This window comes from Microcebus murinus, chromosome 25 (genome assembly GCF_040939455.1).
Source record: "Microcebus murinus isolate Inina chromosome 25, M.murinus_Inina_mat1.0, whole genome shotgun sequence".
Lineage (NCBI taxonomy): Eukaryota > Metazoa > Chordata > Mammalia > Primates > Cheirogaleidae > Microcebus > Microcebus murinus.
Window position 1 is genome coordinate 2,925,575 of NC_134128.1, and position 71,694 is coordinate 2,997,268.

The following is a 71,694-nucleotide window of genomic DNA, read 5'->3' on the forward strand; positions in this document are numbered from 1 at the left end:
GAGGACACAGAACCAGCCCCTGTTCCTAATGAGCTTGCAGTCTGACTGGGGCCACCAGAACTACACCTATTTTGAAAAAAGTTAGCACTGCAATGCAGTGCAGTAGACCTTTACCTAAAAACGTCAGCAGATTCTCTCATTCAAGAATAAAACCTTAGCATGTACTCTCTGCCACGAACTTCCTGTTTCCAGGTACCGTTTCTTAGCTTGTCTCAGTTCTGGGTCAGTGCCACAGTAGCAGCAGGAGCTGGCTTTCTCCTGGGCATCCTATTTTTTCTGCTATACTTTATTGGTACACCAGTAGTGCAAACCGTATGCTATTCTCCCACGTGTGCACACACACACACAGACCCTCCAGAGCTGCTATGTGGTATATATTTCTTTGATTCTTACATTATCTTACAAAATATATTAATGACAGACTTAAAGTGCACTTTATGTCTGTAACTGGGTGTCAGGACTCTGCAGAGCTGAGATATGTGCTTTTACCGGTGGAAGGTGTTACCAGAACAGAAGCAACGGCGGCACTTTTTTTTTTTTTTTTTTGAGACAGAGTCTCACTCTGCTGCCTGAGCTAGAGTGCCGTGGTGCCAGCCTAGCTCACAGCAACCTCAACTCCTGGGCTCAAGCAATCCTGCTGCCTCAGCCTCCCAAGTAGCTGGGACTACAGGCATGCGCCACCATACCCGGCTAATTTTTTCTATATATACTTTTAGTTGGCCAATTAATTTCTTTCTATTTACAGTAGAGACAGGGTCTCGCTCTTGCTCAGGCTGGTTTTGAACTTCTGACCTTGAGCTATCCATCCACCTGGCCTCCCAGAGTGTTAGGATTACAGGCGTGAGCCACCACGCCTGGCCAACAGTGGCTTTTAATTGAAGTACTTTTAACTGAAGTACAGTATTGTATACTACATTTTTATTGAAGTACTTTTTATACACACAAAAGAGTGCATGCATCATAAGCTCAATGAATTTTCACAAATTGAACACACCTATTAAACCAGAACCTAGAGCAAGAAATACAATGGACCTGTGGGTTTTCTCCCAGGCTCTACTCCCAGATGGGTAACCCTTATCCTGCCTGTTTGTATACTATATGTAAACGAAGTCATATGGTGTATACATACTCTTTTATGCCTGGATTCTTTTGCTCCTTAGTATGGCTGTGAGATGCATCCATGTCGTGTGAGCACACTGTTCTTTTCACTGTTGTATAGTACAAATTGAACATTCCAAATCTGAAAATCTGAAATTCCTAATGCTGTAAAATCCCAAATTTCTTGAGTGCCGACATGATGCTGAAAGAAAATCCTCATTGGAACATTTTGGATTTTGGGATTTGGGATGCTCTACCAGTAAGTATCATGTAAATATTCCAAAATCAGAAAAAAATTGAAATCTGAAACACTTTAGGCAGGTCGCAAGCGTTTTGCATAACGGATAGTCAATCTGTACTCCATTGTGCGAATATAACCTAATCTATTCATCCGTTCTACCACTGTTAAGCACTTGGGTAGTTCAGCTTTTAGCTCTAATCAGTAGTGCTTTTATGAAAATTGGGGTAAATATCCTTTGGTAAACACATTTCTATTGGGCATAAATCTGGAGTGGAATTGGTGGGTCAAAGGGTGTGCACATGGCAGCTTCAGCAGATAATGCCAAGCAGTTTTCTAAGTGGTTTTTACCAGTTAATACTCTGATAAGTAGTGTAGGAGTGTTCAAGTTGTTCCACATTTTTGCCAATATTTGGCATTTTAAAATTAAATTTTAGCCATTTTGATGGTGTGTAATGCATCTCATTGTGGTCTCAATTTGTATTTCGTTGATGACTAATAAAGTTGAGCATTTTAAGTATTTACTAGTCATTTGAATACTATTCTCACTTATGAAGTGGCTTGTCAAGTATTTGTCCATTTTCTACTAGGCTGACTTTTAAAAACTTGATTTATAGGAGTCCTTCCTGTATAGATACAAGTCCTCTATCAGATGATGCTTCATTAATACCTTCTCTCGCATGTGAGTGTGCTTTTAGTTTTCTTAATGGTGCCTTTTTTTTTTTTAAGTCAGAATGTTGCCCACGCTAGAGTGCCGTGGCGTCAGCCTAGCTCACAGCAACCTCAAACTCCTGGGCTCAAGCAATCCTCCTGCCTCAGCCTCCCGAGTAGCTGGGACTACAGGCATGTGCCACCATGCTTGGCTAATTTTTTCCTATATATTTTTAGTTAGCCAAAATAATTTATTTCTATTTTTAGTAGAGACGGAGTCTCACTCTTGCTCAGGCTGGTTTCGAACTCCTGACCTTGAGTGATTCACTCGCCTCGGCCTCCCAGAGTGCTAAGAATATAGGTTTGAACCACCTTGCCCAGCCAATAGTGCCTTTTGATGAACAGAATTGTTTAGTTTTAGTATATACTCTGGTTTATCATGTTTTTCTTTATGGGTGGTGTTTTCATGTCTTCCTCAATGCGGAGGTCATGAAGATATGTTCTTATGTTGTTCTCTAAAAGTTTTATTATTTGACCTTTCACCGTCAAATCTCTAATCCATCTGGAATTCATTTTTCAAGTACGGTGTAAAGTCAAGATACATCATTTTCCCACAAGGATATCCAATGATCAACATCATTTACTTACAAGATGATTCTCTAAATGATTACATTGCGGTGTCATCTTTGTCACCAACCACGCAATCGTGTGATGGCCGGCGTGTCTCTAAGCTGCCCAGCTGCCGTCGCTCGGCCTGTCTACTCTCCAGCAACACCACGCTTTCATAATTACTCGGACCTTGAAAACAGTGCTTGCTGTCTGGTAGGGCAAGTGCTCCAGCTTCTTCTTCCTTCAAGATGTGGGATTTTGTAAAACAAAGAAACAACGTTTGCAGGCCATGAAGCCTACCAAATGTACGCTGTCGCATTGCCACGGCGTGACCATCACAGCGAAGCCGTCGTGCTGCCCTTGCTGTAGCACTGGCTGCCAGCGCTCTGCCGTGCGCAGGGCACAGGGCACCCGGACGTACACGGCGCCCAAAGCACCCCGCACTGCGCCCTGGGGACCTCCTGTGAGCGGTGGTCGTGAACACTGAACCTGTGCATGCTGGGATCTGTCTCTTGAGGGTCTGAACGTGTAGACAACCAGGGCTGGTGGTCTCGCTGCGGCTGGCGCCACTGCGGTGCGGGCCGTATGGCAAAGCAGTGGTTCCACACCCACGCTGCCTTCTTCCCATTGGCTGCTGGTGGAACCTGCCAACGCCCCGGCACAGGCACAAAAGGCAAGCCAGCTTCTGCCCGAGGCCCCGAGACATCGGCCGGGTCGGGAGAGGGAAGAGAAGGCCGCCGGCAACGAGGTCTTGGTGCAGACAGACGGGGCTTCGCCCCTTCCATCCTGAAACTTCCTGTGCTGAGCTTCTCTGCCTTTATTTCAAGTAAGGAGATTCCTCAGACACAAATGATTCTTGGCTGGGAAGAGGTCACTTCGAGGGCCTGCGATCGGGGCACAGGAAGACAGCCGAGCCTTCTCTACAGACCAGGAGCGGCCTGCAACCTGGGAGGCGCCACTCTCCCTGCTCGGGGGGGGTCGCACTCCCCACTCGACGCCGGAGCCGGCACAGGCCCTGCTCTTTCTCCTGCACCTCCTGCCATTTGCTCGCAAGGGGATGTGTTTTATTCTGGGGTCAATTAAATTACTTTCTCTTCTTCTTGTGGTGAACCCCAAGAGTGTCCAGATGATTAATGTCTGCTTTATTGCGCAGCTGTCCCTCATCGGCCACAGCCACTCGATGGCCACCATGGGAGGGACCAGTGAGTGAAGGAATGAGTGGCCATGCACGAGGGTGATGAGCAGATAGGAAGGAAGCTTTGTTATGAGGAAGGACTGCGGGACAACGAAAGACTTGATGGGGGACATTCGGGCCCTTGTGGAGTATTGTCTGCAACTAGAGAACCCAAGGGAACCAGTCTCAGCTGAGAAGACACTAGGATGAGATGATAAACACAGACATGTCAGCAAAGGCTTATCCGCATGGGACCCGGTGACTCCCTGTCGGAACTATTGCAGTGACCTCGTGTTTTAGGGGGATTGGCAGGACAGCAGCGCGGGAAGGGCGATCAGGAGAAGTTAGATAGGGTATATTTTTAATTTGTTTTAACCTATCTATCATGCTTTCCTTGACAATCGCCTCAGAAACCTCCCAGAGCTCTCCCACGTCAGAGCTTCAAGCTCATTTGGTCTCTAAGAATCACAGCGCTAAATTAGGAACCCAAACTGATAGCAGTGAGATTCCGGAATTCAGGAAAGCTCTTATTTGAGCTGTTCTGTCAAAAATAAAAACAAAATATTCCCCTAAGCATTTTAGCCACTAGAACAAAAGCCAGCTATTAAAAAGAATATCTTCTGAAATAAGGTCCAGCTTTCCATTTAGAAACAAAACATCTATGAAATTAAATTTCCTTTTGAAAACTCTCTCTTTAAAATTTTATTTTTATTTTGTTTATTTAGCTTTTTGAGAAAGGGTCTCTTACTATATCAGCCAGGCTGGTCTTGAACTCCTGGCCTCTAGCAATCCTCAGTCTCTTGCGTAGCTGGGATTACAAGAGCGAGCCGCCACACCTGGCCGTGGACAACTTTTTTAAACAAAAAGGAAAGCAAAATGGCTTTTCACAGGGCAAATCTTGAAGTTAAATATATATGTATTAAAATATATATTATATGTAATATATAAATGATATAAACAATGAATGTATTTGTAATAAATTAATACATTTATAGACAGATTTATATATAGAGAAAAGAACTTTTATCTGAACAGTGTGAGTCCTTTTAAATTATCCAGCCCAGAGAGATATTAAAATGAGTTAGCAATTACATCCTACACACCTTTAAGCTACATACTTAACTCTTGAAACTGCTTGGTATTGCCACAAATAGCTACAAATTAACCTAATAATGCCCACTGGACACCATAACCCACACCCTATGGCTTTACAGTGTATTGCCAATCACTAATCCATGTTATTTCTGTAAACCAATGAGAATTCCAAAGAAACACCCTTGATCAGCCCACTCACCGTGTCCCTGTTTTGCCTTTAAAAACCTGCTTATAACAAAGGCCAAGTGGAGCTCAAACCCAAGGTTACTTGGGTCTGAGTCTCCAGGGTGGCTGTCCTCACTCACTCAGTGAGGACACTCACTAAGTGTCCTCAGCCACTTACTGAGTTAGTCTCCAGTAAACTTTTAAAAGTATATTTTGTGCCTCCGCCTCTTCTGTTCAGGGTGACGACGTGTTGGGGAGCTTCCCCTGGCCCAGGGTAGCAAGTCCCGGCAGGGTGCTTGCTTGCTGCCCCGGCTGTGCTGTGAGTTTCTTTTCAACCGGCTGAGGGGGCTGCCAGCACGCCCAGCCCCAAGCTCTCACCTCTAAGAGAGGGGATCTTTGCCCTTATAAGCTAAGGTGGTAGTTTACCTTTGAAAAGATTGCTGAAGAAACTGCTGGAACAACCTCGCTTCCTACCTCCTTTGTCTGCGAGGCCCTTCCCCAGAAATTCCGCCTTCGCATTTGTCCTGACTTGAGTCGTGCTCTGTGGACATACAGGTGAGCAACACTTTTCTTGTAACATCTATGTTCAATCTATTCCTGCCCATCCGGGAGCACTTACCCTGCTCTGAGCGCGTCCCAGGCATGACTAATCGCTGGGACAAGGATGTGGGCGGCAAGGCCCCTGCCCTCTGGGAGCCTTGTCCTGTGGGGGTACTCGCATAAACACACATGTCAGTGCGGTCAGTGCTGGGATAGAGGCAGGTAGGTCTCGCCTTTGCCTTCGTCACACTTTGCAAACAAAGTCGATTTCCCTTCGCATCACTCCCAGTCTCCCTGCATCCTTCAGTTTCATTTTCTCCGGTATTATTCCCGCTGTTAGTGACGGGAGTGGTGCAGTTTACTAATGGACTACAAGGATGCGATCATTTCCTTCTGAAATGCAGAAGGCAGGTTTTAGAGCCCCCCACCTCGAGGGCTACCTGGGGAGCAGGTGCTCGTGGAAGCACAGGCAGGGCCATTATGTTCAAAGTCAGCCCACATTCCCACCGTGAGGAACCATCGAGGCAGGGTCACTCCTCCTGGCAGGGGCTTTGGGAGACCCCATCCAGGGGTGGGCATTCGCCGTCTGGGGTGGGCGTGCTGTCAGGGTGGGGGCATAGGCCTCGGCGAATGTCCTCCAAGATGCGTTTCCTTACAAGTCCTATTATTATTATTTTCTGGAAGCAAGTTCTTCTTAGGTTTGAGACTCTCCACAGTGGCCCAGGACACATGCGTGGCTCCTTTGTGCACGGCTGTGTTCTGTAGTGTCCTGAACGGCCACCAGGGGTGCCTCCTCCCAGCCGGCTTGCCGCTCTTCCACCGCACCCCAGCTGGCCGCGCCGGCCCTCGCCCCACGCAGCGAGGCCTCTGGGACCAGCGCTGGCGCTGCGTGGCGGCGGGAGTGACAAGCGCTTCACGGTCGGCCGCCCAGGCCATGCAGGTCCTGAGGGGTGACCTGGTGGCTGAGTCTGTGGTTAAAATGTGCACCCCAGTTGGACTCTGCCCGAATGTGACCCTAAAGTATGATGGCTGCTGAGCCACCTGCCTGCGGCCAGAGCTGATCCCGGGGAGTCTGATTTGATCAGACGCTAAGCACTTTACGTGTTCCCATAGTTTTTACGTGAACTGGTCTCAGGGTTGTTTAAGTTTTGGGGCACTTCATTTTGTCCAAAGTAGGATGTGGCCTAGTGGGACTGGTCGCTATGCAACGGGGACAATAGGATTCCTCACACAGTGGTGGTTAGGGTTTAGCATTTATTTTCCTCAGGAGGAGATCAAACCCTGACTCTTGCATCCTGGGCTGTTCTGAAAATTGAAGTTAATCCACAGCTTGACACAATAGGGGGGTAATTAAATTCTTTTATAGCCACATCCAGAAAGCCTGTGCTATTTGCATTATTAATTCAGAACGTTTTTTTCCACCTGCCAGATTAAAGTTTATTTCCCACTATTGAAAGCAAATCTCTTTCCGAAACTATGCTTGGTGTGCATATAAGTCTCCTTCTAATCAAATTAAGCTTATCTTAACATTCTTTAGGTGGGAAAGGAATATGGAATAAACCAGTTGCGCCCATAGCTGGAGGGCTGTGTTTCTGGAATTTGGGGGTATTTTCCTGCCTGATTACTTTTTATAAAAACAAATTATGTAATATATTTCTGCTTTGGCACAGGATTTGGGGACAGGGTTTGGTGGGTGGCTGACACCCCAGTACTTCTGAGCCATTCAAGTTGCTTAGGGAGGAATGGACTTCTTCCTGTTTCTCTTGATGACTTTCGAACAGAGGTTCCCACTTTCCTCAGCACATGAAACCCCTTTTAAAAGCAAACACACACATTTGCACACATTCCATATCATGAAGCTGTGCCCTTCATATAGCCTCTGATGGGACAATCGTGTGTAAGCGTGGATTCTAGGACGCTTTGTAATGGTTCTGCTGCTCTCGGGGTCTGGGTTTTGGCGGGAATCTGGGGTGGGGTGAGGAAACCAAGCGCCCGAGGGTCAGCCCCATGTTGGCTACCAGGAGGGAGTCCGAGAGCGGAGAGCATGGCCGCAGTGGGGCTCCTGTCCACGGCAGAAGTTATTCTTCCCTCTGCGCCCCGGGAGCCGCCGCAGCCGTGGGTGGCACCGCCGGTGGGATGCGCAGGACGCGCTGCCGGTGACTCATGTCCGGCGTGGGTGGCCCCTGGCGGCCTTTCGAGAAGACGCAATTGTTTTAAGGCTTCACAGATGAGCCAGCACGGGGCCGGGGCGTCAGCAGTTCAGGCTTGCAGACCTGCGAGCCACGTCCTCATTGCCTAGCGTGGGGCGGAGGTTCGTCCCTGGCGCGCTTCTCAGCAGTGGGGGAAATGATCGGTCTTTCACAGGCAGACCTCCCTGTGGCCTTCTGGAAGGCTCTTCGCAGTTATCAGAGCCAAAGCTGCAAAGGGAGTGGCAGCCGCGTCCAGCAGGGGAGCATCGCGGAGGGCGGGGAGTGGCCAGCGCCATCCTGACTCCTCTCGTCATCTGATTGCTCACATCTGGGCCCTGGGGACACGCTCGTGTCTTCCTTTCGGGCTATTCAGAAGAGGACACTAAGCTTTCCCTCTGCGGTCAGGCCCACCTACGTGGGCCCGGAGGCACACCTGCTCTGGAGGCCCACGGGGCAGAGGGCAGCAGGGAGTGTGCTGGAATTTTCTCCCGGGTCATGTCAGGTCTCGGGCGCAGGAAGGAGGGAGAAGCTCTGCCGCTAGCAGGACCCGAGCCAGGTGTGGGGGCTGGGCCCTGCTCCCAGGACAGGGCTGTGGCTGTCCCGGCCAGACAGAGCTTCCAGGGTTGGGAGGAGCAGATGCCCGCCGGCCTGCTTTCCAAGGCGTAGCCCCTAACCCTCGGGATGGTGTTCGCAGCCCGAGCCTCCCTCAGTAGGAAAAATCAGCCACTCCCACCCCGACCCCAGCTTCCCGTTTTAAAGAGGCAACATAGTAACCCTCTGTAGTCAGTTTGTTTAACTAAGAAACATGATTCTGCTATGTGGCTCTCAGAGTAGAAAGATAAAATTCAAATGATCAGAAACTGGCAGATTTTTCAGGCCACAGGAAGTGAGATTGAAACACACACACACACACACCCCTCATTTAAGCTGGGCTTACACATACTTCTAAGTAAATGATCAGAAAGATTTTATGTGCCAGTGTGGGCCCAGGAGGTAGGAGCCTCCCCGTCCAGTCAGGTGAGAAAGGGATCTCCCAGGACGTGTGCTTGGCTGACTTTGCGCTTCAGAACAAGTGTCTCCGAGGCATTGGCTTCTGGGAGTCAGCTAGGAGCCAGTATTGATTGCTAAGTGAGTATTTGGGAAGAAGAAAAAATTAGCCTTGGCACCATACCTTGACTTTTTATACAGCCTGTGTAGAAAAAGTCTCTGTGAATGGGCCAAAGATGACAAAGTGGAATGGAACTGGGGAAAATAAAAGCTTTGGAAATGCAAAGATGGTCGTGTGGCCTGAGACAAGGAGTGCCGTCCTGCCTGGACCTTGGTACCTGCGAGCAGCGGCACAAACCCAGGGCCACCTAGACACCTGTGCGTAGATGACACTGTTGAGTATGTGTGGCTTTTTTTGTTTGTTTGTTTTAGAAACAGGGCCCTGCTTTGTCACCCAGGCTGGAGTGCAATGGTGTGATCATGGCTCATTTCAACCTTGAATTTCTGGGCTCAAGCAATCCTCCTACCTCAGCCTCCTGAGTAGTAGCTGGGACTACATGAGCCCGCCACCACACCAGGCTACTGTTTTGTTTTGTTTTGTTGTTTTTGGTAGAGACAGTCTTGCTATGTTGCCCAGGCTGGTCTGAAACTCCTGGCCTCAAGCAATCCTCCCGTCGTGACCTCCTGAAATGCTAGGATTATAGGCTTGAGCCACTGCACCCAGTACACCAGTTTTGAATGAAACGTCTCCGTTCTTCTTTTTCCTGCTCTTGAACATAACCCTATGCTCACAGACCATGCCTTTCATTGAAAGCTGTGCAGATGATGGTTTTCTAGGGCGAGGCAGAGTTTAGATTCTGCCTTTAAATAATTCCCTTTTCTTTTTTTTCCTCCTGGGTACTCACCAAATACAAAGACTAACTTTAAATCCAGAAATTGTTCATTTTCATCACTTGGGTGATATTCAGGTTATTACTTCTTACAGACTTGCTTGGAGGTGAAAATGATGTGGCTAGTCTTAAAGCTTAATTAGCACCAAACTTGACTAAAAAATAAATTATGGGTTATCAAACAAAAACATTATATTATGGCTTGAACAATTATGATAAACATAAAACTACCATACTAGTGCTATATTTATTCCACTTATATTTATTTTGTTTCTATTATTATTATATTTATTCTTAATGTGGTAGGAATGGGTAAAATATTGACCCAATGTTGGTAGACATGAATTTTTATCTTTTTCTAAATGTTAAGATATTGCACTATTAAATGAATTTAACTTGTTTTAAAATGTTTTTCTGGTACGGTATTCCTCTAAACCTATTTTATTATTACTTTTTTAACTTTCAGGCAGTTGTTTCTCTTTGATATACAAAGTAGGGATTTGGTATCCTAATTGGGAATATGAAAAGTTGCTGAGAAAAATCTCAGAGAAAAAAGGAAAAGAAAAAAATATACTTATTTTTGCTGAGTGGAGAGCTTCGCTTTTTGGTATTCTTACAAGGACCCGAGGGTCATATTAATTGAGAGGATGTGGTACAAAGGAAGTGCTATTACAAAAGCATAAAATTATAAAACCATTGCGATGATTTAGTCAAATTCCTGAACGTTATAGAAATTTGGCCCCTTAGAGGTTGTACATTTTCAGAGTCATGTGACTAGTTAGTGGAAAACCCAAGATTAGACTTCCCAATTGGTCTAAACCCAAGATTAGTTTTCTCAATTGGTCCAGGACGTGTGCGGCTTCTTGGATGACACGATCGCACAACAACTTTAACCTGTAATATAAATAAGAAATATTCTGATAACATTAATACTTTAATTTAAATTTGGTGAGCTTTTATATTATTGTGCTTGTGGTCTCCATACTGTGTCACTGTAACTTCTCTTTTCATTTCTGCTTTGTCTTAGTGGGGTGTGTATGTGTCTGTCACTTCTTTAGAAAGCGCTGCAGGAAGGCAACTACATTGAATGTTCTTCTTCGTCACCCCTAACCTTCGACTATTAGTACATGTCCGTCACTAGCAAGTGAGTTAAACGCCCGCTCTGTGCGGGGCCCTGTGCTGCACGTGGCAGGGTCACACCACACGGCATGACGCTGCGTTCGAGGAGTTTAGAACCTGGCTGACAATTTGACTCTTTTGAACATAACTTCTCCCATCCAAGCACCACCCAGGCCCAACACTGCGCAGCTTCCGGGATCAGACGAGGCGGCGAGCTCAGGCTGGCGTGGCCGTGGACTGGACGCAACTCGTGAACGCAGCTTGTGATCGTGTCGCCGTAGAGGCGGAAACTGAATGCTCGAGGTTCAAATAAGGGAGAATCCCGCGTGTGACGCTGGGCTGTGATGAAATCAAAAGCAGCTTCACAAAGGAGACGCCTTTCCGTGACCTTGAAGGACCGGCCGCATGTCAGCGTTGGAGATAAAGGGAGGGCTGTGGACTTGGGTGGGGCACAGCCCGGCGACGCTGCCTGCGGTTACAGACTCCAGAGCTTAGGTCTGTCCCAAACTCCGCGCTGTGGGCAGTCAATGCACATGTGCTCGTTGCTCAGTGCCCTGCGCCAGGGCCGCGGCGGGTCGCTTCCGCCTTTGGCGGGCGGTGCCCGCGGTGCTCTAGAGCCCCATGGACCAGGCACGAGGCACGAACGCCACATTCACGAAGCCTTCGCTGCCACGTCTGCCTCTGCGACGCACTTAAACGTCTGACCCGGAGGTATTTGTCTTTTTCCCCTTTCGGGACACCGCTGACTTCTGGCGCAGGTCGGCTGCAGTGCAGAACGGTGGCGGCGTCCCATCTGCGCAGACGCTAACCCGAGCTCTGAAGCGCGAACCGCCCGCTCCACCTGAGCTTCCCGATCTCCCGGCTCCTGCGGTGCGGCAGAGCATTGGGCTTAGTTATGCAATTTTGTGGCAAACAAATTCTATTTATTTATTTACATGAAATACTCATTTATCTTATTTTATTTTATTTTTAAATTTCAAAATATTAAGGGGTTGCAAGTGTTTCTGTCACACGGATAAAGCGTACGGTGCCAAGGGCAGGGCCTTCAGTGCACCTGTCACAGAGCAGTGCACCTCGCCCGAAAGGTGCGTGTCTCCCTCTCCCCTCCCTCCCACCGCCCCTCTGAGTTTCCAGCGTCCTTTGCGCCACTATAGGGCGGCAGCTGCCCACCGTGGCGCTCCCACTTATTAGTGAGAACTTGTGGTGTTTGTTTTTCCATTCCTGAGATGCTTCACTTAGGATAATGGTCTCCAGTTCCATCCAGGTTGCTGCAAAGAGCATCATTCCATTTCTTTTCCTGGCTGAGTAGTACACCACGGCGCCGTATGCCGCGCTTGCACTCGGTTGAACGAGCGTCTCATTGGAGTATGCTGAGTTTCTGCCTGGCTCCTCTGCAGCGTGACAGCCTGGGTGGGTTTCCCAACCTGGATGGGCTGTGCGTGCTGTGGGGGTCTCCACTGGCCTTTCCCCAGGGGCCTGTCCCAGGAAACCATTAGGCTAGTTTCCTTGGCGCGAGTGCCTGAGCCTTCACAGAGCAGTTGGGCAGCGGATGTTCTTTCCTTGAAATGGGTGGGCACCCTGACCTCAGAGGTGAAGGGTGCAGCCGTCGTCCGGGGCAGAGGTTTACAAGAATGTTATACGCTGCTGGTGCTACTGCAAATTAGTACAACCGCTATGGAAAGCGGTACAGAGATTCCTCCAAGAACTACCATATGATCCAGCAATCCCACTACTGGGTGGAAATTCTACCCAAAGGAAAGGAAGCCCTTTTACCAAAAAGACACCTGCATTCAAATGTTTATTGCAGCACAATTCGCAAATGCAAAGATGTGGAATTAACCCAAGTGCTCATCAATTCATGAGTGGATTAACAGAATGTGGTACATGTATACCATGGAGTGCTGCTCTGCCATAACAAAAAATGGATTAATACCTTTTGCAATTATCTGGATGGAACTGGAGACTATTCTTTGAAGTGAAGTATGGCAAGAATGGAAAAACAAACACCACATGTGCCCACTATGAAAATGGAACTCACCAATGAGCCTGCAAGTGCACAAAGGGAAGCAAAACCCAGTGGAAATCAACCAGGGGGAGGGGAAGGGGAGAAACAACCCTAATGGGTACAATGAACGTTATTTGGGTGATGGGCACACCTATAGCCAGGACACAAACATTACAACAGCGATTCATGTAACCTAAAACTGTAGTCCCCACCCCCGGGCTGAGGACTGGCACAGGGCTGCACAGCAGGAGGTGAGTAGCAGGTGAGCAGACGAAGCTTCACCTGCATTCACAGCCGCTCCCCATCGCTCAGGTCATTGCATAAGCTCCGCCTCCTGTCAGATCAGCGGTGGAATTAGATTCTCACTGGAGCGAGAACCCTACTGTAAACTGCACATGCATGGGAACTAGGTTGCGGCTCCTTATGAGAATCGAACGCCTGATGATCTGGGTGGAGCTGAGGCAGTGCTGCCAGCGCTGGGGAGCGGCTGCAAATACAGATTATCATGAGCAGAGAGATCTGACTGCACAATGAATGTAATGTGTTTGAATAGTCCCGAAACCATCCCTTCCCACCCCCAAGTCCATGGAAAAATTGTCTTCCATGAAACTGGTCTCTGGTGCCAAAAAGTTTGGGGACCACTGACATAAAACATTTGTACCTCGTTAATATTTTGGAAAAAAAAAGCTTCGTTGGTGAGTCCTGTCAGTCATAAGTTTTGCTACAAGAAAAGACTTGTAAGCAAAAGAGCACTTAAGCTTAAAAATCACTCAGCTAGGCCAGGTGCAGTGGCTCACGCCTGTAATCCTAGCACTCTGGGAGGCTGAGGCGGGAGGATTGCTCAAAGTCAGGAGTTCGAGAACAGCCTGAGCAAGAGCGAGACCCCGTCTCTACTAAAAATAGAAAAAATTAGCCGGTCAACTAAAAATGAAACAAAACATTAGCCAGGCATGGTGGCTCGTGCCTGTTGTCCCAGCTATGCAGGAGGCTGAGGCAGGATTGCTTGAGCCCAGGAGTTTGAGGTTGCTGTGAGCTAGGCTGATGCCACGGCCCTCTAGCCCAGGCAACAAAGCAAGACTCTGTCTCAAAAAAAAAGAAAATTGCTCAGTTACAAAAGTCAAAACAGATTCAATGTTTTCCTCAAATAATGTCACGCTCATTCCAAGCTGCAGCATGATTTCTGGCCTGGAGTAGAAGACCGTGGATTTATAGGTTGGCAGGCCGGGATTCCCACGCCACCTCCACGCTGGCATGAGTGGGTCCTCTGCAGTGAGGACCAGTTCATCCGGCAGGCGTTTCCCCGTGTGCAAAGGCCGAGTGACGCTGCTTGGCAGGCACCGTGGAGGAGGCAGGTCCTGGTGGATCGGGCTCAGGTAGGAGGGCCATCTGGGCGGGCTGTCAACTGCCTGCTGCTGACCTCCACGGGAGACCTCCAGACCCGCCAAGCGAGGCCCACACAGGATGGCCTTGCACAGGCACATAATGAGCCTGTAAGCCCTGTGCTGGTGCCAGGGAGAAAGACCCAGTTCCCACCTTCTAGAGCCTCCAGTCTGATAGCTCCACGCGCTCTAATCGGCGGCCAAAACTCTGGATGATGTGGAATGCAGGGCGTGGGAGACAGCATTTCCCTTACAGATGACTTAATCAGAACCGTTTGGAGACGGTATGAGTAGATCCTTAAAGCCTTTGTTTACCGGAACTTTCCTAGGTGGTTCTCTCCTTACCAGAGTGACTATTAGCATATGGCCTTAAGTGTTTTCAGATGATGCTCCCTCCGCATGGGACGCGGTCCTGTCTGCTATGAAGAACCTCAGGCCGGGTCACAGGAGATCTGGCCCGGTCAGCATACGATCTCTGTGAAGGCGAGCGCATTAGCTGCTGTACCAAATGACACAAACTCGGTGGCTTGAAACAACAGGAATTTATTGTTCAGGGTTCTGGAGGGCTAATGTCTGAGATCAAGGCGTTGGCAGGTTTGAGTCCCTTTGGAGCCTCCCATTGATAGGGGTAATTCACTCCTTGACTTTCTCCGGCTTCTGGTGGCTGCGGGCAGCCCTTGGTGTTCCTTGGCGTGTGTGACTCTGGTCCCTGCCTCTGTCTCATGCGGCCTTCATCTCTCAGTCTCTCTGTTTTCTCCTTCTTTGTCTCCGATAAAACCAGTCATCTTTAGATTTAGGGTCCATCATAATCTAGGATGGCCTCATCTTGAGATCCTCACGTTAGTTACATTTGCAAAGATCTTTATTCTAAATAAGATCCCACTCTGAGGTTCTGGGTGGACACATCTATTTGGGACCACAATTCACCTCACTGTAATATTGTAAGTTATAGTTCCTGGGTGAACTTCATGGAGTTCATTGCGGTAGTCCCATGAAGATCTCTAATGGTATTTTAGAAAATGCACAAGCAGATGCAACAATCTGAGATTGGATCTTAGGTGTAAAGGAGTCAGGGCCCCTCCAGCTGCCCCTTATTTCCTGGGCACCTCGAGGAGTTGGCCAAAGGAAGTGCTCTTTCTCCCTCCCCCTCCAGTCTCTTGCCCACTGACCTAGAGGGGAGCAAGTGTGGTTCGGATCCACCTCGGCTCTGGGCTTTCTCTCCCTTCGGCGGTGACTGACTGGCTGTCCCTAGCCAGCAGCTGGGATTCCCTTTTGCGAGACTCGACACAGTCTTAAGTAAACTGTACTCGCTTCTTTCCAACCGGAGAGGCTATAGGTTAAAAAAGAGGTTTATGGATTGGAAAGAGCAAAACAGCAAACGTAAGACCATTATGATTCCATTAACATCGCCGGCATGTGCAGTATCCTGTCTGGGATGTTGACTGTCACGAGGGAGACTGCAGTTCAGAACCCGTGATGTGTGTTAACCCTTCCCTGGCGTTCGTAGATAGTGACAATATTTTAGGACACACGGGGACACAGGGAGGAGGTCGCTCAAAGCGAGAGCCGCCAGGGCAAGGCGCAGCATCTGGGAACGCGTGGGGTTTACCCGTGGGGTTTACACGTGGGGTTTACGCGTGGCCCGGTCGGCGCTCTGCTGTCAGGTGCCGCGCAGGAGGTCTGTGTGACTGCGGACCTGCCCTGAGCACACGCCACCACGCTTGTGGCGTGTCACCCAGCAGTGTGGCCGCCAGAAACAGAAATTGCCTTAGCGTTTACTTTTTTACTGTATTGCCTTACTATTTACTAATGAACCTGCATCCCCAATCTGCAGGTCCTTTATAGATTTTTGTAGTTCTTAACCTTATGAAACAGGTCAGAGGTCAGTCGAGCATTCTGGGCTGGTCCAGGCGACCACGAATGCAGGTTCCGCCGGTCGGGGGAGCGGGCGGGCGGGACTCTGCGGGCGGGCAGGAGAGGGAGCACTTTCAGTTCTGCTGTGAACGTGGCGCACGTAACTTCTACTTGCTGAGACTCGGCTTCTCTGTTTATCACATGGAAACTTTAACATCTGCCCTGACTGCCCAACACAGTTGTTTTCCTTGAGACAAAAAAAAAAAAAAAAAAAAAGGAAGAAGAAGCAGAAAGAAAAGTGAAAGGACGCAGGTGAAAGACGCAGGCATTCAAGCTGTCTGCGACTCAGTTCCTGGCTCTGCGCCTGGCAAACGCGACACTCGTCCAGGGTGGCTGTGCGGCGCGGTCTCTGCTCTGTCCTCGGCATCCCTGTCGCCTCCCACCCGTCCGCGGGATGGCCTGTTTCCCCCACGGGATAAGGCCAGCCTTTTTGTTCTCTCCGTTGGGCTGTGCCGTGGGCCCTGCCCCTCTTTCTCTAGAATGTTCCAGCTGGCCCCACCTCACAGGGACCAGAGGGACGATGCTCCCAGAACGCCAAACGCAAAGCTCAGCCACGCTCAGCGTGAGAGCAGGCGCTTCCTTCTCGCTGCCTCCGCGCCGGGCAGTGGCGCGGCCGGCTCCCCGCGGCTCTGCAGCGCGGCCGCTCGTGCTTCCAGAGGAACAGCCACCAAACAGCACAGTGACGTCGGCAGAGGGGATGTGGCCGCCATTCGTTGAGAGATCAGCTTTGAGTGTCCTGGGAATGTCCTCTTCTCTCACAAAAATCTTACTTTTCCTGAAATTCACATCGCCCATTAGAACAGAGCTAGGAAATGCGATGACTGGAAGAAAAGTTGTCACATTACAAGTCTTCCTGCGTTTCTTTCTCCGTTGTCTGATGCCAGGCTCTGCTGACGGGCGGCTGAGGTTTTGCTGTGCTATCTTCTACATACGTTGGGCGTTCATTGAGTACCAGGTGCTGTGCCAGACTCTACGCGCATTGTTCCTTCCGTCCCAGGAAGGACCCCGCGGGGGGGGACGTGCCGGACCCTCGGGGAGGCAGCACAGAGACCGGCGGTCCCGCCACACCACGCGCCAGGGAAGGGATCCAGAACTCGAACCCGGCTCTGACTCTGAAGGCCAGCATCCGTTCCGCTCACCGTGGCGCTAACAAGGAGGGAGAAGCTGGACTTTCTCGTTTCATTGGATTATTTTATGTGAAGTCGCACTGTGCCGTATCTGACCGGTTGCTAATTGGCCGCGTTGCTTCTGCCTCAGCCAGCGGTGGGGGAGTGAACCAGCGGGTCTTTCAAAGCGAAAGGTCGTCAACAAAGTCGCCCAACAGCTGTGTGTGGCGCGTTACTTCTAGGGGGACTTGTGAGTGTGAGTTGTGTCTGAGAGTTTTGTTGAAAACAGTGACTGGAATGTGCAGTGTTGCTCTTTGTGATCATGCAGGGCTTTCCCTGCACGCGCCGCCCTTTCTCCCGGGCGACGCCACCCACGACGCGTTTCCGATTCCTGGTGCTCCACTAGCTGCCGTCTGCCACCGCTGCCGCCCCGTGCGCATGAGTGCCAGCGCACACACACTCTCACACAACACACACGCACGCACACCCTCACACTCACACACCTGCACACACTCTCATACTCACGCACACATGCACACAACACACACTCACACATGCACACACTCATATACACACACATGCACACACATGTGTGTGTGCGCTCACACATGCACACACACATGCGCGCACACACTCACACATGCACACACTCATACACACACGCACACACGTGTGCGTGCACACACACACTCACACATGCACACACGCACACACATGCGCACACACACTCACACATGCACACACACACATGCGCACACACACTCACACATGCACACACACAGATCAACCCACACATCACCAGCCTTGTGGCCTACTTGCTCAATGCCATGTGCTGTGAGAAACACCAGCGACACGATTCATATAACTAAGGCACAAATATGTGTCTATCAGCTCTTGACCCCAGTAAGAGAAGACACGGTGCCTGTTGGGGCAGGAACTGTGGGAATGCTGTTCTCAGGGGCCTCATGAAGAGCCCTGTCCGACTCGGGGAGAATGTATACAGCGGCGTGCCGCAACGTCTATTTCAAATCAATGTGAACGCTCAAAGTGTGAACCTGACTCTCTCACGCGATGGGCACACAGCTGGGCAAGACTGGCTCCGTCCTGAGAGCCAAGGGCTTCGCAAACCTGGAGGCGGCGGCGGGGGAGACGCAAGTGTGGGTACACCCGGGCAGCAGGCGGAAGGCGTGGTGAGGAGTGGACGGCACATCATCCACACGGCAGGCAGCCGGGAACTCGGGAGGCCGTTCCCAGGCATTTCCTCTGTTCTCGGCCTCGCTCCTCGTATTTGGACAGCATACCGGTGGGACGGTGGCTGCCAGGGTTCCAGGTCCTGACTGCTTCCCCGAGAAACGTTACGATCATAGGTGTGGAAATCATCCTCCCATGCCGATGCTGGCAGTTAGACGGACCAGCTCGTCTCAGGGTGAGTCACCAGGCTCCGCATCTGCTAAGCAGCTGATTTTCAGGGACGTCCCCTCTTGACATCGCATCTGATCTCCCAGAGGAGGAGTAAGAAGAGGAAGAGTGTGGAAGGGCCCAGGAGAAGGGTGGAAGACGGGCTTCCTGCCGCAGTCCCGGGCCGGGTGCAGCAGAGCGCCCAAGGGCGAGGCCTCCATGGCGAATGGGCGCGGTACAAGTTCCACTTCTGTCCCCGACTGTCTGCGAGACCTTCCCAGGTCCCCTAATACCTGCGATCTTAGCTTCCTCAGACGTAGGTCGAGTTGTCTGAGAATTAGAAATAACGTATGAAAAATGCCTGCTATAGCAAGTTCTTAATAACAGCTCCTCAGTATTCTAGAAATTTTCCAAACAGTGATTTGGTGGCCACTGCAGCGATATCGCACTGCCTTGGGACTCTCGGAAATTCATGCAGCTCAGCTGTTCCAAGCCCCCGTTGGCAGAGATGCTGGCCTGGAACCCCGCGGTGGGTAAATGCCTCCATTTCCCCAGTTGCCTTTCCGTAAGGAGAGGCCCGAGTCTGTTCATGGCCAATAAACTGCACCATCTGTTACTAACCCAAAGAAGGAAACTATCTGCACAACGCTATCGGGAGGAGTTCCAGAACTGAAGTCTGAGCAGGCGCAGGGAAACGTCCCGTCGCGCCGCAGAGCCGGAGCGTGGCGTCCCAGCTCGCGCCACCGTTTCCTGCGGACGCCGGCCGGGGTGACGGGCTGCGGCAACAGGCAGAGGAGTACGGAGTGCGAATCAGAGAGAGCATTTAACGGCGAGGCTGGTGCTCGGTTTCGGGTGCTTTTGACTTAGAAAGCGAGAGCTGACGCTGCGTGGCTGCGCCCGCAAGCGTGGGAAACCGCAAGCCGGGGAAGGCCCGGGACCCGCAAGTATCTGGGTTTGTTATTTTACACACTGGTGCGTTCTAGCTCTAATGCCTCCACATACTTGCTCCACTGCAGCTGTATTGCTGCCGTCGCTCTGGGTGCCCGTCAAGCGCCACGCGCACGCACCAGCACCAGCCAGCGCCGCCGTGCCGCTAATGGAGACCAAATGTCCCAGTAGCTGGCGGCTCCTCACATCACACGTTTTTTCTTTTTCCCACTGATTTAAGAATCTCTCTCCCCGAGCTAATTTTCTTCCCTGTTCGCTCTGCCCCAGGCCGCAGTGTCTGCAGTCTGAGGTCCTTTGTCAGCCGCGTGCAGACTGCCACCTCCTTGAGGGTGAACTTGTCTGCTGTTTCATTACTCTACGGCATTCTTCACAGACGGGGACTCTGACCCCTGGGATTCCTGTTGGAGATTAAATACCGAACCCAGCAGTCCACAGGGGAGCTGACAGACAGTTTCAGTGCACACAGCAAGACCTCCAGAGGGGTCAAATTATGAGCCGCGGGAAAACGTGGATTGGACGGTCACGTGCAGGATGCAGCTCACACTCCAATCAGCTCAGCCCCGCGGCCACCGCGGCCTAGGGACGGGGCAGCTCTGCTCCCGGCTGGCAGGAGACCCTGAGTTTGGGCAAAGTACACAAATGCAATCGAGTCCCTCTTCATGGAACTTTTAGGAGCTTCGATGCCACATTAGACGGCTTCTCCTGGCCTCATATAGAATCTCTCTTTTTGGTGTCCTTGCGTGATAGCTGAGTCCGAACTGCTATCTGTCTTCTCCTGCTGTTTTGCCTTTTCACATTGCAGTTTTAGGCTTTTGCAGCAGTTTAAAATATGCGCTGGCTGATCGGCAAGACAGAGCTAGAAGCCTCCTCGGCACACAAAGCTTACACCCCACGGCGGCACCAGAGTTTTGCAGTGGCAATGTCAGCAGATGGGGGAGTGAGGGACACGGCTGAGAAGTTTATGTCTCTCCTTTGGTGTGAAAATTTGCTAAAAAAATAAGTACTGTCTTGTCATTGAAGGAGACTTTAAGTATCTAAACTTTCTGAAAAATCTGTGAATTTGGTTGAAAATGTCTTGTACAATTGTCTCTTGATGAATTCGAATTATTTCATTAGTCCTTTCTTTCTGTTCCTTCTCTTTGGTTATTTTTGTTACTTGTTCTCTGATACAAGGAGGAAAGAATCCCAGAGAGGAGAGAGAAAAAGACGACTCCATATTCTTCATACCTTGGAATCTATTACCATTTTCTCAGGAATGGAAGGCTAAAATTCTGGGTGCGTTGTGTTTGGGGCTATGTATTCAGGTAGGGTAATACAATGGCTCAGAGTAGGGGCTTTGCATCAGAAAGACCCAGACTAGAATTGCTTGAACAAGTTAACTAACCTTGTATGACCTTGGGCAAATTCATTAAACTCAGCTTTAATTTTCTCATTTGCAGAACAGGAATACGATCCGTTTTCTTAGGATTATTAAGAATATTCAGTCCGTCAATGAGTGAAAAGCCCTTAGCTATGTTTTCAACGTAGGAACACTTGCTGAGCGTTAGCCATTGTGCTCTGCCACGCCCGTGAATCTGCTGCGTGGAACGTTTCGATTGTTCAGCGGACAGACCGTTGTGCCACGGCTCCACAGTCTTTGTGTTTCACGTGGCAGGCTATTTTTTGAGAATTTAGTTGATATTTTTCTCCCTTCTCTACTTTCCTCTGTTCAAACGGGCAGCAGGCTTACGCCTCGGAGCCTGCGTGTGGGAGAGCCACCGTCCGCTGTGCCGCTGAAGGGAGCACAGGGCACCGAGCAGATAAAAGCAGTTTCTGATCAGAGGCCAGATTCTTTTGCGCTGACTGGGGGAGTTACATTCTCACAAGCTCCCTATTCACTGAAAGGCCAGAAGTTTTGGAGGCTCAGTAATCTTTTCAGGGCACTTGGCAGTGCCCACAGGAAAGACACCAGGGAGAAAAATTTGAAAATGTCTGCGGTTTCTGAGCTGTGCTTCCTAAGTACTTCAGAGCCCTCTGCTCTCTTCTAGGACCTGCTGCAGGAGCACTTTAAATATCCAGAATGAGGCAGTGCTCACCTGAATTTGGTTTCTTCTCTACTTTGACCAGTTCAGTCCGATCACTGCTGTCCTTGTATTTAGACTTTGCCCAGACCCCAGCGCTTCGTTTTCACTCGGCCTCACAGTGAGGAAGTGGCTGCAAACCACTGAAACTGCTAGTGGCCCCAGTCCCTCTGGAACGGGCACTTCCCAGGGACCCTGGAATCAGCTAAGTCGTGTCCTGCTTCAGGCTGCCTCGCATGCTTCACAGCTGACGGGAGCCGCTCGGGCACTGCCGCACGCCCTCCCGGCGCTCCCCGAGGTTTGCCAAGTCATAATAATGTTGCGGCAGCGTGCACAGCTAGCGTCACAGCTCTCGTTCCAGCTCTTGTTTGTTTGACCGGGCAAAGAACCGAACCGCACACGAAGAGTCGGAGAAGAGCCTTTATTCTTCCACATCAGGCTCAGCATGCCTAGTGCTACAGCTCTCTTCGCATCTTCCTATCTTCTCCCCCTTCTGCTCCTGCTTTTATACCCTTGGTAGTGCTCAAAAAGCATCCAATCAACTAGAAGCTTTAACATCCAATCAACAACAAGCTTTAACATCCAATCAAAAACAGCGGGATTCAAAAATTACCCAATCAGGATCATGCAAACAGCGTGGCCAGAAACAGGCAGCCGCGAGTGGGCCTGGGGGCATTCGGGCACTCAGGGTCCCAAGGAGCCTCAGGGCCGCAGGGCCGGGGCCCTAGCCGCGGGTGCCTCTCTGCCTCGGGGCCCCAGCAGCGTGCCCTCCAACTGGCCACGTGCAGCACTGGCCCACAGAGATGCAGAACTACGGAGGCGGCAAGCGGCTGCATCCCGGCGCCCGACATTTTTCGTATCAATAATAATAGCAAAACCTTATCGAGCACTTACTATGCGCTGGCATTTCTTTCCCTCCCTCCCTCCCCTCCCCTCCCCTCCCCTGCCCTCCCCTGCCCTCCCCTGCCCTCCCCTCCTCCCCCTTTCCTTTTCCCCCTCTTCCCTTCCCCTCCCCTCTCCTTCCCTTCCCTTCCCTTCCCTCCTCCCTTCCCTTTCCTCCCCCTTCTCTCTCTCTCTCTCTCTCTCTTTCTCTCTCTCTCTCTCTCTCTCTCTCTCTCTCTCTCTCTCTCTCTCTCTCTCTCTCTCTCTCTCTTTCTTTCTTGTCTTACTCTGTCACCTGGTCAGAGTGCCATGGAATCAGCCTAGCTCAAACTCCTGGGCTCAAGTGATCCTCCTGCCTCAGCCTCCCGAGTAACTGGGACTATAGGCACAAGCCACCACACCTGGCTAATTTTTTGTTTTTAGTAGAAAGAGGGTCTAGGTCTTGCTCAGCCTGGTCTCAAACTCCTGGCCTCCAGCGATTCTCCCGCTTTGGCCTCCCAAGAGTGCTGGGATTACAGCGTGAGCCACCATGCCTGGCCACATCCAGATGTTATGCTAGGTATGTCAGTACTCATGACAACCCTATGCGGTGATACTATCGTGCTATTTGATGATTGAGCAGAGCCTAAGAGAGGTTACGATGGTCACACGTTGCAGAGATGGGTTGGAACTGCGGTCTCCGCAGACTGCACTCCACCACCGGTGCAGGGCAGCCCCGGGAGCGGGTCTCGGGCAGGGGCTCGGAATCGTTAGCACAGCCAGGACCTGAACCTGAGGTTTCTCATTCCCAGGCTGGTGCCTTTCTGCTACACAGCTAAAAAGCACTCTATATTTTGGGTTATTAAACTTTAAGCAGCTTATAAAACCAGCCATTTAGCTTAGCCTCCAGCCGGGTGTGCGTAGATTGGGGAGTCTCCACACCGCGCGGGGCCTGTCCTGGGGCAGCTGTCTCCGCCTCCCTGACAGGGGCCCGCAGCCCAGGCTACCCGGAGAGGCGCGGGCGGCTTTAAGGAATGCCAGCGCCCACTGAAGATAAAGCAGATAAGGGTCTGAGGGTGGGGCCCAGGCACGGAGTATTTTTAAAAAGTTCCCCAGTTGAGTCCCACAGCAGTCGGGGCCAGAAGCCACCCACTGAGGTGTCAAGGTGTGCGCTCGGGAGGGTGCCGGAGGACATTGGGGATGGCAGTGGAAGGTGCACCCGGTGCTGGCTGTGTCTGGCCAGCTCCCCGAGGGAGAAATGGGTCCGTACCCATCACCATGTGCAGCACTTAGTGTGGGCTGCACACAAGGAAACTCAAGATTTTTTGGACACTACTTAACACAGATGAGTAGTTTTAAATTTGGAACCAATTGATAGCTTCTCCAGGGGGAGGAGGGGGCTGTGGGGTCCCTGAAACGGAATTGTGTGTATGTCCAATGAGCACTTTTCCAAAGTGGGTGTGTGCTGCATTTTTTGGAGGGCTCTCACAGCTTTCTGTAATCACAGTAAGGTTGTGGAGTTTACACAGCCACCTTATCAGTTTCTGCAAGAGCAGCCACAGAACAGAGACAGTCCGGGATATCAGCCCTTGGGGTTCCCGACCTTGGTGGCAAGTGACAATGGCCTGGGGGCCACACACTCTCCGCTCTCTGCCCGATGACTGGCTCAACTCTGAGATCCTCAGGTTGACTCAGCGGTGGAGGGGCCGACTCCCTGGTTCTGAGCACAGGACGCAGCTGACAGGCAGGAGCACTTGGCACTCTCCCCCGCCCGCCAGGAGACGGGGCCACCGCCAGGGAGGCTCCATTCCTAGCAGGGCCCCTGTAAGTCTCCCGCTTAGAGTTCATGACCCTGGCTGCCTTAGAATCAACTGGGGAGTTTTAAAAAAATCCACGTCAGGACTGCACCTTCAGGAAGCCGCATTTAACTCCAGCGAGCCAGGCCTGGCATCTGCAGTTTTTGAGAAGTCTCGGGCTGGTTTCCCAACTAGCCCGAGGACCGAGGGCTGTCCCTCCCACAGGCCCTCCTCCTCCTCCTCAAGTGTGGCAGCTTGAGCTGAGTTCAAGGACCCCGGCGGGTGTTCTGGGCCCAGGCCGGCCTCCGCGGTGGGCCCTCGGGCAGCTCCAAAGTCCACAGGAACGCCCCGTTCCACAAAGACGCTCAACTTATCAGCAATCTCGCCCTGCCGCACAGGGCTCTAGCACACTGGATTTTCCCCTCTTTCCTCTTTTTTTTCTTTTTTTTAAATTCAAAGTTCCTGGCAGCCATGACCAGGCCTTGGAGGCAGAAACTAGCTTTGATCGACTGTCAGCAGAGTAGAAAACTGCAATTTTACTTTACTCCAATTTCCCCCAATCTCCCTTTTCTAAAGTCCTCCTTTGGTGCCCACTGGCAGGCCTTTGCGCTGCTGATGCGCATGTTACCTGCTTCCCTGGCCTCGCCCCAGCCGCCCTGCCCCCCCTGCAAGTCAAGGGGTGCTGCTGATGAGAGGGTCTGCGTGCCGCTCTTCCTCTCTGCCATCGCAGCCCGGCCACTTCAGAGCTCCAGCCACCCCGTCTCCGCCGGCCCTGCGCCGGGTCAGAAGCGCAGCTCTGCGACAGCAGCCGCCGGGGTGGCCAGAGGACGTGCCCCGCTCGAGTCCTCCCCTCGGCTGCTCCTCTCTCCTTCTCCACTGCCTCCTGCCCAAGCCGTTCCTTCCTCTGGAGAGATAAGGGTTTCCTCTCCTCCCACACCCCCTTCCCTTTTCTTCCCGACGAAGGCGGCCCTTTGTGAAGGGGGTATGGGTTTTTGCACAAATATTTAATCTTTTCCATCTGCCCTTTTGCACTGCCTGTCAGTTCCCGGGGCTGAAACCGCTCTGTTTGCTTTAGCTGGTAACAGGATACGGCTTGGGAAAGTGGAGCAGCAGTCAGATTCCGTATGAATCTGGGCTTTATTTTGCATGAATGCTTTTCAAGGCAAGTATAGTTTTTTTTTCTTCCTCACCAAGAATTATGTTGCCAGTAGGGGTGTGGTGGCAGCAGACAGTGGGAAACCGAGCGGGGACTTTGACCTTTTACCCTGTGGCTGGGACATCCCAGCTGCAGGGACCCAGGAGAACCGACTTGGCCACAGTTTTGGGTGGGATCTCTTTCGGTTTACGATCTGCCCCTTTCTCTTTAGAGCATGTTATTCTTTCATACAAAATGTATTCGTATTTCTTCCTGTCGAAGTGTCTGCCGCACTTGTTAGAAATCACCTGTTACAACGTACTAGAGAAAGAAAAGTGCAGAGATAGAGTCACAGTCTCCAGGCTTCATCAGAGCTTAGCTTGTGCCTTGTGCTTCTGACCTGGCGGGCGTCGCCACTGCTCTGCCCCGCGGATGCTCTCATCCCATCGTACAGAAACAGAGAGGTTGGCCGCCCCGTCCGTGCGGCACAGCTGGTCGTGGGTGAGGCGGGCTCTGGCAGGCTCCCGCGGCACCTGCCTCCTGCTCCGTCTTCTGTGTGCACAGCTATTGGCTCCGATCTCTCCGCAACGGCGGGCCCAGCCCCTGGGAACCTTGTGTTTTGGATTCCTCCGTGCAATGCTGACTATTTCCTCTCAGGGCCAAGCGAATGGCAGATAATGAACCCTAATTGTTTGGGAAATGTGACCCGATCCCGTACTCCCGGTCCCGATTCAAATCGTCTCCAAAGCAGCCCAGGAGGCCATGGAAAGATGGCCCCACAACAGGCGTGCTCTGAGGACCCCTGGTGACGGCGAGGGGAGGACGAACAGCGGGAGGGCCCTTCGCGACAGCCGGCCCCGCGCCCGGCCTGGGGCTGGCGCTGCCTGCCCTGTGTCGTTTTGGAAAATATTAATGTGGCGAAATCTTGTGGCGTATGAAGTGACAAGAGCAGGTTCCACAATTAAGTACTCTAGAATTCCAGCTTCACAGAACATATACAAAAACTGGAAGAAAACCCCATCAAAATATGAATAGCAATTGCTGAGTGGTGAGAATATTTTATATTCATAGTTTTGAAAAATATTGTCTACATGGTCTTCACTGCACGTGGACTGTTGTTACAGCCAGAGACTCGCCATGAGGGGGTGAAAGGCAGGGAAGACGCCGTGGCATCTCATGTGGCTTGCCCGTCAGCGAGGACGCCGGTGGTATAGACCGTCCACACCGCGGGGCCGGTGAGGGAGCCGCGAGGCGCCTTCTTAGCTGCTCTCCTCTGCCTCCTCTTCTCCTGCTGCTGCTGGAGCATCGGTTCAGACAGAGGCGCACAGTCTGCGCGCTCGGACGGTTTCCCGGGTCCCCTTCCCCTTCCCTGCGCTGGCGGTTCAGGACAAGGGAGGAGGAGGAGAGAGGCGGGCGCGCGTGCTCCTGCGACACCCAGGCCTCCTCCCAGGCGGGTCCTACCCCCACCAGCTCCTTCGCACCACGGCGACCCCCACCCGGGATGGCAGCGACCCCCACCCGGGATGGCAGCGACCCCCCACCCGGGATGGCAGCGACCCCCACCCGGGATGGCAGCGACCCCCACCCGGGATGGCAGCGACCCCCACCCGTGATAGCAGCGACCCCCACCCGGGATGGCAGCGACCCCCACCCGGGATGGCAGCGACCCCCACCCGGGATGGTGGTGTGGGCCGTGACCCCGTGACCCCGTGACCCCCACCCGGGACGGCAGCAGGCCGTGACCCCCCACCCGGGACGGTGGTGTGGGCCGTGACCCCGTGACCCCCACCCGGGACGGCGGCGCAGCATGGCGCGGCCCGCGCGCGGTGGCCGTCCGGCAGGAGCCCAGAGGACACTCGGCCCTGGAATCCCGGACAGCAACGCGGGCAGTGGCCGGGCCTGCGGCGGGCGGCGGGCCTGCGTTTGAAGAAGCGATTTTCATGTTTTAAGCTTTTTAAACCAAAAAATGTAATTTGTGTAAGTTGGAAAAAGCGACACCTGTTCGTTGTGAGTTTCAAGGTTTAGACATCTAGACCAGCGGTGCCCGCCGCTGTGGCACCAGGGCCGGTTTGACGGAGGACAGTCTTCCCACGGGAGGTTGCGGGCCGGAAGGCGAGCTCAGGCTAGAGCCGGGGCGGAGCGGTGTGGACGCGGGGTAGAGTGCATAGACGCGGGGCGGAGTGGCATAGACGCGGGACGGAGTGGCATGGACGCGGGACGGAGCGGCATGGACGCGGGACGGAGCGGTAGGGACGCGGGACGGAGCGGTAGGGACGGGGAGCGGAGCGGCGGGGACGCGGGGGCTGAGTGGCATGGACGCGGGACGGAGCGGCGGGGACGCGGGGAGCCTGGCTCCACTCGCCCCGCTGTGTGGCCAGCTCCTAACAGGTGCCGACTGGTACCGGGCGCGGCCCACACAGGTGAGGGCTCAGGCCCTCCCTGTCCCCGGAGGAACGCGTTCTCTCACCGAGCTCCGAAGATTCCCGGAGGGCAGCAGGGTCCTCTGGGACTGCCCGCGGTGCCCGAGGAGCCCTGGGCAGACACTTGCGCTTTCTGTAGCTCCGCGGCCTGCAGGAGGCAAAGGTTAGTCGCCCCGTGCTCCAACGCCCTTGCGAAGGGCGCATGAAATAAGCAAGGTGAACCTGATTTGAAAACAAAAGTGCCGTAAACCCAGGGACCTTGTTTGCATTCCTGGTAGGGGTCCTTTTGTGTCCAGTGGAACAAACAATCAGCATCACGTATTTTTGAATGTCAACTACTAGGTGTTAGCGCTGCAAAGGGGGTTGTGGAAAATACAGCGTATGTAAGACGTGGTTCAGCCCTCAAGGAGCTCACAGACTGGGCGGGAACACCAATCCCTGCTGGCCGGATCCTGTGGCCACACCAGCCCCGAGTTCAGAGGAAAGATCTTTTGGGGTTAGACGGGAAGAGAGCTTCAGTGTTGAACGACCTGCAGGGAAGTGGCGTAGTCTTTCAAGCTGGGGAGAACCAAGGTCAGGGATGCCCAAGGGGACATGGTATATTGGCATCAAGGAGAAACGGCAGACAAGACCAGAGTGTTGAGGAATGACAGGGAACAAGTTGGGATACAAAGGGACAGAAGCTTTGAAGGTGGGGTCCCAAGAGTCAGTCAGACCTCTGTCCCCAAAGAAAGCCTACACCCACATATGATGATTTTTATGCCCTAATATCAAACTGTCTACTCGATACATATGGTAGCCTGCAGATGAAAAAGGATGAAAATCTATTTCCAAAATGTCTTGGAAACTGTAAAAGGGAATGTAAACATGGGTTGTTATTTTAATATACTTTTGTTAAGTAAAGATAATCCAAGAATAGAAGTAATCGTTTCCTCTTGAATTTCTGAAGGCATTAATCATGGAAAATTATCCAGGAAAATGCATTTTTGCATCCTAAATTATTATTTTTAGAAATACTAAATAAATAAAGCAATTGGGGAGGGAAATAGTAGGATTGCAGGCTTAGAAATTTTCTGAGTTTTGCAAAAAGATAGATCAGTGAGATTGTCGGACCAGCCAACTTCCCTTCGCTTTAAATTTCAAAGGACTCATTTTTGAAGTTGGGGTGTTGTTTTTTTTTCCTCTCTCTTTTCTGTTCTTTTAAAATCTTTCCCCTAGGTTTTGAATGGCTGGCACGAGGTTCATGCCAACTTAGCTCATTAATTGGTGCCATTGGTTTTAATGAAGCAGGAGTTTGGCTAAGAATGGGGACTATGAGACAGATGGAGAACAGGACAGCAATAATGAAAAATGCATATTAATACATTTCTGTGAGTACAGGTTATTGATTTAGTGCAGCTTAATGGACTCTACATTTTTCAGATTTCCTCAGCCATCTTATACAATTATTTTCCAATTCTTTCATGGGTTTCAAAAGCATTTTTCACGTGGTTTATAATGCCTGTTAAATTGTCCTAGGATTATGTGTTTGTTTAGAAATACATAAAATGTTTTCTTTCTTTTGGCAAGTGGCAGCTAAGATTTTTTAAAGCTTATGCATGCAAGTGAAGCCAGTGGGCATGATATGAGCCAATAGTAAAGCCTAGAAAGTTGACAACAGGAGAATTTAAGGGTTATTTGTGTGCTGTCATGGTATCCATCAGTTTGATCAGTGGGGACTTTCTTCTAAGTGGGAGACTTATTTATTGGCATAATCATTTCTCTAAGAAACTTCAATTTAGTACATTTTCTAGGTCAGATTGTATTCAACTTGAGTCTGCTACTTTCACCTAAATTTAGAGCAAGGCAGGTTCAACCAACTCTGCCCCCATAGGACAGAGCCGTGTGGACAGAAAACATCCAAGGGGAAGTCCAGCAAGGACAGCAGAGCTGCCCTGCCTGAAGGCCAGAGAGGAGCACTGCATGGAGTTCTTTGGGCTCTGAGATATGCAGCCCACTGCTACATGTCATTGGACATTCTTTGGATCTGCGGTCCCCCAGCCCCGGGCCCAAGACCAGTACCAGTCCACCGCCACACAGCAGGAGGTGAGCAGAGGGCGAGTGAGTGCAGCTTCATCTCTATTTACACTGCTCCCCATGGCTTGAATCACCGCCTGAGCTCCGCCTCCTGTCAGATCAGCCTCTGTCTCCCATCACCCCTAGATGATGGGAGCGTCTAGTTGCAGGAAAACAAGCTCAGGGCTCCCACTGATTCTGCATTATGATGAGCTGTATAATTATTTCACTATACATTACAATGTAATAATAATAGAAATGAAGTGCACAGCAAATGTATTGTGCTTTAATCATCCTGAAACCATCCACCCCATCCTGCCCTGCTCCATGGAAAAATTGTCTCCCATGAAACTGGTCCCTGGTGCCAAAGCGATTGGGGACCAGATTCCTGGCCAAACTAACAAGATCTGCAGGTCTGAGACGGCAAAGAGCTTTGTCCTAAGGATGTAAGTGTGGTCTTTGAATTGGACAGGTTTAGTTTACGTGGGTGTTGGAGTAACATGGGCACTCCGGGTGGTGGGAGCCAGGGCTGCAATTTCGTCTGTTTGGTCCCGGCACACTTTCCGCAGGAGTGCCCGAGGCATTCTCTGGCCCTGTCGCTGAGCAGGAGAAGAATGGCCCTAATGCTCTGGGAGGGGCAGGCAGTCACACTCCCACGTCAAGGACAGCCCGGGAGCCGTGTTTCTGAATGAGCAGCCATCGCAGGGCCGGGCTAGCCGGGACCCCTTACCATGAAGAAAGCGTCTGTTCCTTCCGGGCCACAACATTTTGGAGGTGGCTTTTCAAGTCTTAACATTGTGCTATTGTGACATCATTGAAACCAAGTCAGGGTGAAGACATTTAAATGAAATATTTATTGCCTTACAATATAACTTAACTTTCCCTCTCTAGCTTTGAGAAGGAATACTGGGGGAAAGGGGATGCGATGACAGGAGCGTGCTGACATCCATGACAACCCCACGGGCCGTCGCGGCGCACGGAGGGCCCAGTTCCACTCTACGAGACCTCACACCCTTTCTTCCACTCGGACAGGTCTCTGCCCTCACAGTGCTTCTTCCAGCGCTGCCTGAGGAGAGGGAAGCAGGAGCAACAGGAGGAAGCATGACAATCCAAGTATTCTTAGGTCAAAACCCACAGAGAAGTAACCGAAATAACCAGCCGTGCCCAGGGCCAAGTTCCATCTGCGCCTGAGATCCAAGGAGTCCGTCCTTTTGCCTTGTTAAGACTTTCCTCTTCCCAGTTTCCTGCTAATCATTATCAGCTTCCGAGACAAGTAAACGACTTTTGTAAAGACGGGTCATTTAATTAAATGCCCAAGTCTCTGAAAAGTGGGTTCCCCACGCGAGTGGCTGTGTAGCGACATTCACTAGAGGCGCAGCAGTGAGACCGCCGTGAGCACCACCTGCGCAGCGGCCCACGCCCAGGCCCACGCCCAGGCCCACGCCCAGGCCCACGCCCAGGCCCACGCCCAGGCCCGCACCCACGCCCAGGCCCATGCTCACAGGCCCATGCCCACACCCACGCCCACGCCCAGGCCCACGCCCACGCCCAGGCCCACGCCCAGGCCCACGGGCCCACGCCCAGGCCCACGCCCAGGCCCACGCCCAGGCCCGCACCCACGCCCGCGCCCACGCCCAGGCCCATGCTCACAGGCCCATGCCCACACCCACGCCCACGCCCAGGCCCACGCCCACGCCCAGGCCCACGCCCAGGCCCGCGCCCAGGCCCGCGCCCACGCCCAGGCCCACGCCCAGGCCCGCGCCCAGGCCCGCGCCCACGCCCAGGCCCGCGCCCAGGCCCACGCCCAGGCCCACGCCCACGCCCACGCCCAGGCCCATGCTCACGGGCCCATGCCCACACCCACGCCCACGCCCATGCCCATGCCCATGGCCACGCTCACATGCCCATGGCCACGCTCACATGCCCATGCCCACGCCCACGCCCATGCCCACGCCCATGCCCATGCTCACGGGCCCATGCCCACGCCCACGCCCACGCCCACGCCCATGCCCACGCCCACGCCCATGCTCACGGGCCCATGCCCACGCCCACGCCCACGCCCATGCCCATGTCCATGCTCACGGGCCCACGCCCACGCCCACGCCCATGCTCACGGGCCCATGCCCACGCCCACGCCCAGGCCCACGCCCACACCCATGCTCACGGGCCCATGCCCACGCCCATGCCCACGCCCATGCCCATGTCCATGCTCACGGGCCCACGCCCACACCCACGCCCATGCCCATGCCCATGCTCACGGGCCCATGCCCATGCCCACGCCCATGCCCATGTCCATGCTCACGGGCCCATGCCCATGCCCACGCCCATGCCCACGCCCATGCCCATGCCCATGCCCACGCCCATGCCCATGCCCATGCCCATGCTCACGGGCCCATGCCCATGCCCATGCCCACGGGCCCATGCCCATGCCCATGCCCATGCCCACGGGCCCATGCCCATGCCCATGCTCACGCCCATGCCCATGCCCATGCTCACGGGCCCATGTTACCATGTCGCGGACCTGGTGATTTTTCTCTCACTGCTGGCTGGCCTCACCCCCCACGAGACGTTGCTGTGCCCTCACAACCTTATCCAATCCGTAGCGAGCTTTCCTCCCACTGGCGTGTGGCCCGCGGTGCCCTCTGCCCGCCCTTCCCCGTGGGAACCCCTCACGTGAAAAGCAATCGCAAACCACCCCGACCCAATCCCGTCCCTTGTCATCCCTGCTACTGTCAATACGAGCTCACCGCACACCGCACGCTGGTGGGGAGGCGCAGGCAAAGCCACGCTCGAATCGCAGCTCACTCTGCGGAGGTGCGTTCGCCAGCGGCCGCGGTAGCCGTGACGAGTGGGCACACTGCCCCAGGGAAAGGCACTTACCAATAGTTCATCCCTTGCGTCTCTTTAATGATTTTCTTGGCACAAATAATCGCATCGGTGAGGTCGTCCGTGATCAAGGCTGTAAGAGACAGGCAGTGCAAGGGTTAGCTGAGGCTTCGTTGTTGGGGGGACCCCAAATTAGGTTTTCTCCACTTTTCTCACTGTTTTCAGAAGAGGAAGGTTGGAAGGACTGTGACATGCTCTACGGAGTCATATTCTCATTTTGAGCTTCTTTGCAAATAAAATAACTTTGTTTCAAGACCATCTCGACTTGAACTAGCTGATACTGCAGAGGAATAGCCCAAGCAATCCTGAAGGGTCTTTGGAAATGTGTGCAGAGAAGGCACAGTGTGAGAATGTTCTCTATGTCCCAAAGGAGTATGCACCTGAGACAGGAGAGTACAGCTTTTTCTCTGTTCCAGTTAGTTTGACATACACCATGTCTTTATAGGTAAATATTAAACCTTTGTTTATTGTCATTTTCCAGTGTATGCCTTTTAAAGCATTTTTATCTGAGCTGTTTTCATGTGCACAAATTTTTAAGTTTTAAGACAAATATGTCACTTTTGTCTTCATTATTTTTCTATTGCTTCAAACATGACACATCTTTTGATTGCAATGTATTAAGTCAGTGGTCCCCGACATTTCTGGCAGGAGGGACTGGTTTCGCAGCAGACAGTCTTTCCATGGAAGGGCGGGGGGGCGGAGCTCAGGCGGGGATGCGAGCGATGGGGCGTGGCTGTGGATACAGGGGAAGCTTGCTCTCCGCTGGCCAGCCACTCACCTCCTCTTATGCGCTTCCCCCTGCCCCCCCCCCCCCCCGTTTCCTAAGTTTCATAGAAGACAACTGGGGCGGGGCCGTGCCACAGAGCACTGTTGCCCGGTCCCTAACAGGATTAAGTGACATCAGCATTCTTTCCTGCTTGCCTGGAATTGACCTCCTCAACACAAACATGACAGAAAAAGGCAAATAAATATTAAAAACTCCAACATCACTGCTGTTGCAAGTCAGGTCCTCCGGAGCAGATGCTGAGGTGGGTGGGTGTGAGATGCCTATTAGAGACTCGCACCTGTGAAAGACGTGGGGCGGAGGCAGGACGGGGTAGATGGAGACGTCTACTGTGATGCAGGCCCGACCGCTCCTCAGCCAACCCGCCACTGGGGAGTGACTGCTGCCCAGCAGAGTTGCCCAGGTGGGGCCCAAACGGCCAGGTCTAAACACCCCGCCTCGCTTGGTCACGGGTGTGGCCCGCCCCAGAAGGGCACAGCCCCACGTGAGGCAGGTCTCTGCAGCTAAGGCAGGCCGTGAAGAGGTGGCAGGGACACTGTCTGCTCATCAGACAGAGGCAGTCGGGCAACGCGCCTTCCCTTGGAGGGGACCGAGGAGGTCTGTCTCCACGACCGCCACAGCCCCCAGCAAGGACAGGAAAACCCAAACCACTTGGTATCATCTCTATTTATCAACGAAGCAAAGTTTTTCCGAGGACTGGGCAATGCTCCATGCTGGCCAGGGCGCAGTGAGCTGGGTGCCCTGAAGCACTTGCTGCGCGAGAGTAACGGGTCCGGCTTTTCAGGAGAGCAATGTCGCAGGGTGTGTCTAGAGCCTGTGTGTCAAATGTCCTTTGACCTGGTCATTTCTCTTCGTGGATCCATCCTAAGGAAATGGTCATGACTCCAGGCAAAGATTTATGTGCAGAGTGGTTTATCATAGCTTTATCATAATTAAGGATGTTCAAATTAATAATAATACCTTCATATGATGAAATAAGGAAACACTTAACTCATGTTTTCACAGGTTGTTTAGTAATATAAGGACGTGCTCTCAATGCAATTAGCTTCCCAACATCGCAAACATACCTATTGAGCGCTACGTTGTCCAATATTGTGACCATTAGCCACATGTGGCTATTTAAATTTAAATTATATTTGTTGATGGATGAATGGACTAGAAATGGTGTTTATTATAGAATGGAATATTATTTAGCCACAAAGAAGGAGATGCTGACATTTGCAATGACATGGATGAGGACATCATGCTAAGTGAAGGGAGTGAGACGCAGAAAGTCAAACGCTGCCTGAGCTCACTTGCTTTGCAGGATCTGAAAACATTGAACTTACAAAGCAGAGAGCAGAACGGTGGCTGCAGGGGCTGGGTGGTGGGAAAATGGGGAGATGTTGCTCAAAAGGTTCAGATATATAAGGTAAAGAACATTGTACACAGACACACAGTAGCTCTGTGAGGTGATGGGTATATTGATAAACTTGATGTAGTTATCACTTCACAATACATATGTATATCAAATCATCATGTTATATGCCTTAAATATGTGCAACTTTTATCTGTCAATTATATCTCAATAAATCTGGGGAAAATTTAAATTAATTATCATTAAATGCAATGGAAACTTCAGTCCCTGAGTTGCTCTAGCTACATTTCAGATGCTTTATAGCCACTTGTGGCTAGTGGTTCTCCTATTGGACAGCATAGGTAAAAAACATGTTCATCATTACAGAAAGTTCTATTGAACAGTACTGGGAAAAAAATCATAAATTCACTAGTATTTTTAAAGGATTGGCTATATTAATTGTGGGATTACTGATGGTCTCAAATCTTTGCTGTTTATTTTCTAAATTTTTTTTATCATAGAAATGAATTATTAATATTCTTATTACCAGAAAAAATAACCAAAAATAATACTGTTAGCCTAAAATTTTGCATTTCAATAGAGCATTGTAATACCAGATTACTTTGTTAATTCATTTGAAAGGGGAATTTCTCCTTGAGGATGTTGTTCCCTTGAGTTGCTAATTTGTTGCATTCTCAGTTTGGCTTAATTGGAAGATAAGGCACTGCTACATTTCTTTAAGCAAATTTATTCTAAATGTGGCTTGATTTTTTTTTGTGGCTTAGTTTTTATTGAAACAAAATTCTATTAGCCAGAAGAAAAATTAACAAAAGATATCATCTATCACTGATAGCAATGGAAGCAATATATGCAAATTGACTAGCATTTGTAGTAAAAAATAAAGCTATTAATATATCAGCTCATGAGAGGCTTTTGCCTTGTTTCTAGAGATATGAGTATGTGGACTATAATAGCTATTACTGTTAGCTAGCACATCTTACTCAGGTCAGGCACATGCTAAGTGTCTTTCTGCAAATCTCTGCTAGTCCTCAGAACAATCATTTCAGTGGGTACCATTGTTATTTATTTATGCTGAGGTCACACACCCAGTAGGTGGGCCTGTATTCCAACCTAGGGCTTAAATTCTGCCGTCTCTGCCTCCCCCTCCCAACAGAAGCCACGTAAGCCAAGATTCCTGCTTATGACACACTATATGCTAATAAAGTTGATAATAAAGATATAAATATTCATTTTCAAGTAATTATTTATCTATGAGATTATCCAAATGTAAGTGTTTGGTAACTGATCCATGTTTCAATTAGGAACACTTTTTTTGGGGTGCATAAGTGCTTGATACGTGCTGAGACGCTGTGGCTTATGTTTGGAAGTGGCTGGGGACATTTCCCTGGGGGAAGTAAGGTCGGTGGCGTCTTAAGGGGTGAGGAGAACACGTATTATACACAGCGAGGAAGGAGCAGATCGTATTCTATTACTCCGGGATTGGAGCACATCTCAGGCACGTACACAAAGAGTAAGTTTTGTATTTGGGGCACGGCAGTTTGCTTGCCTGGAGATGCCATTTAAGGGTTCCTGGGACTATTAGGAGATGCAGGCCCAGGAAGTGGACACCGTGTGAAGTTGTTCATCTGCCTCCGGCTCTCTTAGAGCATTTTGTTGCACAGTTAAGATGTTTTGAAAGTGCTCATTGGCCACGGCTGAATTTGCTGGGGAAAATACGTTAAGGAAGGTGGGGGCTGGGAAATAACCAACCTAACGCGGCGCTGTTACAGGAAACAGCCACCAAGGGGCAGCAGAGAGGCAGAAATAAGTTAAAACAGAGCGCACGTTTCTAATGAGGATTCGTGCCAATAATTGTTTCTGCCCAATTTACTTTAAATAGACAAGTCTGTCCAGTCAAACATGAATAAGGAGAGGGTTGTGTTGAACAGCAAAACATTATTCAACACAATAGTGTATTCTTCCACATCTAACAAAACAGCAATGACCTGCACAGAAGAGCTACAGTCCTTGCTTTAGTTACGCTGGCTCTACACCAGTGTCTCTCGCCAGCATCCTCCTGCCTCTCAACTAAAATAGAGCCATCAGGCCACGCATTGCATCTCTGTCCCCTCTCTCTAAAGTGACCACGGTCATCGCAGACACCAGGCTGATGAGAAACAAGATTAATATGAGTGAACTAGGCTAGATGGAAGAGTCAGTAATACCTTTTCTTTAAACGTGTCTCATTTTTATGAAGCCTGTGATGTTGGAGGAAAACAAAGATTGCCTTAGATTGGGAATTTTGTATTCTGCATGCATGTATTTTTATGTGTGTGTATATGTGTGTGTGTATGTATACATGTATGTGTATATGTGTGTATATATGCTTTATGTATGTGAATATTTTAAAAAAATTTCTGTCCAAATAGTTTGGGGAAGGTAGGCAGGAATTTTAGGAATGCAATTTGGAATGGAGAGTAGGAGCTTGTCTAGTTTCATAAGATGGGCTTGAAATGTGTGTATATTATACATATTTGTAATGTCACGTGCCTTGTAAATATCCCCTAATGCTAACTTGCTTCCAGGTTCCTATGACAGATGTCCCTACTTCTGTGATACAAATGACATTGTTCGTGATGAAAGCTGTAGTGGCCTGAGGCTGAAGGAGGGGTGATCAGGTTACAAAACCAACATCCTGTTCTTCTATGTTAAAGCTGTCCATGAAAATCCATGCTCTTTATGATGAGAAAACAGAGATGAGCGTCCCTTCACCACTAACCATGAACTGTCCAACATTTTAATTTCCTAGAATCAAAGATTGTCTTGCAGATAGTCATTTGCTCCAGACTTCCTTAATTAGAACAAAATTGAACAATATTAAATTAGAAAACTGGATGTAAAGTCAAGCACGGCCATGATGAGGTAACAGATTTTGCTATCAACGACTAGAAAACTGGACAACATACATAAAAAAGTTATTTTCAGACACTGGACAACTGGCAGTGCAGGATCCCAGATAGACAACAAATGTGGTGAGCCGTAGGACCGCCATGGCTTCCTGCACGAGGAGCCTTCCAGACTGGGGAGGTGGAGCCCTGGCAGGGCGGGAGACAGACTTCAGAGACCGAGGCAGCTGGAATTCATGGAGAAGAACACCTGAGAAGTAGGAGCTGCCCAGAGGAAAAGCACCAGAAATCTGCTTAGAGGGTCCCCGAGTCTTTGGCTGAAGGCTAACCTGGGTGTTCCCAGAGGGTAAAACTGCAAGAGGCTAACAACTGCCGGGGGGGTGGGCAGTTACAGGGCTCACTCGGGGCTGGGACATTGGATTTCTGAAGAAAAGAAGATCTGCTGAAGCCCAAGACATTCCAAAGAGACACTAGGTGAGTGATGCCTTGGCAGCAGGACTAAAGTAGCCTTACTATGAAGACGCTCTAGAACTTCCCCAACTGAACGCAGTTCGAGAACAAGCCTTAAAAGAGTGAAGCTGATCAGCAGGAACTTAACTGCTCAGCAAAACGAAATTCAGCATTCCTTAGAGGAGCACAGCGTGATCCAGGCACTCACAAGGCTGCACACACCACGCCCAGTATCCAGTAAAAATGTACAAAGAGGCATAAAATGTGACACAAAACCTACCAGAAAAAAGATCACTCAGTGGAGGACCCAGAGATGACAGAAGTTGATCGAATTAGCACATAAGAAATTTAAAACAGTGTTTACCAATACACTTATTTATATCAAGGACTTCAAGAAAAACACAAACAAAATGGAATAAAAGATTTAAAATTACCTAACACTGAATAAAAAATATGGTATCTGAAATGAAACATCCAATTAATGAGTGTAATAGATTAGGCACTTCAGAAAAAAAAGATAAAAAATAAAGTAAAAAAGATCAGAGGATTTGAAGATATAGCAATGGAAACTATTGAAAATAAAAAAAACAGGGAAGAAGGCTAAACATCCGAAGAACCTCAGTGACCTGTGAGATAGTATCAGCGATCTAACGGATGTCATTATAATCATTGGAGGAGAAAAGAAAAAGTATTTGAAGAAGGAATGGCTAAATTTTTTCCAAATTTAATGAAAATTATAAACTCAGGGACCCAAAATGTTAATGAATACCAAGTAAGATAAACACAAATACCACACATGATCAAATTGCTGAAAATGAGTGGTAAAGATAAAATCTTAAAAGCAGCTAGAGGAAAAAAGACACATTACCTGCAGGGAACAAAGATAAGAAAATTCCTGGTTCCCATGATAAACAAAGCAAGCTAGAAGACAACAGAGCCATCTTAGCAACTTGAGAGCAAAAACTGTTAGCCTAGAATTTTACCTGTAGAGAAAAATATCCTCCCAGTCAAAATGAATGCTCCCTAGTAGATCACTACTCCAAAAAAAAAAAAAAAAAAGAAAAAGTTAAAGGAAGTTCTAAATGCTATCACTTCACTTAACCCTTAACTGCCTACTCAAATGAAACCACCAAAAGAATGAACAGTATTGGAAGTAGTAAATTTTTTCTTCATTTAAAAATGTATTTAAAAGGTAATTGTGTAAAGCAAAAATAATAAAAGTGCATCTTGAAGTATTACATGACATGCAGAAATAAAGTGCATGACAACATGTCACAATGGGTGGGAGGGGAAATTGAAGTATACTGTTATAAAACATGTATATTGTATATGAAGTGGTGTGTTATTAATATTTGAAGGTAGAATGTGATAAAATAATCATGCCTGCAGGAAACCCGAGAGTAACTACTAAAAACAAAGTGGAGGTGTAGATATCAAGCCAGTAAAAGAGAATGCTGAAAACTATTCAATTAACTTAAGGAATGCAGAAAAAAATGGAACAAAGAATAGATGGCACAAATAGAGAACAAAAGAGCAAGATGGGATTTAAAGCTTGCTACATCAGTATCACATTAAATGTAAATGGTCTAACCAAGGTTCGGCAAATGATAGCCCACACGCCAACCTCCTATTTTTGTAAATAAAGCTTTATTGGAACACAGCCAGGCCCATTCATTTACACATTTTCTATGGCTTCTTTCACACTGTGTCATGGTGGAGCAGTTGCAATAAAATCCATGTGGCCTGCAAAGCCTAAAATACATACTATATGGCCCTTTAGGAAAACATTTGCTGGTCTATGGTCTAATCACTCAAATTGAAAAGCAGTGATTATCAGAATGGATCAAATGTAACACGTAACTATTTGTTACCTATAAGAAATTCACTTTAAATATAAAGACACAGATGGGTTAAAAATAAAAGAATGGAAAGAAATACCATTGCAAATACTTCCCAGAAGAAAGCTGGAGTGGCTTTATTGCTATCAGACAAGTAGATTTCTGGATAGGACACAGTATAGAGTTAAGGAGAAACACCAACTCCAGAAATAAAAGGGTCAATTGATCATGAAGACATAACAATCCTCAGTGAGTATGCTCCTACTAACAGGGCATCTACAACTGACAAGACTGAAAAGAGAAATAGACAAAACCATAGTGACAGTTACAAGTTTTAGTCTGTCTTTCTCACTGTGTGATAGAACAATTAAGAAAATCAGTAAGGATGTAACAGTCATTTATAGAACATCTGCCCACCCACTATAACACACACATTTTCTTTCAAAGGCACATTTGCCATAAGACACATATGCTCTGCTATAAAACAAGGCTAAAGAAATTTTAAAGGTTTGGAACCATATAGACCATATTCTCCTCCCACCGTGAGATGTAATTAGAAATCTATAATAAAAGTTCATCCTGGGATTATCCCTCACGGTCATGCTGGGTGTCCCCTTTGCCTGTCTCCCTTATTGAACCCCTTGTCTCCCTGTTTCTTGGTTTCCTTTATCATTTTGGTGGAGCGCCTTCCCACAGTGCTGTGAGAAAGGACGCAGGGCTGCCCCGTGCCTCTTCTCTTTGCCCTGGGCGTCCACTCCCCGTCCTCCTTGGCCGTGCTCGGTGCACTGGGAGGTGGACCCACACCGATGGTGTCAGCGGGCCTGTTGTCCTCTGACTTCTGGCAGCGTTTACGGGAGTGCACGCCAGCGGGAGAGGAGGGGAGGAAGGACAGTGAAGTTATTTTTTGGCAGGTCACTCAGTGCAAGGTATATGTTTTTGAAGCGAGGTCACAGGTCCTACAAGGCAGTCCTGTCCCTGTGTACTCGAGTGCTGGTCACAGCTCTTCCCAGTCCCCTTTGGGCCAGGGGCTGGTGAAGACCTGCTGGTCCTAACTGCTCACTTTATTATCCCTTCATGGTTTTCCTATGATCTGATCTCACCTTTGTTAGATGGCCTCTTTATTAATTTCCTCAAATCACCCTGTTTTGCACTGGCTGTTTTCCAGCCAGGATTCTTTATGATATAGGAGGCAATAATTTTAGCAACTTGTTCATCTAAAAAATGTATTCATTCTGCCCTCAAAATATGCTGATTATTGGGCTAGTATGGAATTGCAGATGGAAATATCCACTCTATTGGTTTAGGAGTCAGATTTCTCTAATCCCTAAGTTAGTCACCACCTGCTTCCTGCTTTCCAGCTTCTAACTTATTTTGGTACTATTTCTTCTTCCATTTACCTTGTCTTTTTGGATTTATGCTTTTTTGTCTTATTTATTCTTAAATCTCTGCACTATTAATTTAATAGGCTATCAAGACAGAGGCGAGAAGCATTAGTTTCCTATTGCTGCCATAACAAATTACTGCAAATGTAGTGTCTTAAAAAACACAAAATTTTATTACAATTCTGTAGGTCAGAGAGTGACATGGAATTCACCCAGATAAAGCCAAGGTGTTGGCAAGTCTGTTTCTCTGGAGGACGACCCATTTCCTTGCTTATTTGGGGTCTGGCAGAATTCAGTTCCTTGTGGATGCAGGGCTGAGGTCTCTGCTGCTTGCCGGCTGTGAGTGGGGACCGCCCCAGCTTCTGTGGGCCACTCACACTTGACTCCTGACCCCTTACACCACCTTCAGGGCCATCAGTGGTAGATCGAGTCCCTCCTACGCTTTGAATCTTATCTCTCCTCTGTCTTCCGTCATCGGTTCGCTCTCTGATCACAGCTGAGTAAGATTCTCTGCGTTTAAGGGTCCACCCATATCACCCAGGATAATCCCCCCTTCTCAAGCTTGGACTCTTCATCACATCTGCAAAGTCCCTTTCCACGTAAGGTCACAGACTCAGATTTCAGGGATCAGGGAGTGGACATTCTGGGGGACCATTACTGAGCCCCGTGGGAGGTGAATGCACGCATCTAATCGCCGTAGGCAACTGAAGCCCGCAGGCTCCTAGGGAACGCTGGCGAGATCGGAGGTTCAGGGAGGGGTTCAAGTCACACCTGCAGAAGGTGAAGGTACTGAATGTTTTAGCCCAGGAGATAAGAAACTAGAGGTGAGAAATACTCATGAATCATTTGCAAAGAGTTCATAAGTTTCTATGTATAAAATAAAGCAAATTTGTTTTGAATAAATCCAGAAGGAAAAACTAGGATTAATGGAAGATGGCTGTAAGGAGGTAGATGGGTCCAACAAAAGAATGTTCTAAATTAAGGGCTGATTAACAATTGGGAGGTCCACCTTAGGAGGCAGTGACCATTCTGTGTTAAAGCAAGGGTAGGAAAAATTTACTAGGTTAATTAACGTATTATTCAGTCACTCATATAGTCAACATGTACACTAATTGTCTTATACCAGGTCCCCTCTCTCCCTGTCTGCGGTTTTCACTTTCCATAGTTTCAGATACCCACGGTCAGCTGCATTAATATTAATATAATTAATATATTGCATCAACAATTAATTATTAATAAAATATTAACAATTTATTAATGTAATTAATTAATATGATTTATTGAGAGAGACCATATTCACATAATTTTTATTACAGTACATTGTTGTAATTGTTCCACTTTATCATTAGTTATTATTGTTAATTTCCCACTGTGCCTAATTTTAAATCAGACTTTATCATAGATATGCACGCACAGGAAAACACAGTGTATGCAGCGTTCGGTGCCAGCGCGGTTTCAGGCAGCCATGGGGGTCTCGGGACGTACCCCCTCAGACTAGAGGAATACTGTGTGTGGCAAAGAGAAATTAAAGCACACTTTACTTCCTGCTCCCAAAGAACTTTCCAGAGAACATTTCATGACTCTGACCACAGCCTGCTCCCTCACGCCCCGTCTGTCATGCAATAACCGTTTACTGAGCTGCCACAGCGCCCGGCACCGTCCACACGGAGGCCACGTCAGTGAGTGAAACGGACACACCTCTCGCCCTCCAGCGGCTGCCTACAGCTCTGTCCTTGTGCCTGCTCAGTGTCTGTGCATCCGTCCCTCTTCTCCGTGTCCCCAGCCATGGCCACCACTCGGGTCTTCTGTGTCTGCCCTCAACGATCGCAGTGGCACTGAAATGTTCTTTTCTTTAATCTGTTCTCGAGCCCGCTTGTGGACTCATCTTGTGGAATCCATGCACAATTATCTGACCCCACCGGCTCCATGCTGAAGGCGGAAGTCAGGGCAAGCGCCGCGGCCCGGCCGGCTGGGCCCTGCTCATGCACGCGACAGCCGCTCCACCTGCGCCTCCGCGACGCCTCGCAGGCCCTCAGCGCCAGACCCGACGAGCAGCCACGTCCCTGCCCGCCGCGCCTTCCCAACCGCCCCGCGCGTCGCGACTGCCCTCGCCGGAATGACTCCTCTCTACCCAAATCCCACCTGTCTTCCAAGTCTCCGGTCATTGTCACCGTGTCTACAGAACTTTCATAGTTTTGTTAATGCTGTCACTTTCCTCTGAAGCCCACAGCGCTCAGGCCACGCCTGTGTGCAGTCATTTACTGGACTTCACATAAGCACACATTCTCTTCCCTCGTTGCTTAAAGGCTCTGCAAAGCCGAGTTCATCTCTGGTCTATTTTGGTACCCTCAGTGCTGTGCACGCATTTACTTCTTGAATGACCACAGTGCGAGACGACTTGGAAGTGAATTCCAGCCTCATCTCTACTGTTTGAGCGACGGAAGTGCGTTCACTTGTGCCACCTGCACGAGCAGCGCACACGCTCTGAGCGCGTTGCTCCCGGGAAGCAGTGAGCAAGCGCTGCCTCCGCACTGAGGACGCCCAGTGCCTCCCCCTGCGGAAAGGCAGGAAGGCCATTTGTCCAGCCCCTGTTTTTGTGGAGGGTTTAATAAAAATTATCCCAGAAGGAATAAATCACCTTTTGACAAGCAAGTCACAGGAACTCAAGTGTCACCCTGGGGAACTAGTGAATAGTTGGTTGGCCTGGAAGGGACCCACGCAAATCTGAGCTCCAAACTTTAGTGAAAGTGGAAAATGGGTGGATATCCCATTGTCAGCCCTCTTGCCTTTGTTCCTGAGGATAATATTTTTGGCAAATCAAAACTGTACCTGAGCAGGCAACGTGACAGTGGTTCTTCTCTTGCACCTTTTCGTATCTGCACCACGTGAAACTGTTTATCTGAAAAATGCCGTAGTCGACACTGCCGTCGTCCAGCGTGGTCTGCGCGGTGGTGTTGTAGCCGCTCTCGTAGTACGCCATGCAGATCCCTAGGAAGGGCCAGGCCCCGGTGCCGGGAGAAGCAATGCGTTCCCCCTCAGCCGGCCCTTGGGGGCTTCCTTATCCCACTCACCTAATTGCCTCCTCCCAACAAGCCTGGGGTGCCGGGCAGGGGTGGGCCCAGGAGCACACAGGGACAGCGCTTTGGGGGCTGCGGTGGCACACCTAAAGCTGCACACCTGGTCAGTGCCGTGCCTAGTCTAGGACCAAAAGTGAGGTCCTCCCCCGACGATGCCAGCAGGGAGGCATGGTTTCCCGTGCCTCGCTGGAGCTGGGGTTGTCACAGGGCTCCAGGACTGAGGGGCGAGGGGCAGGGGAGGGATGGGAGGAGGGCGGTGTGCGACCGCCCAGCAGCCATCCCTGGGCGCGGGGCACGTTCAGACCATGGACAGGCTGGGAGCAAACAGAAGAGAGTGTAGCTGGGGCCCTCAGCGTGGGTCTCAGTGGACAGGTCAAAGACAGAAGGGGTGCAGGAAGGAAAAAACCTCACAGTTTCCAAGGCTAAAGCCCGCGTAATTGTCCAGGCCAGCCCTTGAAAATATTTTTGCCAGTTTGCAGCGCGTGTAGACCTTGGACTCCGTGCTTGTGACCAGACAGCCGATCAGGGCCAGGACCCCCGCAGCCTTCATCCCCGAAGCCTGTTGGGGACAGAACCTGTGGAGGATCAGGAGCCCAGGTCAAACATGCAGGAGTTAGCCCAAGGTTTTGCCCGTGGCCGACGGCGGCTGTCGCCGCGACGGCCCTGCCTAGATCACTTTGCCCGTCACTCGCAGCCATTCCGAGCCAGCGTCAGGGGCAACGGGGAAGCACAGACGGTGCAGTACAGGCGAGGCGCGAGACTGCAGGCACCTTCCTCAGTGCTTTCGCACAGCTACTCTGAACGCAGTGCTGTGCTCCTGGCACCAAGCCAGCAGAGAACTTGGCCCTCCTTCACTGACGTCCAGGTGGGAAGCACGGGGCATCTCCGTGACTGCCATTTGACTCTGAACTGAGAAAATAGAATGCAAAGGCTGAAGCATTTCCTACATAGTTGACCCTTGAGCAACATGGTTCTGGACTGCACGGGTCCGCGTACACACAGATGTTGTCAATGAAAGTTGCCCGAGCTTGCCGGCCTCCTGCCTGTCCTCCCGTGTCCTCCCCGTCTTCTGCCTCTGGCACCCCGGAGACAGCAAGACCCACCCTCGCCCCCTCCTCCTCCTCAGCCCACTCAACGTGAAGATGATGACGATGAAGACCTTTATGCTGATCCACTTCCACTTATCAACAGTAAATGTTTTTTCTTTCTTCTGGTTTTCTTAATAATGTTTTATGTTCTCTAGCTTACTCCACTGTAGGAAGGCAGTATCCGATACATATGACATACAAATACATGCCAATCGCCTGTTTATATTATCAGTAGGGCTTCCCGTCAACAGTAGGCTACTAGGTAAGTTTTGGGGAGGCAAATTTATATGTGGATTTTCAACCACAGGGGAATTGTGCCTACAAATTTGCATTGCTCAAGGCCAACTATACATGCAAACACAGCCCCCTGTTTCAGGCAGAGATGAAATACTGCGGCCCTGCACGGACACCTTTAATATTTATTGTTGGAGTCCATTGAAGGGAGAAGATCAAGCATCTTATCTTTCTTCTATTCGCTTATCTGGCTTCAAAAATGTCAGTCTTTTATCTTTTATCACAAATGCAATGTTTTTCGGGCTCGCCACTGCTACTCTGGGGGGCGTCCTAAAAGCCTGCAGCTGAGTGCAGAGCTCTGGGTGTGGGCGCAGGGGTGAGAAAGAGACCTCCACGGAATTGCTGATTAATAAAATGGGGGTAGGGCCAAGCGCGCCACCTCTTGTTGGCTACTGGTTTTGCACAATCCCTTCCCCTCTTGAGATAATATGTCTTCCTCACATATAACCACCTCACTGGGATGGGCCGAGCTGAAATCTCTGATACCTGCTTAGGATGCTGAACCCAATGTTCAGACATATTTTCATTTGGTGTCATTTTCTACACTTGCCCAGAAAATTTTCAAGTTATTAGTTTCTCTTCTAGGGACTAGGTTTAGTCCCATGGAGAGGGGAGGCTGAAAACAGGGCTGAGTATTGAGCAAGGACAAAGCAGGGAGTCACAACGTGGGCTTTAAAGTAACTAAGCAACAAGGTCACTGACTGCGTTTCCCACGGGGCACGGGCATGACACCCTTACGAGTAGCAGGGCTGGCAAGCGAGGCCGGCTTCTGTAGGCGAAGTTTTACTGAAACACAGCTACGCCCATCTGGTAGTATGCTATCCTGGCTGCTTTCCCACCCAGGGGCAGGACTGAGTAGTCGTGCTGGAGACTGTGTAGACCGCAAAGCCTACGACATCATCCTCGTTACGGAACATGTGCGTCCCTGGTGTGTAGATTGCGCCAGGCACCGAGAGGCAAACCAATGAAGTCTGAGATGCAGAGCTGGTACGTAAACTTGGTTTCTGTCCCCTGTCTCAGAGTCTTACTGATCTCCAGCCAAAACAACCCCCCCCCCAAGCAATGGTGACCCTAAGCATAATGTTCTAATCCTTCGAGCCCAGGGTTACCCTTGCTGGCTCTTCGGGACAGGTGGCTTCATCAGAGTAACTCAGGTTTTGCTGAAAAGGTAGATTCCTGGTGTCTTCCCCCACAGATTGATTTCTCGAGTGACTACGTGGAAGGCACACCCAGCTACTCACTCAGTCAGTGACTGGCAGCTCACAAGAGCTTCCCGCATCCGGCAAAGCCATGTCTGACTCTTCCAAGGCACGAGTGAGCCCCTTCTTTGCTTAAGAACCTTCCTTTAGAGCCTTAGAGAAAGAAGAATTCTTACCTCCTTTGTTTCCAACTGCCTGGAGATGCTAGAATTCTACTTCTTGGGACATAAGGCCATAACATCCTGCACTCTTGTGTTCTGAGACAGATGATAACTACATTCTGGGCCTTCCTACCCCTCTTTTTTCTTCTTCCCCTGTCAATAACCCTCCTTACTCCGCAACTTGGGCAGGGCCGCCCATCCAAGCGAGAGCTCTTCTATAAAGCAGCAGTCTCCAAACACTATCACAGATCCAGTCATCAGTGAAGTTAGGCATGTACCCTAGTAGTTGTTTACTAAATTGTAAATCACACTCCTGTTCTTTTGTACTAATATGTTATGTAAATTATAAACATACACAAAACCAAAATTTGAAAATGGATGAGACAGAGGTGAAATTAACAGTAAACATTTTATTAACAGTATATTTCTTTGCTATCATTCAGTTGTTATAAATAAAATATTTTTACTGAAATCAGTGATTTTATTATTTTTGAAAACTTTGCTTTAATATTTTGTGACTCAATAATTAAAGGGCTAGTTTCAAGGTTTCTTAATTTCCATGTTTAGATTTAATGACACATTTGAAATTAATTCTTGCTGGGATGTGTAGGTCTAAGTAGAAGTTTATTGTTGGTTGCACATAACTATCATTATATTTTCTTAAATTCTATCTGCCAATATGCAAAGGTTTTGTTGAAATCTATTTTTAAGTATGTTTATTGTTACATTGTGCAGATATAATAACTGTGTAACTGCACTGTAATGACATAACTTATTTAGCCAATTCCATATTGATTCATATTTATATTATTTCATTCTTCTATAATAAACATATTACAGTTAATAACCTTATACATATGTCATTTTCACCTTCACAAGAATATCTGTAGGAAAAATTCCTGGAAATGGAATTTTTAGGTCAAAAAGGGTAATTTAGTAAATTTTCTAGATAGGTTCAAATTGCCTTCCACATGGGCTCATATCTGGAAGATGAAGCTCTTTTCCTACTGCCAGGCCAGCACACTTATCAAACTTTTCAATAGTTGCCAATGTGAGAGAGGAAGCCTGGCATCTCAGCACAGTTTCAATTTCTACTTCTCTTATTTCAAGCTGGTTTAGGAGCCATTTGTGAATTTTTTTCTGTGAACTGTTTATGATAAGAGAAAATTATAGGTTTATTCTTCAAATACCTTTTCAAAATGCTTTTAAATAGGGATTTTACTAATCAGTGAGAAAATAGGGACAGATTGGTTTTTTTTGGCCCTTTAAAAATGCCTATTCAGCAAGTTTGTAGGATACAAGGTAAATATACAAAATTCATATTCTTACATACTATATTACTATTCATATTCTTATATATTAACAATAGAAAATAGAATTTGAAATTTTAAAAATATCATTTATAATAGCACACACAAAAGGATGAAGTACTTGAATTTAAATTTAACAAAATATGTGTAGGATCTACATGCCGACAACTATAAAACAGATGAAAAATTAAATAAGACCCAAATATATGGAAATGATATACCATGCCCATGAATTTGAAGGTTCAACATTATGAAGATTTGATCTATCGATTCAATGGAATCCCAGAAAGTTGTTTTGAAAATATCAGTAAGATGATCCTAAAACTTATATGGAAAGGCAAAAACACTAGAATAGCCAAAACTATTCGGAAAAATGACAAAAGTGAAGGACTCATACTACCTGATTTCAGGACTTAATATTAATATGAAGCTATAGTAATCTAGACAAGTGATACTGGTGGAAGGATAGATGCATAGACCAGTGGAACAGAATGGAGAACCCAGAGATAGACCCACAAAAATATAATCACCAGAATTTTTATGAATATGCAAATTCAATTCAATGGAAAAATGATGGTCTTTTCAACAAATGGTACTGGAATAATGGCTATCTATGTGCAAAACAACAGAAACAACTAAAATTTAAAAAGGCATGTTAGAGGACATACACCTCATACCTTATATAAAAATTAATCTAAAATGGATCAAAGACCTAAATGTAAATATTAATAGTAAAACCATGAAACTTGTAGAAGTAAACATAGAAAATCTGCAGCATTTTGGGTTTGCCAATGAAATTTTAGATACAACACCAAAAGCATAATCCATAAAAGAAAAAAATGATTAGTTGGACTTGATCAAGATTAAAAACTTTCTTGGGAGAAATATTTACAAATCAGACATATGATGAAAGCCTTGTATCTGGAATATATAAAGGACTCGTAAAATTCAACAATAAGCAAACAAAATAACCCAATTAGAAAATGGGCAACCAATCTAAGCAAACACTTCATCAAAGAAAATATACAAGTGGCAGATAAGCATATGAAAAGATGGTCAACATTATTTGTCACTAAGGAAGTGTAAATTAAAACCACAATCAGGCATCACTACCCGCCAATTAGAATTGTTAAAAATCAATCAAACAAACAATATCAAATGAGGATGAAGCCACAGAACAGTAAGAACTGCCATTTATCACTGCTGGGAACAAAATGCACTGTCACTTCAGAAAACAGTTTGGCAGTTTCTTATGCACTTAAATATAGAATTATCATATAAACCAATAATCACACTCCTTGGTATTTATTTAAGTGAATCAAAAACTTATGTTCACACAAAAACAAGCGACCCAGTGTTTATGGCAGCTGTGTTCATAATCACTAAAACCCGGAGGCGACCAAGCTGTCCTTCAGCGGGGGGCGTGTGTGCGCGGGCGTGGGGCGGCCACACACAGGAACACTGCTCACCTTCGAAAGGAGCAAGCCATTGGTTACCATAGCAACATGGATGAATCTTAAAATCGTTTTGCTAAGTGAAGGAAGCCAGACCCAAAAGACTACCTGTGATATAATCTGCATATATGACCTTATGGGAAGGCAGAACTGTGGGGACAGGAAACAGATGAGTGCCTGTCAGGGGCTGGAGGAGGAACTGACCGCAAAGGGCCACACAGCTTTCATTAGGTCCGCTGTTCCCCATGGTACTGGGGTAGTGGGCTCACGACCTCATTAATCTGTCGAAACCCATAGAATCATACATCGCAAAGCATGAACGTCAGTGTTTGCAAATTTAAAAAAAAATCACCCAGGATGTGGGGAATCCCAGGATGGAATTCAGATTGCGAACAAAAGACCTAACTGCATCCCAGACGTGTGACAGGTAGGGAGAGAGTTACTGACCTAGGGCACTTTGGAAAACGGTGTTTTGACTGCAGTCTAAAGGCAGAAAGATCGGTATATGAACACTGTACTCTGGTTGATAAATTTGCTTCTCGCAGGGGTCAGGTCAGTTCTGAAACTACTTTACATGTAAAACTGGGGTCAAACAAATGGGTAAATAAATTGTAAATCCTGGGGGCCAGATTTCACACTGTCAGAGAAAGAAGTTACAAATAAGCCAGAGAGGAAGACCAGAATAATCCCTGTGGTGTTGGATTAGAGTCAGATAGAAAATAGGAATTAATCTACCTCTCTATTATCTATCTTCAGATCAACAGATTCAGATACAGAAATAAACACAGAACTGTGCATCTACATGGGATCGCACACATACATCGATTCTTAACTCTGTCTCCCGAGAGGACCTAGAAACCTGACACCCCATTAGCAATGAGTATACTCGGCCCCCAGATCTGCTTCTAATACCATTCCATTTTCCCAGGAATCCCTGCACACTGGCTGATTTTAGGACTGGGACGGGGAGGTGCAAGATGCGCCCGAGGCCACGCGTTCCTGCGGGAGAGCGAGGCGTTGCGGGGCGAGAGGACGCGCAGGGCGAGAGGACGCGGGGACCAGGCTGAAGAGCCCCAGTGGCCACGCCGGGGCGTTCTGAACAACAAAATAAATAACTGTCGTACCGGATTAAAACTCAGAGAATAAAATAAATATGTATGAGTCCATACTAATATAAATAAATGACTGAACACATAAATATCTGAGGAGAGAAGCAAGTCTGACTTATAGAAGAATTCTAAACAATCTATGTAGATAATCCTCCTCCAGGACACGGAGCTTCATTCTCCTCCCTCCGAGCAAGGCTGGACTTAGGCACTCGCTTCCTACAGACGGAGTGTGGAAAGGGGGGACGGCGACTTCCTGCGACACCCAATAGCCTCCGCTGTGGCCAAGCACCCACAGGAACCTCAGCACGGATGAGCCCTGTTCGTCCCCTGATGGGAGGGGACGAGAGGGGCACGTCACCTCCGTGGTTTTCTTCCCCCAGATCCGTAACCCCAGTTGGATCATGAGAAAACTCTGGTGACCCCCAGTGCGGGGCACCCTACCGCACGCCTGCCCGGAACTCCCCAGACACGCCACAGGCATCCACGGCAGCGCCGAGAGACTGCTGCGGACCGAGCAGGCCGAGGGAACATGGTTTCGAGCTCCCCACTTCGCTAGTGTCACCTGTTTTCTGTCGCAGGGTCCAGTGTGGAGCCCTGGCTCGGATCCTGTCGCAGAGAAAGGCAGGATGGGAAGGCTGACGACATCCGAGCAAAGCCACCGTCAGCGCGCTGCACTGGTGTCAGTTTCTTAGTCCTGACAAGGTCGCAGGAGGGAAGGGGTGGGCTGTGCCGTCTGTGCGACTTTTCTGTAAATCTAAAACGAGCGCAAAGCCAGTTTAATATCTTGCTAGGCAGCATGCTGCTGAGAGCCACTTTCGCACCACAAGCTGCGCAGGTTTGGAAGACCAGATTATGGCAAAATAACCGCGGGTACCAGCCTTCGTGCCCGATGCTTGCCACTACTTTGCCAATGAGGAGCCGGGACACGTGTGCCACTAAAGAGTTCAGAGTCGCTTTTGTTCTCATTACAAGTTATTGTGGAGATTCCATTACATGGAGGTCTCATTTTAATAAAATTAACCACATTAATTTAACTCTACCAATATAGTCTGATCCCACTTATTTTTCGTATAAAATGGGAGCACATTGGTGATACCTTGTGTCCTCTAAACTGCCATATATTCCAACAACCTAAAAGGAATAACTGGCTACCTTATTCTCCATCCACTTTATCCGGGCCCGCAGCAGGTAAGATGCAGAGACAGAGCCGTGCGGCACAGCTGTGAAGATCGAGGCTGCCGAGCCATTAAACACTTGCCCGTGGGGAGCAGCCCACAGCTAAGACCCAGGCAGAAGCAGCAAACAAACCCCACGCAGACTTGGCCATCTTAATGGTGACAGTGGCAGCAGCGGCTTTGAGTGTGCGCAGCGTTTTTATTATTATTGTTATTGTAGCAATATGCACATTGCGTACAATTTACTGTTGATTCATTTTAAAGTTTACAATCCAGAGTTACCAAATACATTGCCAGCACTGTGCATCCGTCCCTACTCTCTAGGTTCCGGTTTGCGTCTCATCTCATCTCCCCGGAAGGAAGCCCTGCTCCTGTTAAGCAATCACTTCCTGTTTCCCCTCCCACCCTGGAAAGCACGTCCGTGTTCTGCCAGCGTGGTGCAGCTGCCCGTGCGTGGGTCTGCACCTGTATGTGGGTCTGCAGCGATTCTATCTGTGCTTTTCACAGTGTGGTCCTCGCCACCCGTTTGGAAACCTCACCTGAAAATGTGTTAAAATGAAGTTTTGTTGACCTCAGTCTAGATCTCCTAAATCAGAATCGGGTGTATGTGTAGGGAGGCAGGAGTCTGAGTTTTGACGTGCCCCCCAGGTGATCATAATGCCCACTAAGTCGTGAGAAAATTAGGGACAGCTAGCCTTTTCCTGTCTTCCCTTAGCACGGACACTGTGGGTGGCCCACAAAAGAATTCACGATGGGGAATTAATCAGTGAGGTTGACTCAATGTGTAACATTTTCTGAGAGAAATGCATTATTAATTGAGACATCTTCAAAATACAGTGCCTTAAGCCATGTTCACAGTTTTCAAACTGTGTTTTTCATAGACTAAAGGTCTGTTTAAAAACAAAAAGACACTGCCTTGGCCCAAATCAATGATCTCCTAGTAGTCAGATTTCTGCCGCTGCTACAGACCAGTGGGGAGCTCTTATGTCATCTGAGTGACCCATACCTAACTCTGAGACTACTCTAGGTGACCGCAAGGACCATGCTTGTGCCCTGACCCCTGGCCCAGCCCACTACAGACAGGTATTCTGCTACCACCTTCACTATTTTAAACTTGTACAGATGTTACACTTGTCGCCTAAGCTTATTTCAAAAATACAAACACAGAAGAGGCACCAACTCTATATACCACAGCAAAAAGTAGTCTTTACCCTCTAGATATTTCTAAAACCGACCAATACAAGTTGGGTTTCTCCAGCGGTCATTTGAGACCCACCGAAATACCTTGATATCATATTTAATATTTTGTCAATGCCACATTCTTTCCTAGATTTTTGCAGTGTTCCAGTTGTGTTTCATGGGTGGCGGCTGGCCACTGGACATGCACTTCATGGAAGGATGTGCACTTCGGCCAAAACTCCAGGTGGCCACCTAGAGTGCTTCTTCTGAAATAACATGAAAAAAGGATAAAACAATTTTCTTTAAAATTTTTTGACTCATAGTTTGTGATTGTGTATATTTGTATATTTTTACAGTTTCCATTGCCATGTATAGGAAAGAAACATTTTTATGAGTAGAAGGATCTAGAAGGTTAAGAATGCAAGCTCTGGAATCAGATTTCCAGGGTATGAACTTATGCTCTGCCAACTGCTCACTGTTACTTTAACTTCTCTGTGTTGCATTTTGTCTTGTCTGTAAAGTAGGATAATAACAGTGTCGTCTTCACTGGGGTAGCTATGAAGACCAAATGGAAATGTACGTGAAAGCTATTGGAACAGTGCCTGGCACATGAAAGACCTCCACATTTCTTGGCTATTCTGATCATTAGTAGCGATCACCACTGTGACTGTTACTACCATGGTCACAAAAAAGGAAGTCTTAGGCAAGAGCATTAGGCCGGTTTGAGGTATTTTGAAAAAGAAATATGAGGCCGTTCCCCACAAAGACTCATCCATCACTAAGGTCTAGGGATGTTTTCTCATAAGGGCAGGAGTTCTTGGTCCAAGGCACCAAGCGACGGGAAAAACCTCCTGCAATGACATGCAAGTGCGGGATTCTCCGGGACACGCTCTACGCTTCGCCACACTCTCAAAGAACCTGAGACTTCCAAGATGTGGCTGTGACTTTGGAGCCGCTAAGCTAAGGTTGGACGGGTCTCCCGGGCTGTGTCCTGCCCAGCCCGGAGGAGGGTGAACGGATCTTACAAGAATCCTTCCGGCGTCGTTCCTGCCGCACTTGTCTTGTACTGGGTTCTTTTCATAGCTTCTATTCCTTGACATTTTTGACATTTGCCAAATGCATGGGAGTTCTCCAGGGTCCAGACACTCCAGAATACTTTAGGCGCAGCTAGGACAGTAAGACGGCGTTCATTACTCCGTGAAATATGAGTTCACCGGCCTTGGTGGCACCCCAGGAATCTGCACAGTTGTTGGTGCTTTAACCCTGGGAGAATCTGTATGTGAGTGTGAGTGAGTGTGTGTGTGTGTGTATGTGTGTGTGAGTGTGTATGTGTGTGTGAGTGTGTATGTATGTGTATGTGTGTGAGTGTATGTGAGTGTGTATGTGTGAGTGCATGTGAGTGTGTATGTGTGAGTGTATGAGTGTGAGTGAGTGTGTGAGTGTGTACGTGTGAGTGTATGTGAGTGTGTATGTGTGAGTGCATGTGAGTGTGTATGTGTGAGTGTATGTGAGTGTGTACGTGTGAGTGTATGTGAGTGTGTATGTGTGAGTGTGAGTGTGAGTGAGTGTGTGAGTGTGTATGTGTGAGTGTATGTGTGAGTGTGTGTGTATGTGTGAGTGTATGTGTGAGTGTATGAGTGTGAGTGTGTATGTGTATGTGAGTGTATGTGTGAGTGTGTGTGTATGTGTGTGAGAGTGTGTATGTGTGTGAGTGTGTATGTGTGAGTGTGTGTGTGCGAGTATGTGTGTGAGTGTGTATGTGTGAGTGTGTGTGTGCGAGTATGTGTGTGAGTGTGTATGTGTGAGTGTATGTGTGAGTGTATGAGTGTGAGTGTGTATGTGTATGTGAGTGTATGTGTGAGTGTGTGTGTATGTGTGTGAGAGTGTATGTGTGTGTGTATGTGTGAGTGTGTGTGTGCGAGTGAGTATGTGTGTGAGTGTGTATGTGTGAGTGTGTGTGTATGTGTGTGCGAGTGAGTATGTGTGTGAGTGTGTATGTGTGAGTGTGTGTGTATGTGTGTGCGAGTGAGTATGTGTGTGAGTGTGTATGTGTGAGTGTGTGTGAGTGTGTATGTGTGAGTGTGTGTATGTGTGTGAGTGTGTGTATGAGTGTGTATGTGTGAGTGTATGTGTGAGTGTGAGTGTGTATGTGTATGTGAGTGTATGTGTGAGTGTATGTGTATGTGTGTGAGAGTGTGTATGTGTGTGAGTGTGTATGTGTGTGAGTGTGTATGTGTGTGAGTGTGTATGTGTGAGTGTGTGTGTGTGCGAGTGAGTATGTGTGTGAGTGTGTATGTGTGAGTGTATGTGTGTGTGTGAGTGTGTATGTGTGAGTGTGTGTGTATGTGTGTGCGAGTGAGTATGTGTGTGAGTGTGTATGTGTGCGTGAGAGTGTGTGTGTGCACATCCAGTCTTGTCCATTGCATTTGTGCTACCTTTTTCTCCACAGATGCCCACCCATTGTAAGACCTCTTTTCTTTGCCAACCTCTTTACAAACTTTTCCCATTTTTATTCTCACATGTCAGCATGTCATGTTGTAGCCATTCCAATTTTTTTTTAGTCCAAGATAAATGCAGAAAAAACTTGCACTGTGGCTGAACTCTCTAACTTCTCAAAGGGAAAATGTCTGCGCGGCATGACTTTTTCCGTCATTTAATCCAACTGTGCACTCCCAGAATAAGAAATATCAGAGCGCTAGCAGGCTCACAGCCGCGGCTCCTGTCGATGGCAAAACGGTTGTCACGTTCAGCCAGATGGCGGGGACAGGAGGCACCAAGCAAACTAGCCTCGGGCTTGTCCTCCAAACGGTGGAGCCCTCATGTTGCTGTTACCAAGTGGGAAAGAAGTTTCACGGGAATAATTCTAAGGATCTTAATCCTTGCTGTCATGTATTTATTGTATCTGAGGTTTGCAGTAATTTGCAAGCATGTGTTTAAAATTCCAGGGAATGTTCGTCTCCAGGCTTGGTGCTGGCAGGCCCCAGCGGCGAGCACGGAGCCGTCTGCCGGCCTTTCGGGTGCACAACGTAGAATCAGGAGAAGAATCACAGTAACGGATCTGCATTCTTGAAGTTTATAAATTACAGACAACTATTTATAAACAAATAATAAAACCAATAAAAATGAGATTTTCTTTTTTTTTAAAACCAGAGAAAATCCCCCCAAATATTGTAGTCCCTTACCTTCTTTTTCAGATTTGAAAGCTGAGGCCCAGAGTTACCTCGTTGAATTTTCACTTGGAGCACAAAGTTTAGACCCAAGTGAGCATTCAGTCAGTGCTTGTTGAGTGAATATCTTTGACTAGGCTATGCCTGTGGGAGTCCGTCCACAAACCAATGGTAATAAACTACCACTGAATCCACACATGCAACGCTCTGCAGACCAGCCCTTGTCACCACAAGGCGAAAACCCAAGTCCTTGTGCTCTTTTGTGAATACAGCAATCCTCTAGGACAATTCTAAACGAAAACAGCCAATTACTGCTGCTGCCCAACACTCTGTATTCAAATTATAGCTGATCTGTGAGCAAGGTGGCAGTTAGGTGAGTCAACCCTGCCCCGCTGAGAATCTACCCGTCACTTTTGACTCCCCTCAGACTTAGCTACCGACTGCTAACTGGAGGCCTTGCCAATAACATAAGCATCGATGAACACGGACACGTGGCGTGTGTATTGCATGCACTCTGTACTGCATCCTTACAATAAAGCAAGCTAGAGAAAAGAAAATATCACCAGGAAAATCATAAGGGAGAGAACATGTATTTCCTATTCATGAAGTGGAGGTGGATCATCTTGAAGGTCTTCATCCTCATCGTCCTCACGTTGAGTGGGCTGAGCAGGAAGAGGGAGAGGAGGGGTGGGTCCTGTCTCGAGGTGGCCAAGGCGAGAGGGCGGAGGAGGAGGAGGTGGAGGGAGGCCGGAGAGGCAGGCACACTTGGTGCAACTTTTACTGTAAAAACTCCAAGTGTGAGTGGACCCTCGCAGCTCAAGCCTGTCGCTCAAGGGTCCACTGTAACAGAAAAGAGCACTCTGCTCGCAGGGCCCAGCTTGAGTAGGGCAGCCTGGCCCCCTTAGAAGTTGTCATTCTATTCACAGTCTCCGGGAGAAAATTTCTCCATCTACTTTAGTCCAAGTCCCTTGCCCCTCCCAAACCCCGGAACGCTCGGAGGATTGGCCCCAATTTTCCCTCTGTTCAGGGAGCATGGGTCACTAGCCCACCTTTTTTTTTTTTATGTTTTTTTTTTATTATGGGGGTACAGATTTTAAGGTTTCAATAAATGCCCATTTCCCCCCTCCCCCCAAAAGTCTGAGTCTCCATCATGACCATCCCCCAGATGGTACACATCTCACTCATTATGTATGTATATACCCACCCCCCTCCCCCCTCCCACCTGCCCAATACCCTATTACTGTAGTACCTATGTGTCCACTTAGGTGCTACTCAGTTAATACCAGTTTGCTGGAGAATATATCTGGTGCTTGTTTTTCCATTCTTGGGATACTTCACTTAGTAGTATGGGTTCCAGCTCTAACCAGGAAAATATAAGATATGCTATATCACCGTTGTTTCTTAGAGCTGAATAGTACTCCATGGTATACATATACCACATTTTATTAATCCTTTCTTGGATTGATGGGCACTTGGGCTGTTTCCACAGCCTTGCAATTATGAATTGTGCTGCTATAAACATTCGAGTGCAGGTGTCTTTTTTGTAGAGTGTCATTGGATCATTTGGGTAGATGCCCAGCAATGGGATTGCTGGATCAAATGGTAGATTCACTTGTATCGCTTTAAGGTATCTCCATATTGCTTTCCACAGAGGTTGAACTAGTTTGCAGTCCCACCAGCAGAGTAGGAGTGTTCCTCTCTCTCCGCAACCACGCCAGCATTTATTGTTTGGAGATTTTTTGATAAAGGCCATTCTCACTGGGGTTAAGTGATATCTCATTGTGGTTTTGATTTGCATTTCCCTGATGATTAGAGATGTTGAGCATTTTTTCATATGTTTGTTGGCCATTCTTCTGTCTTCTTTAGAAAAGTTTCTGTTCAAGTCCTTTGCCCACTTTTTAATGGGGTTATTTGATTTTTTCTTCCTGATTTTCGTGAGTTCTAAGTATATTCTAGTTATCAGTCCCTTATCGGATGCATAGGATGCAAAAATTTTCTCCCATTCTGTAGGTTGTCTGTTTACTTTCATGACTATTTCTTTGGCTGTGCAGAAGCTTTGTAGTTTGATCAAGTCCCATTTATTTATTTTTGTTGCTGCTGTGATTGCCTTTGGGGACTTCTTCATAAACTCTTTGCCCAGGCCGATGTCTAGGAGAGTGTTTCCAACTTTTTCCTCTAGAGTTCTAATAGTTTCATGCCTTAGGTTTAAGTCTGTTATCCAGCGTGAGTTGGTTTACTAGCCCACTTTTATAAGACACAACTACCTCACTACCTCCTCGTTGTGTAGCTACACGTATGCGTACGTGTACATGGCGTGGGATTTTACACTTGCCTTATATATCTTACCATTTTTGACAAAAGATAACGCTAGTTGCAAATCTGGGTTTTCAAGACAGAGTTTGTGCCACTAATGAGGTTGCGTGAGAAAAGTCAAGAATCCAAGTTGGAATGGAAATTCCGCCCGTGAACCCAGACATGGCAGCAATATTTGATATTAACTCAAGCGAGCATTCCACAAATGCTAGAGACCGTGGGCATCCCAGAGGATTATTTCTAATTTCATTTGGGGCTTTTGGGGAAAATCTCTTAGATTTTTCCTTTGACTGGTAACTTGGTTTGTGGAGTATTTGAGCCTCTTATCTCTATTTTTTGCACAATCCATGAATTTTCCTGGACATGAATATCTTCACTAACCAGTGGGAAAAGGCAGGCAAAAAGGAGGCAATTTAGCCCATTTTACTCTATAAAATGGCAGCTCTTGTGAAAGATTACAAGGAAAATATATTAAAATGATTCACAAAAATGAAGTTTGGGGTTTCTGTGGATTTCAACCAATTATGCTTTTCCTGTGTCCTGCTAGAAAGGATAACCAAATTTAATTTGGTTTTTGGTGTCGAGAGACTAGAAATTAGCTTTGAGATTATTATCAGCTCTTTTCAGAGATACTTACTTGGGCTGAGGGTGAATGTTTTCGAGACTCCCTTGTAACTAATTGCACATGAAAGATGGAAATGTGCTTTTTGTCTATTAAAAAACTAGTACAACTTTATTTTCTTTCCTTTAAAAAATATTGTGACATTTCTACAAAACAATAGTTCTCACTTTTAATGGGTTTAGATGACTCGAGTTTGTCTTTTCCCCCTATATTTGCTTGGAAATATACAATGTCTGTGATTATGCACATGCATGTTCAGTATGAAGGCTGGGAATATTTGGAAGCCCAGACTTTTGCAGTATTTGGAAAACTTGAGCCTTTTACAATGTAAGAGATGTTTTGAAATGCCGAATTTATTTGGATTAGAAAATCCAAAGACTGGCTTTGCATTTAGGCATCACCTTCCAGGCCTTCTGCAGCCCAGCCTGGGGGCAGGAACCAGCCAAGGCCAGTGAGTCTGCAGGGGGGAGGCTGAGTGAGTCTGCAGGAGGGAGGCTGAGTGAGTCTGCAGGGGGGAGGCTGAGTGAGTCTGCAGGGGGGGAGGCTGAGTGAGTCTGCAGGGGGGGAGGCTGAGTGAGTCTGCAGGAGGGAGGCTGGCTCCAGGCTGTTTCCATAACCTCAGGGCAAGGTGAAGAAGAGAGCAGGGCCTCTGATCTGCCATGGACTGGGAAATGGAAAATCTAATGCTGGCTTCACCCCTGCCCCTTAGGAAAATATGCATAGAGCCCAGAGACTCACTGCCCCGAGGGAATATTCCTTGCCTTGGAGACAAAGTCCAAGTGGTGACTTTATTTTTAAATGCATAAAATAAATTCATAAAGTCATAGGCAAGAAAATGATTTGCATATAAATCTATTTCTTCTTTTTTGAGAAGCAGCTTGCTCTGTCGTCCCACCACAGTGCAGCGGGATCTTCATAGCTCCACAGCTCTGCAGTCCCCGCCCCGGGTCCCGGCCCGGTACTGGTCTGCGGCCCGTTGGGAACCGCTCTGCGCATCGCCGCCTGAGATCTGCCCTCCCCGAGTCCATGGAAAAATTGTCCTTCACAGAACATAGGCACCCCACCCCACCTCCTCCCGCCCTCTGTCCATGGACAAATTGTCTTCCAAGAAACCAGTGCCTAGTCCCAAAAAGGTTGGGGGCCGCTGCCATAACTCACTGCAAGCTCTAAGTCCTGGGCTCAGGCAATCCTCCTGCCTCAGCCTCCCGAGTAGTTGGGACTACAGGAGCACGCCACTGCACCCAGCTAATGTCTCCATGTTTAGTAGAGATGGAGTCTTGCTCTTGCTCAGGCTGGTCTCGAACTCCCGACCTCTCAAGTGATCCTCCTGCCTCAGCCTTCTAGAGTGCCGGGATTAGAGGGGTGAGCCATGTTGGCTGATCGATTTGCATATAAATCTTGTGTTCATCTTCTTTGCATGTGTCATAGGCCCAAGTGTGGTACTACTCTGTATACCATAAATCCTTCATTTCTTGCATTATTAAGAATTTGGAATATTGTAAAACATCATGGTTTTCAAACACCACTACTACTCCCCCAAAGTATGAATTTGAAGTGATTCTCTAACACACAGGTTTCTACTTTGGGGGAAATGTACATTAATGTGTTTTGGTTTCATTTAGGTCCAAGCACTATGTGGCAAGTGTTCTATATGCTGCAGTATTGGATTTATGACTCAATTCCCTCTTGGAGACAAAAGGACAGATGACTTAGTGTCAGGATGGTACCGAGAAACAATGCGGATTATATTTTCATTTGATTTTGTACCAGCTTTTGTATTTGTGGGGAAAAAAAAATTCTATTAGCTTTCTTTTGTGACTGCCAGCAGGGTATCTTGGAAATAACCGTATCTGAAGACTTTTAGGGCTGGTATTTAAGAGCTTTGTCGGAACTAACTGCTTCCTTTCCCTCATAAAACGCTATCTACATCAATCTCTGTTTATTTTTCTCCTGCGTTTTAATTTGCTTAATGGACTTCAGCTGAAGACTTTGAGGAAGGTCGAGTCTAATAATCCCCTAGGGACTTAGCCTTGGCATTCCAGCACTTTTTGGATTATTTTGTCTGACTTTCATCCTTGCTGCTGCACAAACAATGCTTACTGAGTGCCTGGGCCCGCCCGTAGCTTTGGGGCCTGGGAGGCGACAAACTGGACAGGTCAGCGTGGTCTCCTCTCGGTAAGTGGGAAAATGTGGTTTTCCAGGGGGTCCGGACAGTGAGCTGAGACAGGGAGGATCAGCTGATGACGGCCAGGCTGGGGTGCGAAGAGTTGGATGTTCTAGAGCTTCATACTCGGTCCCTTCATCAATAACGAGGGCTAACCTGTTAACTACCCGGATTGTCGGCTTGGAAACCAGACGCACGGAGTCCACGCTGCGGGCCGTGCTCGGGAACCCCGTGTCCTCACCCTTCAGAGCACCCCCCAGGGGCTGGAGACTCGAGGACTCATAGGCAGCTTTGATACCCACGAATTTTGGAAATTCTTTTATTTTCAACTTTCTTTAGTTGTGCTAACAGTGACTTACAAGCAGCATGTTTAATAGGCGAAAGTAACCGTTCTACGTTTATTGTGTTCACTGGCATATGCGCTTCTTCCTGCCACCGTCCCCTAATATTTTTTTAACTTATATTTTTCTACTTTCTTGACATCATTGAATTGCTAAAACTTTTTGAAGTTTTGGTATTTCTTATTTTGAATCTGCTTTATTCCCCTTATTCTGGTTTGAATATTATAATTTGTATTCCTTCACTTTTTGGTAAAATTGGGTGTAATGTGTACATTTCATATCACGTTTTCCTGGCGATGCCTAACGTTACCAGGGCTCCTGCCTTTCTCCTGACAACACAGGCTCAGGTCGTGGGTTAGCATGTGATCTCTCCATCTTCATGTCATTGCTGTCTGGGATTTCAAGTCTATTTCCTTAAAGACAAAATATAGTCAATACTTTAACATTTTACTCTCAGTAGTTATCCATGTCAACACAGTTTACCAATATGTATCTTGCTAAAGTATATATTCCTTAAAAATTCAAGAAGGGTATGTGGGTAATTACCTTTCTAAGTTTTATGTGTTTGAATGACTTCATCTGTCTCCAGGTTTGAATGGTATTTCCTTCCGGTACTGTCTGACAGTTACTTTCTCCAACGCGCCGAGGCAGTTCCTCTGCTGTTTTCTGGGATCTGTCGCTGGCGGGATGCTGACGGCCGTGTGTGGCAGACAGATTTTCAGACAGATTTCGGGGAGGGCTCCCCGATCTCACCTCCTGGTGGTCACGCTCTTAGATAATCACATCCCTTTGAGTGTGGGTGGGACCCGGGACTTGCTGCTACCCAGTAGAGTCTGGAAAGGGTGACCAGGTGTCACTCTTGTGACCATGCTATGTTATATAAACCTGCCTGCTCTCAGACTGGCCCTGGAGTCATGCTCCCCTTGCTGCTTTGAAAAAGCAAATAGCCACGAGCCCTACAATGGCAAGGAAATGAGTTCCGCTGACAACCCAAGTGGGCTTGGAAGTGGTGGATTCTTCCCCAGCTGATCCTTCAGATGAGAACCCAGCCCGGTTGACACCTCAACTGCAGCCTTGCAGAGACCCAGCGAGGCCGTGTCCAAACTCCTGACTCACAGAAACTGTGAGATAAGAAATGCATGTTGTTTTAAGGCATTAAGTTTGTGGCAACTTTGCGCATTACATAGAAAACCAATGCATCACTCCTATGTTTACTTGTGTGGGGGTAATGTCATTTCTTCCTTTTAACTTCGAAAGATCATCTCCTTTTCCTGGGTGTTACACAGTTTCACTACAAAATGTCTAGGTGTGGTTTTATTTATTTTTTTATCCTGTCCACATTTGGTAGCACTAAATAGATGAGGACTCTTTTTTCCCCCTATACTTTAGAAAAATGCTAAGCCATCGGCATTTCACCACTCTGTATGTTCTCTGCACTTGGACGGGCGGCTGCGTCTGCAGGGAGGACCGACACCTGCTCTGCACGCCGCCGGCCTCCCCCACAGTGCACCTTCCTTTCCCGTCTGTGTTTGCTTCTGGATCACGCAGTGCGTCACAGCTCTTTAATTCCGTGGCAATGACAGATCGAATATTTATTCTCCCTTCTATTTATTAATAGTTTTAGATTTCAGTTATATTTTTCTTTTAGTTGTAGTGCTTGTGTCATATAATCTTCCCTCTTCTGTATTCATGTTCGTTTGTTTCATAATGTCTTGTTCTCCGTTTAGTTTCCAAGCTCACCTTGAGAAGGATGTGTGTGTGTATGCACATGTGCACGTGTGTGCACGTGTGTGCATTTGCATGTTTGTGTGTTTGTTTTCTCTTGCTTTCCTCATGCTAGCACCTCTATATGGATATTTTACTGTTGCCTCCATGCCACCAGGGTGCCCATTCCGAGCCAGATCCTCTGCTGGTGTGTCCTGTGGGAGGCCGAGCTCATGCCGAGCCAGCACGGGCCCCCCCCGCCTGGAACTGCACAGCTGCCTCCTCCTCTCGCACGTGGGCAGCAGCTCCTGGTGGTGCAGCAGCCCAGCACGCAGGGCCCATTCAAACTGGGGAGGCCACCCGAGACCCTGGTGTCGTGCGTGTTTCAATCTTGAAGCCCAGGAGGAAGTCTTCAGTCCCCACTTACTGCTGTGCATTCTGTTCTGTTCATGGCCCATGGAGTCATGCATCATGATCTGTTCTGCGTGATTATGATTTTAAATTTAATTCAATTCAACTTGTTAATGCTATGCATTTGGAATGCAGGCAGGGGATTAACATGTGAAATCACAGCATGCCTTTTGTTGGAGATTCCAGGAATCACTATTGTTAGATTTCCTACTTTCATGTTTAGTAAGGATGGCATATTTTATACCAATTGCATGCATTGCTGAATCACTATCTGTCTTAGTTCATTTGAGCTGCTCTAACAAAATAAACTCGGTAATGTTTATTTTGGTGTCAAAATCAAGGTACTAGCAGACCCAGTGTCTGGTAAGAACCTGCTCTCCGGTTCATGGATGGCACCTTCTCATCATAAAAGAGGCTCCCTGGGGTCTCTTTTATAAGGACAGATTCCATTCAGGAGGACTACACCCTCATGACCTAATCACCCCACAATGGCCCCATGTCCTAATACCATAACATTGACCAAACCGACCAAACTCTGTTGCTATTATCTCTCAACAAATTAGGAGTGATTATCTGAGTTTATCAACTATGTTAACAGATAAATGTGATACTGAATTGCATTTGGTATTTTTAAAAATATGCCCTCAGAGGAAGTCAATTTCATAGTACATGCTGGCACTGAGTATGTTTCAGAAAAAGATACTACAAAAGCATTTCGAGCTGTGAGAGTGTTACAGGCCAGGAGTGAATGCATGAGACAGGGTGGGAGGCGGTTGGGAACGTAACTCTGGGGCCACGACTGCCTGGATTTGAACCTCAGCTTCTTCCCTTTCTTCTTGTACAATCTGTTGGACTCTCTGTGCCTCAGTTTCCTCATCTGTAAGATGGGGAAAATAATAGAACCTCCTTTACAAGGTTGTTGTGAGCAGTAAGTGACTCCATCTCTGCGACGTGCCCAAGCGCTTTCTGGCATGCACAATGGCTCCGTGAAGGCCGGCTACTGTTACTAGGTCTGTGAAGTCCACCGAATTGGCAGTTTTGAAGAAGATAACAGACATTCGATGCATAGGAGCTGGTGTACCCCTTAGAAAGGATCAACCCTTTGTCATGGTTCATTTTATGTGTCAACGTGACTGGGCCACGAGGCATCCAGACATTCGCTCAAACGTTTTCCTGGTGTGCATGAGAGGGCGATTCTGGATGAGATTCGCAGCTGAACTGGGGACTGAGTGAAGCGGGTGCCCTCCCTGCTGTCGCCCAGCCAGCCAAAGACCTAACAGAACAAAGGGACCGTAAGAGGGCACGCCTCCGCCCGGCTGCCATGATCTCAGGCACGGGCCTTTCCTGCCTTTAAACTCAGCGGGAGCATCAGCTCTGTTTGGTGCATGCACTGGGCCTTACGCCGCCAGTTCTCCTAGTCTCCGGGCTTTAGACTCGGGCCGGAGCCATCTGCTCTCCTGGGTCTCCAGCTTGCGGCTGCAGGTCTTAGGACAGGTCGGCCTCCATGAGCGCGTGACGGCTTGCTATAATTCTCTCTATATATATACATCCTGCTGGTTCTGTTTCTCTGGAGAAGCCTGGTTGCTACACTTCTCTTGTAGATGGGCTTTGCGCATACGTAGGTGGGGGGCAAGGTCGTGACCTGTGCTGTCATCTGTCTTGGCTTTTGGCCACACCCATGTTCAAAGACACTAATGGCAGTATCTCCGGGCCAGAGGAAATCCTCTTGCAGACGTGCAGTCCAGCACGATTACCAAGGGTGCGTTTGGCTTGTGTTTTAGTGTCTTCCGTCATCATAATTCTGGACTCTAAGTATGAAGCAGCGCCGGTCTGAGCCCTGGGGAAGCCTGTGAGTTCTCGTGCCGAGTCTGTTTCACACTCTGTTCTCGGTTCCTAAATTCTTTTATCTCAGTTTCTGGACACAGCACGCCAGGACCTCTGATCCTGCCATACATTTATAAAACCCTAAAAGTCAACCTTGGCTTTGAGGACTTCAAGGCATAAAAGATGCTCAGAGACTGCCTCCACCCAAGGGAATGAGGCTCAGCCTTCACCCCTCTGCAGCCTGGGTGCTGGGTGCCCAGGAAGCTGCTGACGTCAGCAAGCCCTTCCTCTACTGCGTCATCCAATTCCACAATGTTTGTTCCTTCACAAAATACGCTTCGGTTTCCAACTGACTCTTTCACTTTTATTTTACTTTACATCGACGATTCTTAACGTTTTTGGACCTTTCTCTGGACCTGATGAGAACCATGGCCGTTCGCACGCGGACACTCCCAGGGAGCCCCCAGAGCCCTCTGCGGCCTGCCCGGGGTCCCCACAGCACGCGGTGTCCAGACACTTCCAACCGGGCAGGGCCTGCTCCACGTCTGCACTGCCAAGGAGGCTGCAGTGACGCTCCTGCCCCGGGCTCGGCCGCCCCTGCGGGTGTGAGCAGGACGCGGAGTCTGTCTCCGCCTGTGGGCGTGTTCTCACGGCCAGTTAAACGCCAGCTGGAGAGGCCGAGGAGGCTTTATGAGAACAAAATGCATTTGCTATCTCAATTCTCAAGGAACTATTTCACCAACTGAACGATGAATGTGCTGAACTGAACATGCCTTTCTGGCGGGTTCTATCATCCTAGAGAGAAACCCGGCTCCCCTCCATCCCGCTGCGGCGACCCCCTAAATCACGCACGTGCCATTTCCTTACTCTCCTTTGGGTGGCATAATTTCTTTTGTTAATGTTGGAGGAAAATATGAATATTTTCTTTGAAATGGGTAGATTTTGACATATTGCCAGAATATTGTTTTGCTAAAGTCATTTTATCTCAGATATGTTTTTTTCAAAATGTTTTATAGCAATAAACATTTCTGGGGGCACTGACTGTTTTGAAGTGCAATTTGAATGAGGAGTTGATGGAGGGACGTTGTTAATTTCCATTGCTCTTTCATGCTGTCGAGCGGAGGCCAAGAGAACCAGCCTCCGTGCTGTGATAAATGCTGGGATCACAGTCATCCTCCAGGCCAGATGTCCCCACGCCTGAGATAAACAGTCATGATGTGTAAGACTCTCACAGGCAATGTCCTTATCTGGACGACGTAGACTCGGCACCAGCTTTCTGGCTGTCTCACCACCCTCCTCTTCCTCTAGTGATCTCCTTATTCGACCCCACCCACCTGGAAGTATTATCCTAATGATGCTCTGGCAGCCCCGGCATCCTGTCCGGGCTCGTAGGCATTAGCAGAGCCAGGTTCTTTGAATCTTTGCCCTTGCTACACAGTATTAATGCTGATGGCTCTCTGTCCTTTCCTCCAAGCCTGTCCTCTGCTCTTTGTGCTCATGTTTAATAATGGTTCATTGAACTTGGCCCCTTTCAGATCAACTATCTGCATTTTCAAAGGAGTCTTCTGTGATTTAACCTTATAGGGAAGACCAGTATTGTGAATTATAGACCCTACGCTGGAAAAATATGGGACAGATTTTGATTACAAAAGATCTCATGCTGCTTTCCATATAGAAAGAAAAAAATATGCCACTGATAGAGCTGTTGGTAACATTTCTTAACGACCCAGCCTCTAAACCAAATTTTTCCTAGTCCTGGTTAGAAGTCAGCCAAACTTGTTTTTAGCTCACCTGAAAAGCAAGCTGGGTGCATGTAGCATTTGGTGGTAGTGGGCACAGCAAGCACAGTGACTCCTGCCTTTAAGCATGAAGATGCTCTAGGCACAGAGGATCTGCCCTAGACTGATAGACAAATGGTGTCAACTGTCGGTGCCACAGGGGAACACATGTTTCTGCAACAGAAGGAGAACTTTTCTGTCCAACTCATGTGCTGGCCACAGATTTGCAGGGAGTATGGAGAAAGAAAGATGGCCAGTGTGGGAAGCTTCCAGCTATTCCTAATACATATCCTCTCTTGATGTGACCCCTGTACCAGCTTTCTATGAAGACTGATTAACAAGGAAGCCCTATTAAAAAAGGTCCTTAACCTTTTTTGAAGGAAAAAGGGACATGTCCACGGAATCATCATTTTGATGTAATCAAAGATACTCTGACTGCACAGATCCTATAGAAAGTTCTAGAAAAATTCTAGAAAGTTCTATTAAAATTCAAGAGACTTTGTAAGGCATTTTTTAAAAGTCAGTAAAGAGACTCCTTAAGGCCCTGTTTCTCCCATTTTTTAGGTGAACCTCTGAGTCTCCTACTTCACTTTGTAAACAAGAAAAAGAAGAGAGTCTTTTATTTTCTTGGAACCTGTTATGAATATCATTGTATCTAATATGAGTTGAAAGCCTCTTTTGTGGGAAATCTTTGAGTTTCCTGTTGCTCAATGTTTGTGAGGAAGCACTTCGAAGTGTTCCCAGGCAGAAAGTTACAATTTGCATTTGGAAATATAAACAAAACAAGTACAGAAATGAAGATGGGTCTTGGGTCTAGGGAACACAAACAAGGAGCGCGTGCGCACACACACATGCAAATGAGGTGAGCCAGGCTAGGCCCGGTCCGGGCTGATTGCCGCAATACACAGCTCCAGCTTGCGGCTCTCAAAGTGACCATCAGGGGCCTGCAAGGCTCTCGTCAGTTACCTGTCTGCCCACTGTCAGTTGCTTTAAAGAAAGGGAAGCAAAAAACAACAAAAAAAGAAAATGGAGCAAACAGTCTCATTTTCGTTGCTGCTTTGGAGACACTTTGCACGTGGCTTTTCGATAAAACTTCACTGTAACTTGCTGGGTCAACAGTGGAGCAGAAAACATTTCACTGGCAAAGCAAGTGGCCGAGCCTCCGCATGCTGTCAGAGGCAGAGCGAAGAGTCCATTCTAAGCACACTGCTTGCGCTCGCTCCACACTTTGCCTGTTTTCTATAATTGTTGAGATTTGCCCCTTGGTCCTTTAATCGAGTTTCTCTGTGTTCTCCTGTTCACAAGTGGAATATTTTTCAAGTGAATATAAATTTCATGTTTATAGCGTCCAAGAAGATCCAGCGTGTACCTCTCAGCTTAACCAGTCCTCGTCTCAGGGTAGAAAAGTTACAGATGCTGTTGGCAAAGGAGCGCAAAACCTTCACCTGTGAATGTCCTGGTATTTCAGCATGCGATGCTGCCATAGCAGCCTCCTTTCTCTCCGAGGTCATGTAAAGACATCGAGATTCCCCTGCCCTGGTAGGCTGGCTTTGCCTCCCCTACAGCCCCGGGCGTCCCGGAGGGACATGGTGCTAACTGTTGGCCACTTTGTCTTTTTCTAGGTTATCGGGGTAGACGGGCACAGCGTTAACTCTTGTACATTCCTGTACGTATAGTTCATGGTGAACTGCGCGTGTGCATGGGGTTTATGCTTCACGCTCTCGTGCAGGCTGTGTGCATATGGTGGCCAGTTGCCACGATGGTGCCCACTCAGCCAACAGGCCTCCCTGCGACTCCCCGCGCCGCCCCGGGCACGGACTGGAGCTGGCCCGCAGCCCGGCGCACTTGCACAGCACTCTAAGTTGCCCCAGAGGTTTTATTTTTGAAATACAATTTTAACAGGTATTTTTTTTCAGCATATTATGGGGGTACAGATATTAAGGTTTCAATAAATGCCCATTGTCCCCCCCAAGTCTGAGTCTCCAGCATGACCATCCCCCAGATGGTGCACATCTCACTCATTATGTATGCATATACCTGCCCCTCCCACCTGCCCAATACTCTATTACTGTAGTACCTATGTGTCCACTTAGGTGCTGTTCAGTTAATACCAATTTGCTGGTGAATATATGTGGTGCCTGTTTTTCCATTCTTGGGAAACTTCACTTAGTAGTATGGGTTCCAGCTCTAACCAGGAAAATATAAGATGTGCTATATCACCGTGGTTTCTTATACCTGAATAGTACTCCATGGTATACATATACCACATTTTATTAATCCATTCTTGGATTGATGGGCACTTGGGCTGTTTCCACAGCCTTGCAATTATGAATTGTGCTGCTATAAACATTCGAGTGCAGGTGTCTTTTTTGTAGAGTGTCATTGGATCATTTGGGTAGATGCCCAGCAATGGGATTGCTGGATCAAATGGTAGATTCACTTGTATCGCTTTAAGGTATCTCCATATTGCTTTCCACAGAGGTTGAACTAGTTTGCAGTCCCACCAGCAGTGTAGGAGTGTTCCTCTCCGCAACCACGCCAGCATTTGTTATTTGGAGACTTTTTGATAAAGGCCATTCTCACTGGAGTTAAGTGATATCTCATTGTGGCTTTGATTTGCATTTCCCTGATGATTAGAGATGTTGAGCATTTTTTCATATGTTTGTTGGCCATTCTTCTGTCTTCTTTAGAAAAGTTTCTGTTCAAGTCCTTTGCCCACTTTTTAATAGGGTTATTTTTTTCTTGCTGATTTTCAAGAGTTCTAAGTATATTCTAGTTATCAGTCCCTTATCGGATGCATAGGATGCAAAAATTTTCTCCCATTCTGTAGGTTGTCTGTTTACTTTCATGACTATTTTTTTGGCTGTGCAGAAGCTTTGTAGTTTGATCATGTCCCATTTATTTATTTTTGTTGCTGCTGTGATTGCCTTTGGGGACTTCTTCATAAACTCTTTGCCCAGGCCGATGTCTAGGAGAGTGTTTCCAAATTTTTCCTCTAGAATTCTAATAGTTTCATACCTTAGGTTTAAGTCTGTTATCCAGCGTGAGTTGATTTTTGTGAGAGATGAAAGGTGTGGGTCCTGTTTTTGCTTTCTACAGGTGGCTATCCAGTTTTCCCAGCACCATTTATTGAAAAGGGATTCTTTTCCCCAGCATATGCTTTTGTCTGCTTTGTCAAAGATTAGACGGCTATATGAGGATGGTTTTATATCAGGATTCTCACATCTGTTCCACTGGTCAATATTCCTATTTTTGTGCCAATACCATATTGATTTAATTACTACAGCTTTGTAGTATAGTTTGATATCTGGCATATTAATGCCTCCCATTTTGTTTTTGTTGCCTAGAATTGCTTTTGATATTCGGGGTCTTCTTTGGTTCCATAGGAAGCATAAAATTATTTTTTCTATATCTGTGAAGAATGCTGATGGGATTTTAATAGGTATTGCATTGAATCTGTAGATCAGTTTGGGTAGTATAGACATTTTGATGATGTTGAGTTTGCCAATCCATGAACATGGTATGGATTTCCATCTGTTTACATCCTCTGCTATTTCCTTCCTCAGTGTTTCATAGTTCTCCCTGTAGAGGTCTTTTACGTCCTTGGTTAAGTATATTCCTAGGTACTTTAATTTCTTTGTTGCTATTGTGAAGGGAATTGAGTCTTTAATTTGCTTCTCAATTAGATTGTTGTTGGCGTATATGAATGCCTCTGATTTCTGTGTTTTGATTTTGTATCCTGAGACTTTACTAAATTCATTTGTCAGTTCCAGGAGTTTCTTGGTTCAATCTTTGGGGTTTTCGAGATATAAAATCATATCATCATATCATCAGCAAGTCAATATCATCAGCAAACAGTGAAAGTTTGATCTCTTCTGCTCCTATTTGGAAGGCGGGGTGTACAGGTGTC

At 48.1% G+C, this 71,694-nt stretch overlaps 1 protein-coding gene across 1 annotated transcript; it reads right to left on the reverse strand.

Moving 5' to 3' along the window:
- Positions 1-30,673: 30,673 nt before the first annotated feature.
- Positions 30,674-47,233, reverse strand: LOC105884790 (lysozyme-like protein 1). The gene is made up of 5 exons (XM_012789074.3): positions 47,115-47,233; positions 44,903-45,066; positions 44,244-44,402; positions 32,713-32,791; positions 30,674-30,898 (listed from the first exon to the last, which is right to left on the reverse strand). Exons 1-5 carry the CDS (start codon positions 47,150-47,152, stop codon positions 30,829-30,831), a joined length of 510 nt encoding a protein of 169 aa, XP_012644528.1. The 5' UTR covers positions 47,153-47,233; the 3' UTR covers positions 30,674-30,828.
- Between the last annotated feature and the right edge of the window lie 24,461 nt (positions 47,234-71,694).

What these genes read in the sequence shown, in the direction of transcription:
- LOC105884790 (XM_012789074.3), bottom strand. Translation starts at nt 47,152, where the DNA reads ATGCGGGAAGCTCTTGTGAGCTGCCAGTCACTGACTGA. An exon ending in AGCTGCCAGTCACTGACTGA is followed by an intron (nt 45,067 to 47,114) that starts GTGAGTAGCTGG and finishes GATCCTCCACAG; the next exon opens with GTTCTGTCCCCAACAGGCTT. An exon ending in CTGTCACGTTGCCTGCTCAG is followed by an intron (nt 32,792 to 44,243) that starts GTACAGTTTTGA and finishes TGTCTCTTACAG; the next exon opens with CCTTGATCACGGACGACCTC.